At 36.1% G+C, this 72089-nt stretch overlaps 1 non-coding gene across 1 annotated transcript; it reads left to right on the top strand.

Annotated features, from left to right (window-relative positions):
- Nucleotides 1–16687: 16687 nt before the first annotated feature.
- On the top strand, nucleotides 16688–16795 carry LOC116752472. The gene has a single exon (XR_004349537.1). It is a non-coding gene; the product is annotated as a U6 spliceosomal RNA (small nuclear RNA).
- Nucleotides 16796–72089: the final 55294 nt, after the last annotated feature.

Consider the following 72089-nt stretch of genomic DNA (forward strand, 5'->3'; position numbering starts at 1 on the left):
GTCCCAAAGAGGAAGGACTCTGTAATACTATGGCAAGGATCTACTGTAATAATTCACACAGTTGGGTTTTTGATGTTGTTGTTCTTTGTTTGTTTTTTAATGAACTTATGCCCATTCACTCAAGTGACTGAATATTGTAGAAGAAGAAGGGTGAATACTCAGACATTACAAGGACTATTGGCCCCAGGATCTGAGTTGACGTTAATCCTTGGAGATCTAAAGCATCATCTTTATACCCCAGTTAGAGTGGCTTGCAAGGGTCGGGTGTTCAGTCAAGGGATCATATTCTACCTAAACTAAATATACTAACAATGGGCAATGAACAGTCAAAACAACAAACATATACCTTTCCAAAACCTCCCGCCAGATGTACTGATCCTTGTGTATTATACATCTTGGCTCCTAGCACCACGATTTGCCAGTTGCCCAAACCAGGACCTCTGAGTGTCATCCTTAACTCCCCACTAACTCTTACGCTCAATCAGTCATTCACATCTTTTGATTCTACTGGTTTTTTGTGCCTTAAACTGATCAAACCTGTATCATTTCCTGTTCAGCCTCCTTCCAATCTCAGGTTTCCAAAATATATTCCAAAGACATGATGGATAAATTTATCTAAAATAAATTTAGACACCTCTCTTCCCTGCCAAAAATCTTTCAGTGGTTCCAATAGCACTTAGGACAAATTCCAAACTCCTTACTTTTGCATATAAAGACATTCATAGACTGGCCCCCACCTAACTTTCAAACTTCATCTCTCAACACCCTGACTCTCTCCTAAAAACTACAGCTCCCATCTATAAACCCATGCTCCCACCATGTTAAAACGCTTAAGTTCCTCATCTTCCTCTGGGAAGCTTTCCATAATCCTGACAGCTAGATTAACTGCAGTCATATGTACCCTCATATCATTCAAGGCTTATCCTATCTGAGCAGTCATTATGCTTAAGCATTAGTATATTTATTTTTCTCTCCCATTAAACTATTTTATTTATCTAGTACCTAGTATTTTCCCAGATACCCATATGTTAAATATCCCGCAGATGGTTTTTAAATGAAACTGTATTTCAGAACATTCTAAAATCCTTGAAAGAAAGACAAAGTTAACTTTCAGAGATTTATTGCCTCACATTACTTCAAATGGAGGATATATCACATGCAAATAAATCAGGATTCGTAATTTAAGTGTAATTTAACTGTAAACAAGGAATTAATAGAAATAATGATCTCATTTAAAGCAGTAAGTGATTTTTCTTCCATATTTATTCCAGACTGTAGAAATAAATGTTTAAAATATAACATCTGAATGAAGTCAAGAGTAGTAGAGTCCTTGACCAAAACAAATGTACTGTTTGTATGTGTTTTATGTTGGGTTATCAGGCTTACACATAGTCTTCATATTAAATATCAGCACTGTACTTTAGTTTGCCAACCCATATAGAATCCACAACATTTGAGAACTGAGAGGGGTAACTCTATCCCACAAAATGCTCAGCTATTTAATTAACATGAAACTGGTAATTCTAGACTCAGAACTATGCATACAGCGAACACTCCTGTCTTAGACATTTAGGAAACCCCCCCTCTGAGTATAATATCTTTATTCTCTCTCCTATGTCCTTCATGTATACCAAATTTTTTTTTTTTGGCTGCATTAGGTCTTCGTTGCTGCATGTGGGCTTTTCTTTAGTTGCATCAAGCGGGGGCTACTCTTCATTGCAGTGCACGGGCTTCTCATTGCGGTGGCTTCTCTTGTTGCAGAGTACGGGCTCTAGGCACGCGGGCTTCAGTAGTTGTGGCTCATGGGCTCTAAAGAGCAGGCTCAGTAGTTGTGGCACATGGGCTTAGTTTCTCTGGGGCATGTGGGATCTTCCCCGAACAGGGCTCGAACCCCTGTCCCCTGCATTGGCAGGCGGATTCTTAACCTCTGTGCCACCAGGGAAGCCCTCATGTATACCAATTTTTTTTTATTCTCCTACCAAGGATATACACTTCCTCTGAGGTTGCTGGGTTGTTCTTTGTGCAATTCCATCCAGTTTCACAGCTGAATGAGGCTACATGGTGAGACATTTCAATTCATGAGTGTGGAGGAGGGAGGGAAGAAAGAGACCTTGGCAATTTTGGGGGGAAAAGAATCTTTAAAAAAAATTATATCTTTCTTCATGTCATTCCTCTTAGAATCTCTTCTGTTACTTTTTTTTTTTTTTTTGCTGTACGCAGGCCTCTCACTGTTGTGGCCTCTCCCGTTGTGGAGCACAGGCTCCGGACATGCAGGCTCAGTGGCCATGGCTCACAAGCCTAGCCGCTCCGCGGCATGTGGGATCTTCCCAGACCCCGGGCACAAACCCGTGTCCCCTGCATCGGCAGGCGGACTCTCAACCACTGCGCTGCCAGGGAAGTCCTTTTAAGTGTTACTTTAAAGAATGGAATGTATGCTGGGTGGACAGCAAGTCATGTCCACCACACTTAGTAGGCATAACTAGAAATTAGGGAGTCAGAATTCGGTACTATTTCAACTTTTTTACTCAGTAGCTGTGAGGTTTAATGTGAGTTACTTGGGTTTCTTAAGCTTCAGTTTCCTCATATGTAAAATTAGTATCAATATAATGCTACGTACTCCATCATTTTTTTAATTAGAAATATATATATTATCTATATAATGCACTTAATTTAGTGTCTGACAGAGTAAAAGGCAAAGAATGTAACATCTGTTATGATTAATACACTTTCCTCTCTTCTAGACCCTGAAAAACTGGGCTCTAGCCAACAGTGTTTGTACTTCAGGACATCCCTCTACTAAAATACCTGCTAGTTGTCATCCATTTTTGGGTAACTTTGTAATAACAAAAGTCATAGTATGTTCTGGATTCTGCCACTGCTATCTGTTGTAATCTAGGATACATTATTGGTGTGCGTTGCTAGTGCCATTGATGCTGCTCTTAAAGGACAGATTTAGGGCTTCCCTGATGGCACAGTGGTTGAGAGTCCGCCTGCCGATGCAGGGGACATGGGTTCGTGCCCCGGTCCGGGAAGATCCCACATGCCGCGGAGCAGCTGGGCCCGTGAGCCATGGCCGCTGAGCCTGCGCGTCCGGAGCCTGTGCTCCGCAACAGGAGAGGCCACAACAGTGAGAGGCCTGCGTACCAAAAAAAAAAAAAAAAGACAGATATAGATAAGTGTATTACTTGGTATCACACCTGGAGGATGATTCCCTCTTTAAATTGTGTCTGTGTTGGTGAGGGCAGGGAGTTAATCTGAATGTAGAATTGGACATAAGGACAAAATAGAGTCTCTGAAAAATAAAATACTTGAAAAGTCATGGAGAAGAGACTTGGAACAAATATCTCCTTATGCAGAAGTATTATTTGCAACACATAGAAGGAATAGTTTTAAAAATGCATGATATCACTACAGGTGATATAACAAAGTGTACTGGAAATTGTTTAGTCAACTTGATCATTATATTCAGCAAAAGTATCAGATTGAGAACCCAAAATAATTTTTCTGTAATTTTTTATTCCAAATAATATAATCAGTTAGATCATATTAATCCTATATTTTCAGTGATCTACTTCATTTTCATTGTTTACATATGTAGTAACATTTAACACTTTTAGGTTATTTGGGAAGGTAATGGTAGAACCACTAAGATTTCATTGTTTTCTCCACAAAATAACAAATCATTTTTTAATCTTTCTTTCCTAAATTGCCTGTTCAAGTTTAGTTTATGCTGAGTTTGTGTAAAGAATGATTGTCCTAACCCTTGAGGGGCACAGGAAGCCTGAGAAGGATCTGGATAGATGCCTGTCCAGATATTTCACTAAATTCTCCTGACACTTAAAGAGATCCAGGGCAATACTCTAAGGAGGGAAGAGTGTCCATTAGGGTTTGCCACTTGGTCAGTCACTGGTCCTGCCTTAAGTTTTATTTTAGGACTGTTTCAGTTAGAGAGGAAAAGGAAGAGGAGAACACAAAACTGTAATACTGTTGTACTCTGAAATCCTTTAAAGTTCAGAAAGATGCCTTCTAAAGATTGATGGCATTTGCATTTATCAGTGGTTAATTTGGAGAAACAGATCAAAGTTGGCTGCTGTTATTTCCAATATGATGTAAACCTTTACTAATGCCCAAAAGGTTTGGGAAGAAGCATTAAGTGCACATCAATAACATAACTCCTATAAGATGCTCATAGGACACCCAGAGTCTTATATGTAATGCAATTTTTTAGTTTTCCCATCCAGTCCATAAGAAAATCACCTTGGATAGGTATCATTAATTTTTCTCTCTCTGAGATCTTTTAAGCTCTTGTGTTCTCCAGAAAACCCTCTGTCTTTTTCTACCCCTCCTTCCTCTCCCAGGGCCTACAGTATAGACAACATCACATCTTTAAGTCTCTATGACTTGTTGGATGAGACTTGAGGAATTTAGAATCTTCAGATTAAAACATCTATAAGCAAATATTTGTATTTTAATATCAATAAATTTTCAGAGCATAACTTTGATTAATTATTTTAACAGAATATCTGTCTCTTTACCTGTCTTATGAAAGACGTCTTTTCCATATATAGTAAATGAACAGAAAGGAGAAAAAAAAAGAAACAGATGGCAGGAAAAAATCTTGTATTACCTACATATATATTCTCTTCTCTTTGTGACCCTCAAAGTTAATTATTTCTCCCTAAATGCATTTGCAAAACCAATTTATTTGAGAAACCTTGATAAAAGACCTTACAAATGATATGTTCTGGTGACTGACTCTTAACTTTTCTACCCCTTACTCACAGTATTGATAATTTTGATGGATAAAAATGTGCTAGATAGAGGTCAAATTTAGGTGGCTCAAGCCTATAAAAAGAAGCCTAATTTCATTTTTGAGTAGATGGAATGGCCTGAGTGGCCTTAAAAGTCATTGCAGTTTTATATGAGGCTTGGCAATTTCCCAGTCCTCTGATAGGGACTCATGCATAGGCATAGAGTACAAAGGCCCCATGCAGGTTGAGATGATCTCAGTATTTATGTTTTGGCACCAACAGTCCATGAAAAATAAATGACTTATCCTAGCAGGTCCTTCATATTTTTAAGAAGTCATTTCCCTTTAGCTCTATTTCAGGTTAAGAGCTATTCAGTTCTTTAGTGTACTTAGATGCTTGCATTTAAGTTAATTTCTGCATCGTTAATTCACTATGTCTGCCTCTTTTGTTTTAAATTACTATATATGTGGATATCAATGTTTATTTCATTAGGAGGTTAAAAAAATTTTCCCTAGAAATTACTCTCTGAGTAGGGCCACTCATTCCTCTTCTTGATTAGAGCTGGTTACGCATGATAGCTTTTACAAAATTCTCAAGTCTATCAGAAGTCTGGAGTTACCAAAACCAAATATTTTTCTTATTTTTTTTGCCTTTCTATTTTGATTTCATATAGTCAAATCCAAATTGTAAAGCTATGCCTGTCCACATGCACTGTCTATTCTGCTCTTCTTCTGTTGTTTTTCTTCCCCTCAGACACATTATACTTTTCAAACTAAATTGATTTCATTAACTTCCATCCTTCCACAAACATAAATTGCTACTCTCTCCCAATTCATACAGAGCCACACAAAACCTACAAATATGAGATAGTTGGTTGACTATTTTGAGGCTTTCCCAGTCATTCACACTACTGAAATATCCATTCAATCTGCAAATGATATTTAGTGAGGAACTACTAAAATTGAAATACTTCTAAGAATTTAGAGGAGCAAAAAGAAAACACACAGGTACACACATAAATATAAATGGCCACTTCATTCTCCTCAAGAAGCTTGCAACTAAGTAGGATGGATAAGGTAAACATAAAAGATATAAAGAATAATGTGTGCAGTTTTCGGGGGGGGGTTGTTTTCTTAAGGTATCATAGAAAATCTACTAAAACACTGCTGTACTCAGTGTTGTCTTCAAACCAAGAGTGTGGGTATCCCTTGGTAACTGGTTAGAAATGAAGAATCTCAAGGTCTACCTCAAACCTAGTTAATCAATATTTGCATTTTAACAATATCCACGGTTAAATACTATGCACATTAAGTTTGAGAAGATCTGTGCTGGAGCTATCAGGTTCTAAGAGAAGATCAAAAGCTTATGTGTGGAAATGAAAGTGTTGGAGCTGGATCTTAAACATAGCAATGAAGAGGGCAGAAGCAAAATATCAAAGTCATGTCAATTGTACAAAGAAAGGCACTGTCCAGTCTATAGCTTACTCAATTTGGATGGGTTATGCATAGGCCGTATGGAATGATACCAGAATGATAAGCTTGTCCTTAATATTTGATCAAGTCAGATAATGACATATGACTGCAGAAAGCTGTGGGTAGTATTATTTTTTTTTCCCCCCAGGAAGTTGGATGCCAGAGAAGGAGTGATACTATCCCTAAATTTAGTAATGAGGTAGAGACTTAATAATTGGAAAGTCTGCAGTTATAAACAGAGACTGTCTTAGCCCATTCTGGCTATCACAAATACCATGAACTGGGTAGCTTATAAACAGCAGAAATTTACTTCCCACATTTCTGGAGGCTCAGAAGTCCAAGGTGAAGGCTCTGACACGGTCACATTCTGGTGAGAGTCCTCTTCCTGGTTCATAGCCAGTGGCTTGTTGCTTTCGTCCACCATGTAAGGGACTTCTGTGGGGTCTGTTTTATAAAAACACTGATCCCATTCATGAGGGCTCCACCCTCATGACCTAATCACCTCCTGAAGGTCTCACCTCCCAATACCATAATCTTAGGGGGATGACTTCAACATAGTAATTTTGGGAAGATACAAACGTTCAGGCTGTAGCAGATAAACTCAGAAATATTAACCAGATCCATTCTCTATTTGTGGTCCTATTAGTTCTTAGATTGGTAGGTGTGAAAATCATGAATTTTATATTTGAGAAATGGTGGCCCCTGAGTTTCTTTTCATCTGCCATTATTAAGATAGAAGAATTTTCTTCTTCCTCTGTAGTATTATATACTAAGAATCTGGATTTTTGTCAGAAGCTTTCTTTTTGGCTACTGTACCAGAGAAAATGGTGCTGTGGGAAATTAAAAGTCTTCAATTAATGTAAAAAAGGATGTCTTAGCTTCTAAACTGTGTGAGTTGATGGAGGGAGCTATGAGAAAATGCTCATATCATTAATTTTATATAAAAATTTGGGTTTCTAATAAGCCACACATATAATGCTTTCCATATTCATGTGTCAGTATAATCCTCATATATATATGCATATATATATTGAGTTGGCCAAAAAGTTCATTTGAGTTTTTCGTAAGATGTTATGGAAATACCTGAATGAATTTTTTGGCCAGCCCAATATATGTATATATATTTTAAAGGAACAAAGTAAAGACCAGCTTTTGAACTGAAAAGTTTTTATTTTCAAAGTTGAAAAAACTTTACATATATCTTCAACTAATAAGTACTGATCCAGGTCCTACCTGAGGAAAATGTTATGTCACTGATACAAAGTAGTCACCAAAAGACATGCACATTTCCTTTTTGGTTTTTTTGCACAAACTTTTTTTATTATATAAGTTTCAGATGTATGCACATTTCCTTTTTAGTCTAACAATTTGGATAATAATAATGAATATGTCACTGTGTCTAGCAAGATGTATTTTGCTCATCTGTTTGATCTGGATTTTGATCTAAATACACGTCTAGGAGTGAAATTAACAATCATATTTCATGGATCAAGATCCTCCCTAAGAAACTATACAAAACAAGGATGCTACTAGAAAAGCTGCTATCTCCCTCACTCAATTCTAAATTCAATCCAAAACATTTGCTAAGCACATAAATGATGTGAGTATTGGTCTAAGTAATTAAGGTGTCAAAATTAATAATACAGTGGCTCAAGAAACTATGAAAGGAAACAAGTATATTCAATAGTTATTATACAAATATGGCTACTACAAATACTTTTACAGTGAAATTATGAGTTTACTTAGAGAAAACAGAAAATTCTTCACAGAGGTGCTATTTAATGAGTATTTTGAAGGTTTGGTAGGATATGAAAAGTCAGAAAAGTGTTGTTGAACCTAAGTTCATGTGCCTGATGCACGGTGAGGCCAAACAAACCAAACGATGGCATTTGGAGCACAGAAAGGTTTATTGAAAGGGCCAAGCAAAGAGAACAGGAAGCTTATGCTCAAAAGACCCTAACTCCTTGATGGTTTTCAGGGAAGAACTTTTAAAGGCAAAATTTGGGGTAAGGGTTGCAGGGTGTGTGACTTTCTTCTGATTGGTTGGTGGTGTGGTAAGAGAGCAGTATTTCAGGAATCTTGTGCAAGCCATCCTTCACCTGGGTGGGAACCTTAGTTCCTGTAGAAGAGCTCAGATACATAGTTTGTATATCCTTTGAGGAGGAACTAGGACTCTGCTTTATTGCTGCACTCTTGTTTCTTGACTGCTTTTCTTTTGCTTCTGCACTCCCTCACTTCCCTAATTAGTAACTGTTTGAATCTGCCCTTTGGAACTCAGGGAAGGTCTAGGAGGCTGAAGTCTTTTTCCTACAATCTAGAAATAGGGCACATGGAAAGGCTTTTGTATCAAAGAGTACCCCACAGCTTTCAAAAGAGGGGAAACGACTTTTCAATTCTGTTCAATAAGTTGACCATAGCCCAAGAGCTATAAGCAGTCATGACACATTCAGGAAATAGCAAAATTCTGATGCTGCTGATGAAAATGTTGTGTTAAGAGGAGTGTTGGGAAAAAAAAGGGGAGAAAAAAATGTGCTGAAAATGGGTGAATGGGTTTAGGGAGTGTGACACTGTGATTTATAATAAGAAATATATATTTGGTCTTTGTACCTGATGTAAAGCTCCTAAAAGCCTTGACAAGTCCTAAGTGATAACAGCAATAAAGGTGAAAGGATAGTCTTTTTTTATTCATAACAAGATCCTTTCAACCACACCTGAGTTTATGTTAGTGAAGTGACTTTGGAAAGCCCCAGGGATGGGAGCTTATTGCCAGGGGAAGTAACTGTGTAATTAGAGAGTTGGAACTTCCAGCCCTATCTCCTAATTCCAAGGAGGGAAGAGGGGCTAGAGGTTGAATAAATCACCAATGACAGTGATTTAATCAATCATGCCCAGGTAATGAAGCCTCCATGAAAATCACTAACGAAAGGGGTTCAAAGAACTCCAGGTTGCTGAACACAGGGAAGTGCTGGGAGAGCAGCGTACCTGGAGAGAGTTTGGAAGCTCAGCAGCCCTTGCCACATATTCTGCCTCATGCTTCTCTTCTATCTGGCTATTCCTGAGTTGTATCCTTTTTAAATAAACTGCTAATCTAGTAAGTAAACCATTTTCCTGAGTTCTGTGAGCTGCCCTAGGAAATTATTGAACCTAATGAGGGATTTGTAGAAACTTCTAATTTATAGCCAGTTAGTCAGAAGCACAGGTGACAACCCAGGCTTGCAATTCATGTCTGAAGTGGGGAACAGTCTTAACTAACTCCAACAGTTAGTGTCCAAAGTGAGTTACATTATAGGACACCTAGTTGAGGTATTCCAAAAGTTGGAGAATTGCTTGGTGTGGAAAACGCCACCTATCTGGTTTTGTTACCCAGAAACTGGGTTCACCTCTTGGTGGGTGTCAAGCCAATAGACACAACCAAGCCACAGATCAGGAGAAGGAAGGATTTATTACTTGCAGTAAGTAAGGAGAACACCAGGAATCTCTCCCAAAGCAGTGTCTCAGCATCAACAAAATTGGGGAAGTTTTAAGCTAATGATAAATGCTTATTCATGAGGGGGCTTGAGCAGGGGAGAATTCAGCATAGAATCAAGGGTTGACAGAGTTCAGGCTTTGGTTGATTGAAGTCAGGAGGGTCAACATCATAATTCCATCCTCCGCCTGGATGGGGGCCTTAGTTCCTGCAGAACTCAAAGACGTATTATTATGTATATCCCTTGAGAAACCAGGACACTGCCTCAAGACTGCACTGTTGTTTCCTGACTGCTCCTCCCTTGTTTCTGTATTCCCTCCCTTAAGATAAGTAATTACTGAGGCCTGTTCAAGGACAAACATGTGGCCAAGCTTAGATCACAAAATGGCTTAGGCCAAAATGGCTTATTTTATGCCAAAAAAAAAGAGAAGCCCAGTCTAGTTCTTTTCGTCTGGGGACCCCTTACTCTGCCTACAGTTTCAGAAGTAAAGTGTCAGAAATATTGAGTGTGGTAGTTATAGGAAGCAGAGTAGGAAATAGAGTTTTTCCTTTTGGGGAGAAAAGTCCTGCAAATAAGCAACTATGTCAAATGCTACTGTGATAGTTGAGACAGGATATCTTAAAGAACTACTTTATTTAAAGGGGTTCAATAGAGAATGGAGAAGAGAAATTAGAGACAGTGAGTTTAAACATTTTTTTCCCAAAGAGTATAGCTGTAAAGGGAAAGAGAAAAACAGAGTGATAGTGTCACCCCGAAACTGGGGCTGCCTTTTGGTGAGTGTTGAGCCAAAAGACACTACCAAGCCAAAGATCAGGAGAAGGAAGGATTTACTACTTGCAGCAAGCAAGCAGGTGGGTCATAATAGGAAGACCTGCTGGAAGTGGAAATTCTCTTAATTGCTTCAGTTTTCTCTCTGAATTAGAATAAAATAGTGTCAATGAGGATGGGGAAGGAGACTGTAGCTTTTAGAGATGACCAGAAAATATGAAATCCTATTTCACAGAAGAGACAATGGACTAAGCATCAAAATCCTCTTTTGGTGATTAATTACTGATTTAAAATGAGACTAGTAACATGATTGTGCGTTATTTTGGGGAAAAGTTTAGCTGACTGAAAAAAGAATGGGGTAAGTCATTAGATATAACTAGGTTGTGTGGCAGAAACAAATAGTGCAAAAGGATAAAGAAGCAAGGGAGTGAAGAGCATATGCAGTAGAATGTTCAAAACGATTGACAACAGAATAACAGCTAAAAGGGAGTAAAGTTCATGGGGAGGGGGATGAGAGGTGAATAAAAAGTGTTTGCATTACTGGATTTAAACTTCCATTGAATTAAAGATTTGCTGTCAATGGAGTAATAGAGTGTGATTTGGGAAAGTTTTGATTTGATAATGGACTGACTGAGGTAGGATTGAGGGCAAGGTCTTTGGATGAAATTAGATCATATGACAGAAAGGATATTGCAAGTATCATTTACATGGATATCAAGAATAATAACTGGAGTATTGTTGGAGAGGGAGATAGGGACTCAGTAAATAAAATATTCAAGAAAGGAGGAGGAGAGATTGGGTGAGTTGTAGATGATTACAGGGAGTAGTCAGAGAAAGTAGAATGCTTATGACTGAAATTGCAACTAAAAAAAGACTACAAAGGAAATACTCACAGAAGAGTCTACAGATTAAGAAGGCTTCTGTTAGGAATCTTAAATTTAACCTAGCACAATGAAAGTTAAGGAAATGGAGAGGTGTGACAGATAGGGTCAGAAGGAAGAGTATGTATAGGATCATATGAGGACTATAGTCCAACAAGTAAAGTATGGCCTGTGATCCTGACTTTCTTGCAGTACAGGGCAAGGAAGAATGACAGATTAAATCCTGAGGTCCCAAGGCTGCAGATGTTGAGGGATGGCACTGTTGGAGAAGTCTTGTTAAAATGGAGGATGAGTTCTGGAGCCCCCACCTAATATTGCAGATTGAAATTTAGATTCCAATAGAATTCCAATATTCTTACTTCTAAAATCAGTTCAAAAGAACACAGTGGTTTTAGAATCAAAAGCACTTTTTTAAGTTTAAGAAAATATAGAAAAAATATCTCTACAACCTGAAAGTAGGCAAAGATTATTTAAACAGTCACAAATTATAAAATGAAAAACTGAACACATGAGTCTACCTTACTCTTCAAAATTCAGTATTTCAACAGGCAAAATGACAGTTTGCTGACTGGGAGAAGACATTTTCAATACTTACAACCAGTGAAGGTTTCACATCTATAGTATTTAAAGAATTCCTACAAAGGTATAAGGAAATTATAAATGATCCTGTAAAAAATATAAAATAGGCAATATTATTAAGAAAGTATCTGAGAAAAAAAATGCTCAACCTCTTTGGAAAATAAAAATAAAACCACAAGGAATGAGAGACCATCTTACATCCCAAATCCTCAGTTTGAGTAAATATATGTTTCACAAAACTGAATGTTGTGAAGATTTGAACCAAGCATAAATCTTATTATGGTAAAAATAAAACTGGTACAATTACTTTCAAAATATACCTACACTATCTAGTAAAGTTAAAGGTCCTGGTTCCCATGACTCTGAAATTCTAGTCTAGATATGTCATTTTGAGAAACTTTGACTTATCCACAGAAAGAGAAGTAAAGAATGCTCATGGCAGCATTGTTTATGAGAGCAAGAGTTCTTGGAGTCCCTCCAAATTGGTTCATTTCCAGAGGGCCCTTGAATATCAGTGTTCCAAAATCTCTTCTAAAAAAAGTTTGCTTATTTCTCCTGGTGTAAAGAAGAAAAAGACCTTTCTCAGTCTAATCTCAATCAGGCCATCCAACAATCTCAGCCTACTCTATCTGAAGCTACTCAATATGTCAACATTCACATCCTCAACTGTTAATCCCACATCGATTCCAACCTCAAAGATGCTCCCATTTCCCTGTGTTCCCTCTCCTTATCACACTGCTCCTCCAAACATGTTCCTGTCTCCTCCGTCACCATGTCCTAACCCTCTTTGTATTTACACACCCCTCCCCAAACCTGTTCTTATTTTTTCCACTCCCGAATTTCCTAAAATTACTTAAGGCTTTGGTTTTGCTCCCCTAGTATTCAGATTCAGGGGGAGGGAAGTTAAATGACTCAGTCACCTTCTCCTGTAGTTATGTTTAAGCCTTGGTCTGTATCTGACTTACATGCCCTGACCCACAAAAAACAACAGCAATAAAAAAAACAAACAAAAAAGAGGATTCCCTACAAGATTGGGAGTTGAGACAACATCTTCATCAAAATGTTTCATACAAATTCTAAAATACAAACCCATAGGACAATCATCTCCTGAATGGCACACAGTGAGACATATTTTATTTATGGCAAATGTGCCTATTAGTATCTGCCTGCTAACTGGATTGGATACTGTTATCTAGCTATTCTAATTAGCCCTTATCAAATCTTTAACTAGACTATCTTCTTTTCTCACTTTACTGTATGAACTCTGATTTAAATTTTTCAGACACTAGGTGAAGAAAAAGGTCTGTAACAAGGTTTTACAGCTACAAGCTTAGGTGTAAAATTCTAGCACTAAAAGGAGTCTATGAATGTCCTTTCTCACAGAGTACCCACAAAAACTTGGAACAAGAAGCTAAGAAATTTGAATAAAGCTAAAATGTTTGACTCTCACAGTAGATCATTTATGGGTAATCTTTGTGCCTGTTGCTGCTGACATATGGACCCCAAAGGAAGTTCACTGGAACTACTGCAATTCACATGCTCTGCTCTAGGAAATAACCAGGACTCTTGACTATTTTACCAAACCAACAAACATCATCACCAGAGAACTACAGGTACTCCAGTGAAGGGTCCTCTACAATCATATAACATTGAACATGATTCTGGTTTCCCAAGGATACACTTGTGCAGTGGTCACAGTGACTGCTGTGTATATGATCCCTGAAAACTCTGTTGTCTGTGCCACCACTGAAAATATGTAGACCATAAAACAGGAAATTTGTTGAAACAGGACTACTCTCCTCATTCTGCTATCTAAGGACACTTTGAGTCCAATGTTCTGAATCCCCTGAATTTATCCCCTTCAAACCTCTAATCTTGTTTTTACTCTCATAATCAGATTTTAACGCTCATTAATTTTCTTATATATTCTTTTGTATGTGAGTGTGCGTGTTGAACGATGTGCTTCAACTCCCCTGCCCCCGACCCCACCAGCTTTATTGAGGTATAATTGGCAAAGAAAACTAAGATATGCAAAATGTACAATGTGATGGCCTGGCAACCACTTTTCTACCCTCTGTTTGTTTCTATGAATTTGACTATTTTTTTTTTATATTTCACAAATAAGTGGTACCATGTGGTATTTGTCTTCCTCCATTTGACTTATTTCACTTTGCATAATGGCTTTCAGGTTCATTCTTGACCATGTTGTCACAAATAACAGGATTTACTTTTTTTTTTTTAAGGCTGAATAGTGTTCCATACTGTGTGTGTGTGTGTGTGTGTATGATGATTTTTTATCCTTCCATCTATTGATGGAAACCTGCATTGGTTCCATACTGTGGCTATTGTGAATAACGGGAGTACAGATATCTCTTCAAGATAATGATTTCATGTCTTTTGGTTATATACTTAGAAGTAGAATTGCTGGATCATCTGAGAGTTGAATTTTTAAGTTTTGAGGAACCACCATAGTATATTCCATAGTGCTACATTCCCACCAACAGTGTACAAGTATTCCTTTTTCTCCACATTCTCACCAGCATTTGTTATCTCTTGTCCTTTTGATAACAGACATCCTAACAGATGTGAGGTGATAGCTCACTGTGGTTTTGATTTGCATTTCCCTGATGATTAGTGATGTTGAACACCCTTTCAAGTACCTGTTTATCATTTGTATGTTTTCTTTGGAAAAAAAATGTCTATTTAGGTCCTTTGATCATTTTTTTATTAGGATTGTTTTATCAGTTGTTGAGTTACATGAGTTCCTCATATATTTTGGATATCATCCCATTGTCTAGTATGTGGTTTGCAAGTATTATCTTTTATCCCATAGGGTGCTTTTTCATTTTGTTGATGGTTTCCTTTACTCTGCAGGAGATTTTTAGTCTGAGGTAGTCCTCCTTGTTTATTTTTGCTTTTGTTGCCTTTGCTTTGGGTGTCAAATCCAAAATATCATTGCCAAGACCAAAGTCAAGGAGATTACCTCCTGTTTTCTTCCAGAAATTTTATGGTTTCAGGTCTTATATTTAAGTCTAATACATTTCAAGTTAATTTTTGTGATTGGTGTAAGATAGTGGTCCAATTTAATGCATTTGCATATGAGTTTCCAGTTATTCCAGTACTATTTATTGAAGAGACTCCCGATTCCTCATTGTATATTCTTGGCTCCTTTGTTGAAATGAATTGACCATGTATGTGTGAGTTTATTTCTGGACTATTTCTCTGAAAAATACCATTGGGATTTTGATAGGGATTGCATTAAATTTGTAGATTGCTTTGGGTAATATAGACATTTTAACAATATTAATTCCTCCAGTAAATGAACATGGAATACCTTTCTATTTATTTGAGTCCTCCTCAGTTTCTTTCATTAATGATTCATAGTTTTCGCATACTGATTTCTCACCTTCTTGGTTAAATTTACACCTAAGAACTTTATTCTTTTTCATATTATTGTAAATGGGATTATTTTCCTAATTTATAATTTATTTTTGCATAGTTTGTTGTTAGTGTATAAGAATACCACTGATATTTTTATATTGATTTTATATACAGCAACTTTACTGAAATTGTTGATTAGTCCTAACAGTTTTTTGGTGGAGATTTAAGGGTTTTCTATATATAATACTATGTTACCTGCAAATGGAGACAATTTATTCTTCCTTTCTGATTCAGTTCCCTTTTATTTATTTTTCTTTCCTAATTGCTCTGGCTAGGAATTCCAGCACTATGTTGAATAAAAGTGATGAAGGTGGACATCCTTGTCTTGTTCCTGATCTTAGAGGAAAAGCTTTCAGCATTTCACCATTGACTGTGATGTTAGTTGTGGGTTTGTCACAGATGGTGTTTATTATGTTGAGGTACATTCCCTCCATGCCCAGTTTGTGTAGAGTTCTTACCACAAAAGATGTTGAATTTTGTGAAATGCTTCCTCTGCACCAATTGAAATGACCATTAGTTTTTATTATTTATTTTCTTAATGTTGTCTGTCACATTTATAATGTGTGATGTTGAATCATAATGCACCCCAGAAATAAATCCCATTTGATCAAGGTGCATGATCCTTTAATGTAGTGTTAAATTTAGTGCATTAATATTTTGTTGAGAATCTTTACATCTATATCGATTAGGGATGTTAACCTGAAATTTTCTTTTCTTGTTGTCCTTATCTGGCCTCATAAAATGAGTTTGGAAGTATTCTTCCCTCTTCTATTTTCTGGAAGGGTCTGAGAAGGATTGGTATTAATATTCTTTAAATGTTTGGTAGAATTTACCAGTAAAACCCTCTAGTCCTGGACTTTTATTTATTGGGAAGTTTTGATTACTGAATCAGTCTTCTTACTCGTAATTATTCTGTTCAGATTTTCTATTTCTTCATGAGTTAGACTTGGTGGGTTTTCTGTTTCTAGGAATTTATGCATTTCTTCTATGTTGTGCACTTTGTTGATGTATAATTTTTATAGTACTCTTTTACAGTTGTAATGGTGTCAGTTGTAATGTTTCCTCTTTCATTTATGATTTTATCTATTTTAGTCTTCATTTCTTTTTTCTTAGTAAGTCTAGGTAACATTATGTCAATTTTGCTTATCTTTTCAAAAAAAATAACTCTTAGTTTCATTGATCTGTTCTCTTTTTTTTAAGTTTCTATTTCTCACTAATCTTTCTTATTTACTTCCTTCTGCTAACTTTAGACTTAATTTGCTCTTCTTTTTCTAGTGTCTTGAGGAGTAGGATAGCTGGTAGGATAGCTTGTTCTAATTACTTCTTTGGTGCTTGCTTTGGCAGCACTTATACTAAAAATTGGAATGATACAGAGAAGATCAGCATGGCCCCTGCGCAAGGATGACACTCAAATTTGTGAAGCATTCCATAGTTTTTACTTATACAGTGTTATATGTCAATTATATCTCAATAAAACTGGAATAAGAAAAAAATAAAATTAAGAAAAAGAATTGCTTCTTTGTTTGCTACAGTCCTATAGGATTGGGACTGACAAATGGAAGCCCCTTTGGCTATCAGAGCCAGACATTTGGGAACCTTTCCCTTGGCAGCAGCTGTAAAACCTGCAGTGCTGAGATGTTTGTAAAAGCTCCTTCCAGGAATTTTCTTGAGCAGGTTGGAGGGAGAAGGCAGAAGTGGTCTCTATCAGCAGCCCTGGTCTCTGGGTAGACTCACAGTCAGTCCCTAGAGCCTGCCATTTTGATGTGGATATTTTCCTTTTTGTCTAATGTGTAGGAATCACTCAGCTATTTTCTGGATGTTTTTCAAAGAGAATTGCTCCATGTGTAGCTGTTCATTAAGTGTGTTCATGGCAGGAGGGGATCTCAGGAGCCTCCTAAGTGCCATCTTGCTTTGACTCTTTCTTTAGTACATTCTTAGGCATAGTTTTTGTCAAGTCTCTTAGATGTTCCATGATTTCTTAGACAGTCCTAAACCGTGCTCAACAGATGATACAACTAGTCCTTCAAGGCCAGCAAGAAAGTGAAGACCAGCCCATCCTTCAAACTATAAACCTCAAAAATGACTCTTATTCCATCTCTAATAATATTTAAAGACAGACACCATCCATCTAAAATAATGAAAAGGCTGATCAGTTGTGCAAAATTGCCGGTTACTCACTCATGTGGCCCAGCCAAAGTTTAATTAGGCTTTGACCCTCCCCACAATCCTATGAACTTTAAAGACTCCCATTTTTAAGGAATTACTAAGAGGCAGTACATACTGCCTTAAAAGCTCACTCTGAAAAAAAAAAAAAAAGCTCACTCTGATAATTAGCTGGCCACAGTAAGAAACAATGCCTGTTAAATCACCCCAGCCATGCTGTCTGCTCATCCCCACCTGCTTGAGTGATTTCCCCTCAAAGTTCTTGCTGATCTTGCTTACTCCTTCCTATACAAGAAAAGCTTTTTTTTTTTTTTTTGCTGTTTGATTTTGAGATGCTTGCAGATCTCAAGGTCTAAGTGTTCTTCCTGTTACAATAGTCTTTTCAAATAGTTTTTCTTTAGCCAAGTTCAGATTTGACTTTATTTAACAATATATTTAAAAAAATTATACAAAATAAAACAAAAAACTCTGTTATACTGTTTGTTTCATACCCACTGATTATAAATCCTGCATATATACATTTTTTTTTTTAAGTTTTGGACCTTTATTTTTAAGGTTAAACCTTTTTTTTTAACTTATTTATTTTATTTATTTATTTGTGGCTGTGTTGGGTCTTTATTGCTGCGTGCAGGCTTTCTCTAGTTGCAGTGAGCGGGGGCTACTCTTCATTGCAGTGCGCGGGCTTCTCACTGTGGTGGCTTCTCTTGTTGCGGAGCACGGGCTCTAGGCATGCAGGCTCAGTGGTTGTGGCTTGCAGGCTCTAGAGAGCAGGCTCAGTAGTTGTGGCACATGGGTTTAGTTGCTCCAAGGCATGTGGGATCTTCCTAGACCAGGGCTTGAACCTGTGTGCCCTGCATTGGCAGGCGGATTCTTAACCACTGTGCCACCAGGGAAGCCCTATACATTTTTATTTCATGTAAAATTCCATGGGAATGATAACCACCTTATTAAGTTAGTAGACTGTATTCATAGGAGCTATGTAGAGAGCCTCAGCGTTTGGTAGCACTTCAGTTCGTAAGCTGGATTGGGGGTACATAAGTGTTAATTTAATATTTATATTGTATTGTATCTAAAATTCTTCAATTCCTTTTTAAGACAGATCATAAAGAAGGGAACCACGTAACAATAGTAGAAGTGATAACAAGAGAAGAAGCAGGGCTGATCTTGGCATTTAATAGTTTTACATATTTGTTTTATTAGCAAGAGTTAAAAAAAAAATGAAAACTAAGATGGTGATTTTCAAACTATTTGCAATCAAAAGCTTGGGTACTGAGTTATCTCTTGGCATAGAGTTTACAAGTATAGGATTTGGAGTCAAATAGTCTAGGATTAAATTTGCTGTTGACATCTTCTATTTGTCACCTTCAGAAACTGACACAACCCTTTGAGCCTCTGATCCCTCATCTGTGAGATGTGACATAAGCACTACCTCTTTGGGCTATTATGTGGTAAAATAGAGATAACTAGGTGCCTAAAATGTTAAAGGTTATTCTTTAAATAAAAGATTATGACAAAAAATTCATAATAATCTGTCTTCCACATGATTTCTACAGCCGGACTCAGGACCACAACAGAGCCCGAGATTGCAGATTTGAAGAAATTCAGTCTCCTGAATTTGAGGGGAAAACAGGATTTAAGAGATCTTCTTTGAAGGTAAGAGACTTGCATTATAGTTCCAGCCCTGACACTAATAAGGTATGTTACCTTTTCCTCTAAAAAACATATTGTTGAGCATATATTAGTAATATACCACAGCAAATGATGAATGCTGAGGATAGGCTGTTATACATGATAAATTTCTTCCCTTTTAGAGCTTACATTTCCTCATCTATAAAAGTTAAGAGTGGCTTAAGTTAAATAATATGTTTCTTTTATTAAAGCTCTCAAAATTTCTAAACAACAAATGCCTTGCCAGAAGTGATCTTGGGTTTTTGGTTAACACTCAGCTACCATAAAGGAAGAACAGTCAACTATATGTACCTAAGGCATAAGTCTGCACCTGGGCCTAAGGCAAGGATATTTGATAATGTATCTTGATTATCTAAAAGGAGGAAAATAAGCAACTGGGGCAAAGGTTGGGTTGGGGATATGGAGGAGACTGAAGAACACTATGTATTAGCATCTCAATACTATCCACAGTAACCCTAAAATATTTTCGAAATGGGTCTACTTCTTATCATTTTTGCTTCTGCAGTCCTTGTCGCAACTTCTCTTCTGTCTTGCCTGTACTACTATGAAGGCTTATTGATTTCATTGATTAATCTCTGAGCTACCATTTTGCCTTGTCAATGAAAAATTAATCACTCCATCTAAGAAATAAATGAAAGTTTTTATTCAAACTGATATAACGTTGGAAGAGCATCTCAGAAAGCTCCAAGAACTGTTTCACCCATTAGAAGTCAAGGCACAGTTGTATAAGTTTTTTTGAGACAGGACTGTATATCAAATGATGTATTATTGACAGTTTACATAATACAGATCTAAGCCATCATTGTAATGGGTCATGTGACCCCTTACAAGATCAAGAAGGAATGATATGTTTTAAGGAGTTGTTGATGCTAGGAGAATGTTGTTCTTTATGGTCCAGCAGGTAGGGAAGGTTTGGTCGATGCATAATGCAGATACACAATACACAGTGTGGGGAGAGAGGAGGTCAAAGGTCAGAGGAGAATTTTTATGTTGAAATTTTTCTTGTCTTGCCATAAAATATGAATTTTATTTCACAGCCTCAACTCCTACAGTACATTTTATTTTATTTATTGTTTTTATAAATTTATTTATTCTATTTTTGGCTGCATTGGGTCTTTGTTGCTGTCCGCGGGCTTTCTGTAGTTGCAGCAAGCGGAGGCTACTCTTCGTTGCAGTGTGCGAAGAATGGCCAGAATAGTATTTTTAAAATAATCATATCCTGTGGTTTCCTACTTAAAATCTGGAAATGGTTTGCCAGTGCAATTATAATAAGAAACAAACCCCCATTCTGGCATGCTCAGCCTTTTATGATGTGTCCTTGGCCTGTGCATCTCACTTCTGGCCCCTTTCTCCCTTCCCTCATTTCCCTGATACCTCACCAGCACAATTTTTCTCTTTCTATTCTTAGACGCCACTGATTTCATTTCTTTCTTTGGATCTAGGAACAGTCTAGTTTGAAAAAATTTATTATAAGCTCTTTTAGCGAATTGTTAGTTGGTTGTCTCCTTTTAATGGCTTAGATAGCAGCTTAAACTTTGCTTTCCTTATGCTGCAATGTAAAGTAGCTTCTTGGTCAAGAATTCAAAACCCTGTAATAGTACACTTTAGGCAGATGTTTAGTCAGGTTCTCCAGAGAAACAGAACCAACAGGATAGATGTACATGCAGATGTAAATGTAGAAATAGAGGTAGAGCTAGAGCTAGAGGTTAGAGATACAGATAGAGATTATATTTATTATAGGAATTGGCTCAGACTGTTATGGAGGCCAAGAAGTCCCATGATCTGCCATGATCTCCAGTGCAAGCTGGAGAACCCAGAAAACCAGTGATGTAGGAAATTCAGTCTGTGTAGGAAGGCCTGAGGACTAGGGGCCACTGGTATAAGTCCCAGAGTCCAAAGTTCAAAGAACCCAGAGCTCCAATGTTTGAGGGAAGGAGAAGATGGATGTCCAGGCTCAGGAAGAGAAAGATAATTTGCCCTTATTCTATTTTTTTGTTCTATTTGGGCCCTCAGTGATTGCATGGTGCCCACCCATATTGGTGAGTGCACATCTACTTTATTCATTCAACTAATTCAAATGTTAATCTCTTTTGAAAACACCAGCTATCTGGGCATTCCTTAGCCCAGTCAGGTTAACACATAAAACTAATCATCACTTTATTTTATTTATCTATCATTTGTTCCCACTACATACACATATAATACATAATGAAAATGTAAATTCTTTATTTTATTTTAATTTTATTGGAGTATAGTTGAATTACAATGTTGTGTTAGTTTCAGGTGTACAACAAAGTGATTCAGTTATGCATATATTCATTCTTTTCCAGATTCTTTTCTCATATAGGTTAGTAAAAAATATTGAGTAGAGTTCCATATCCTATACAGTAGGTCCTTGTTGGTTATCTATCTTACATATAGTTGTATGTGTATGTTCATCCCAAACTCCTGATTTATACCTCCCCCACCATGATTCCCCTTTCGTAAGCATAAGTTTGTTTTCAATACCTGTAAGTCTATTTCCGTTTTGTACATAAGTTTATTTGTATCATTTTTTAAAAATTAGATTCCACGTATGAGTGATATCATATATTGGTCTTTCTCTGTCTGACTTACTTCACTTAGTATGATAATCTCCAAGTCCATCCATGTTGCTGCAAATGGCATTATTTCATTCTTTTTTATGGCTGAGTAATATTCCACTGTGTGTATGTACCACATCTTCTTTATCCATTCCTCAGTCAGTGGATATTTAAGTTGCTTCCATGTCTTGGCTATTGTAAATAGTGTTGTAATGAACATTGGGGTGCATGTGTCTTTTCAGATTATGTTCTTCTCTAGATATATGCCTAGGAATGGGATTGCAGGATCATATGATAGTTCTACTTTTAGTTTCTTAAGAAACCTCCATACTGTTCTCCATAGTGGTTGTACCAATTTATATTCCCACCAACAGTGTAGGAGGGTTCCCTTTTCCCCACACCCTCTCCAGCATTCATTGTTTGTAGACTTTTTGATGGTGCCTATTCTGACCAGTGTGAAGTGATACCTCATTGTAGTTTTGATTTGCATTTCTCTGATAATTAGTGATGTTGGGCATCTTTTCATGTGCTTTTTGGCCATCAGTATGTCTTCTTTGGAGAAATGTCTATTTAGATCTTCTGCCCATTGTTTGATTGGGTTGTTTGTTTTTTTGACATAGAGCTGCATGAGTTGTTTGTATATTTTGGAGATTAATCCGTTGTCGGTCACCTCATTTGCAAATATTTTCTCCCATTCTGTGGGCTGTCTTTTCATTTCACTTATGGTTTCCTCTTTTGTGCAGAAGCTTTTAAGTCTAATTAGGTTCTGTTTGTTTTTATTTTCATTACTCTAGGAGGTGGATCAAAAAAGATATAGCTGTGATTTATGTCAGAGTGTTCTGCCTATGTTTTCCTCTCAGTTTTATAGTATCTAGTCTTACATTTAGGTCTTTGATTGATTTTTGTGTATGGTGTTAGGGAATGTTCTAGTTTCATTCTTTTACATGTAGCTGTCAAGTTTTCCCAGTACCACTCATTGAAGATACTGTCTTTTCTCCAATGTATATTCTTGCCTCCTTTGTCATAGATTAATTGACCATAGGTGTCTGGGTTTATTTCTGGTCTTTCTATCCTGATCCATTGATATATATGTCTGTTTTTGTGCCAGTTCCATACTATTTTGAAGACTATAGCTTTGTAGTATAGTCTGAAGTCAGGGAGTCTGATTCCTCCAGCTCAATTTTTTTTTCTCAGAATTGCTTTGGCCATTTGGGGTCTTTGTGTTATCATATAAACTTAAGAGTTTTTGTTCTAGTTCTGTGAAAAATGCCATTAGTTATTTGATAGGGATTGCATCAGATCTGTAGATTGCCTTGGGTAGTATAGTCATTTTGACACTATTGATTCTTCTAATCCAAAACGTGGTATATTTTTCATCTGTTTGTGTCATCTTTGAGTTCTTTCATCAGTGTCTTACAGTTTTCAGAGTACAGGTTTTTTGTCTCCTTAGGTAGGTTTATTCCTATGTATTTTATTCTTTTTGATGCAGTATTTTATTTTATTTTGTATGTATTTTATTCTTCTTAATTTCTCTTTCTGATCTTTCATTGTTAGCATATAGGAATGTAAGAGATTTCTGTGTATTAATTCGTATCCCGCAACTTTACCGAATTCACTGATGAGCTCTTCTGGCAGCATCCTTCGTATTTTCTATGTATAGTGTCATGTCATCTGCAAACAGTAACAGTTTTACTTCTTCTTCCCCAATTTGAATTACTCTTATTTTTTCTTCTTCTCTGATTGCTGAAAAATGTAAATTTTGTGACATCAGTGTCTCATTAGATTTATTTACTGATGTATCCCAAATGTCTAGTACCACTTCTCATAAATAGCAAGTTCTCAATGAATATTTACAGTTAAAATGTATAGAAGGGTAAGTGAAGATAAAGGGATGGAATGTAAAATCTCCATATTACATATATATCCACATTACATATATAGTGTCACATTTTCATATTTTCAGGAGATTGAAATATATGTATTTATATATAATACAATATTGTATAACCCAGTATCACTGGAATTGTATCCATTTTTTTTTAACTTGAAATACACTTTTTAATGTCCTTGGGCAAAAATAAAGTGTCCATGCCTAAAAGTAAGATGCTTTTAATCTGTAATATTTATAGATGAGCTCTGATACATATTAAAACCACAGATGATGTTATTCTTCACCAAATCACACACAGATTTTAAAGATCACTATTAAAAAGTGATAAAGAAACCATCTAATTTGAATTTCTAAAAAGTTCAAATGAAGTGCTCCAAAAATAATACAGGAGAGATAATATTATTTTAAAGGATTTCCCTCTTTTTAATTTAATACCATTAATCAATTTTAAAAAATACATACTTTCAAAAATAATAAAAACATCTTTGTATAATTTTCCAGTGTATTCAAGTGTCTGTTTATGAATTCAGGACCATAGGTGTGCATGAAATAATTTTTGACAAAATAGTTTTTTAAAAAAGAGAAAATCCTCAATCACTCATTATGCAAGTGAACTTTTACTATACAAAAAATGCACATACAAACACACATAAAGTGAATTTGTAAAATTTTATTTTTTATAATGTAAAATTTAATAAATCCTTATTTATATGAAAACTTTTTTCTAGATTTTTTTAGATATTTGAGTTAATTTATTATAAAATATTGTTTCCTCTTGAATGAAAATTAGAAAAGACAATAAATATAAATAGTATCTCTCCACATTTACGCTTCTAAATCTTAAATATTTAACTATGTTTCACAATATTTGAGGAATAAAAGAACTATAAAACTGAAAATCAAATTGCAGTATAAATTAAGAAATTGTTATAAAATAAAGCCATATTGTTATTGAAAAAGTTTACCTTCTTCCCAACCCAAAGCAAACTGAACTAAATTTAGCAGTATAATATGATGTTGTTTTTAGTTTACTTATGCTTTATGGTAAACATTTCCAATAAACCATATGGTTATACAATATTTGTTTCCTAGGCAGTGCCTATTGTGCAAAACTGGTTTATCCTTTTAATTGAATTTATTCATCATTCTAATCAAATAGTATGTCAATTCAATACACAGATAAATCAATCCAAAACTGATTTAGAGAAGTATCTGGTCCATTTTATTCCAGGAGTTCTATTAAAGAAATAAACATGTTTTCATGATTTAGAGTGTAGAATTCTAGGACAAAAAGAAAATGTATCTATTCTAACTACTATATTTTTTTCAAAACAATATGTGCCCAATATTTATCATAAAATGAATCTGTTTACAGTATAAATTGGTTCTCTGGTATATGGCTTGTTAATAAAAATTTAAGGCAGAAATTTTCCCAAGGCAGAACAATTCTGTTTGTTTCTAGAAAAAAAAATAAAGTCTTTTCTTTAGAGTTTTTATTTTATTTAGCTATATTATTTCCCTCATCTCTCCATTTTTTTCTTCTTAGTTTTTCTTAGAAATGGAAACAGCTGAATACAGACTCTAATAGTGTTTTCAGTACCATTAAAATTAAAACTACAATGATCTGAAGATTTTTACAGAGCAGGACCATAGATATTTGGGAATTGGCTCATCACTCATTTCTTCTATTGGCCAGTTCCTCAGTGGTTTAAATTGACATCCTCCAGTGGTTCAGAGCCCCTGATACTGCACAGCACAACACTGAATGAGCATAAATTGAAAACCTCACTTGACTTCACAGTTTAATAGATATAAAAATATTATAATTGTAGCCACAGAGTTGGTTTATTACCTTGTTCAATTGTTTTGTCTACAAGAAGGCAACTGTTTTGATGAATGACAATGAGGCAGGTTCTGGTGCATAAAAATTAGGTATTCATGTTCACACTTAGGTTCATTGTTAAAGACCGAATAGCCAAGTGAACTATGAATGCATAGACTATAAGTTGGAGAAGAAAATCAATTAATAAATGGAATAGATCAGGTGTTAGAGGAGTCATTTCAACTCTTTCCAGTCAATTCGCATGTCATTAATATTCTGTTATTTTCATGCACTACATGCCTATCATATCTTAGGAAGGATCTTACTTTTTCCAAATTCATGATATCACAAATACTTAAACTTGGAGATGAAAAATTGGGACAGATGGTCATTCAATCAGTATGCAAAATAAGAAAATTTCAATGTAATAACAGCAAGAGTACCTGCCAATAACTCATATTCTAGCTTTCACTAAGTTGACTGGATACAAAGAATAATAAAACGTTAATTGCACTATAATACCAATTATACTAATTAAAACAAAATGGCAATATTAGCAACAAATAACAAAAACAACAAGGAAATATACCCTGAATCTAATATTAAGCATGCTGATAAATGTTATTTTCAAAAGGTTGTAAAATATGAAGGTATTTTGAGTGATGATGTGTGAAATGGAGGCTTGGAGGTGATGCTGTCCTTATTCCCTTTTAGAAACCTGAATGATTTCATATCTTCTGGACTGAGCTAATGCCACAATTCAGGCCTAGTGAATTTCATGAATGCCAAGTCAGTAAACAGTGTTTCCAACATGTTGCTCCTTATGTCCAAAGGGCATAAATATGGATTAACGTATGTCCCACCAAATAACATGAGATGGTCCTCTTGAGCAGAAGGTTGAAAACGTTTCCCAAATGTATAGATTACTCTTTTCATGAATAGTATTTTATAAATATATATATTTTTTATTCCTCCTGAGGTAACACCAACATAAAAGCAGTATTAAGCACAGTAAAAGTGTAACAGGCCAAAAGAGTTAAAAATAACATTTAGTGATTTCTTTCAACAATAGATATCAAACTAATGAACAGGATTAGTTAAAGGTAAGTACCTAGAAAATACCTCAAAACACGTTAATGATACATTATTATAAAGTTTGTGGGAAGTATATTTATGATTTCATCTCATTTTTAACTCTACCAAAGCATTAAGAACTTTAAAGTAGTATAGTTTATAAATGAATTAAATAAGAAAATATAAATTAAAAAGAAGGAGAAGAAAAATTATCTGAATAGACTATAAGGCTGACTTTGGTTTTATTCTCATGTTAGTAGGAAGAGATGAATATTTGCCAACTGGACAGTAAGTTAAGTGAATCCCCAGGCCATCTAAAGGCCTTGGGAATTAAGAACCATTGAAATGTCTATAGCAATGACCATAAAATAATAACATATTTACTGTTTTATCTCAATAAAATAGTATATGGTCTAATGTTTGTGGATAACCCTATATCTATTCTTTATAGTGTCTTGATTTGAGTGGATCTATAAAAATATTTTTAAATAGTTATTAAAACAACATTGTTTTATCATAGACTCATTGCCTTACTTCAAAATTAATACAGGATGCTTTTATTATTGCCCATTATCTTCACAAAGAAATACTGCAAGAGATAAATATTTAAGTTTTAGATAGACGAATTACAGCATATGAAGTAGACATTTATTCCCTTTCTTCTTCTTTTTAGTAGTATCTTAATTTTCATTCAGTTATCCTAACTTATTCTGAATGCTCTATGTGTTCAGTGTAAGCTGATTTCATCAAGGTATCAAGAATGGGCTGGATTTATTTTTTTAATTTTTTTAAACATCTTTATTGGAGTATAATTGCTTTACAATGGTATGTTAGTTTCTGCTGTATAACATAAATGCTGGAGAGGGTGTGGATAAACCTCAGAGGGTGTGGGAACCCTCTTGCACTGTTGGTGGGAATATAAATTGATACAGCCACTATGGAGAACTGTATGGAGGTTCCTTAGAAAACTAACAATGGATTTATTTTTAAAGTAACCATTCCACCTTATTACTTTATGCAGGAACACAAGCCAAGCCAATGAATGCATGGTATACTTCTGGCCAAAGTTAGATATCAAAGACAGTGATAGCAATTATACATCACAATTAAACCTCATTTAAAAAGAAGTTTGGTGATTCTGGCAGGGAAAAAAAAAATGTTTCCTTGCTTTTCAAATAAAGCTACTTGAAAAGATAGCCTAGGGACTCCCCTAGTAGTCCAGTGGTTCGCCTGGACTTCGCCTTCCAGTGCAGGGGGTGTCAATGTCAATTCAATCCCTAAGATTCCACATGCCTCGTGGTCAAAAAGCCAAAACATAAAACAGATGCAATATTGTAACAAATTCAATAAAGACTTTAAAAATGATCCACATCAAAAAAAGAAAAAGATAGCCTAAGTTAGAAGCCCCCACCCCATTCCAGAAAATGAAGCATTAAAAATAATTGCAGATGATAGGGAGAACCCACTTATTAAACATACCTTGAGCCAGATCTTTTTCTAGAGTTTAAGTAATAGGAGCCTAAGGAAGTACTTGTTTCTTAAGTCTTTTGGTGCTTGAAACCAATAGCATTCTAAGTGATTTTATGTGTTTATGAATTGATCCTTTTTATACTTTTGATAAGTGATTAACAGTGCTTAATCTACTTTCTTACAATTGTTTCCCACTCATAGTAGAGTTAGTTTGTATAAAATAACCTGCTTATTGGTTAAAAGACTTGACAGAATGTTGTAGTTGGAACTCTTTGCTATAATGTTAGAAGTATATAGAAATTAACTCTAACGGGTCACTTGATGTATATGTGGAAATAGGGCTATAAAAATAAATTTGTGGATTAAAAGTTAATTCCTGATTTGTTAAATGTTAAAACTTTAAGGAAAAGGTACTGATGGGGAAAGGGATATCATACCACATATATTTTTTTAGAACAGAAATCCACAAATTGCCATAAGACTAATCTTTGCCAACCTTCATATTCCCATCAGAACACTCTTTGGGAATATTGTAAGACCACCGAATCACTCAGGACAATTATACTACAATAACACAATTCCAAAACATCAGAGACTTACAACAACAAAATTTCATATTTTGCTAATGCTATGTGTCCATCATGGATGGCTGTGGCTCTGCTCAGTATCATCTTGATACTGACCACAGGCTGACTTATCAGCCTATCCCAAAAATTATAGTGTTTTAGCAGAAGTAAAAGGAATCTGGACAGGCAAGGGTGACACTTAAAAGATTCTCTTAAGGAGTGGCAGTTCACTTTTGCCCACATTTCATTTCCCAAAGAAATTCATATGACTACTCCTGAGTTAAGCAGGATGGGAATATCAAATTCCATCAGTATCAAATCTTCCTGCAAGAACTGGCAGCGAGGGAGGCATAAGTCACATGCCCAGGCCTAAAATCAGAGGATCACAGATGTGTGATCCTCCTACAAGAAGAATTGAATATATATATAATTAATCACACAGTCTACCACAACCACAGCCATCCTTGTAACACTTAGCCTTGCCACTTCTATCAGCCTTAGGGATATTAGAATTAATCTCATTGTCCATTTCCTCCATTTGAGCCACAATATGCAGTCTAGATACCCTCAGTCACCCACCATCCTGTGGACTCTGACTTCCACATAGCTCTGTGAATTCGGTGTGTTCCCTTTTCTGACATGATTTATCAACTTGAGAAACCCTTCCTCTGATTCCTTTCGAACTTATATTCTTTCCAAACACATTTCCTTATATTTAGAAACAAGTCTCTAAATGTCTCTTTCTATTTCTTGTTCTACTTGAAACCTGGCTCTCTCTTGAGGACGCTGTTTCCCCTGCTTCCCTTCCAACTAGTTAATATTTTTTCTCCCATATCATCTTACCATTGGGATTTTCAGATAGGGTACCTTTCCTCCTTGTTCTATATTTGTATATCCAGACCATTTTACTCACTTTTGTGTAAACACCTTCCTACCCCCAGTGTTGAAGTGTATAACACTGGCTACTATGTTTCAGTCATTTCCTACCCCCAGGTACTCTACTGATAGCTTGAAGATTTTAGTCCTTTCTGTATTGTCAGTATCTCCAAAATTACTCCAGTCATATTTAGTTTAATTTTTATATTCAGTGACATATTTCCCATACTCTATTCTCTCAGTTACTCAAACACTAGTTCAGATGCTGTTGTGAAGGGATTTTGCAGATGTAATTAAGGTCTCAAATCAGTTGAAATTAGATAAAGTCACTATCCTAGGTGGACCTGACTTAATTAGGTGAGCACTTAAAAGGGCCTGGGCTTTTCCTGATAAAAGAGATTTGAAATGTGAGAGGGATTTGATATGAGGGATATTTTCCATTGCTGGCTTTGAAGATGAAGGGAGTCACATGGAACGAATGCAGTCAGCCTCTATGAGCTAAGAGCAGCCCCTAGATGACAGCAGAAATGAATATGGGGACCTCAGTCCTATAACCACACAGGAATAAATTTTGCCAACATCCTGTATGTGCTTGTATGTGGATTCTTGCCTGGAGCTTGGCCAGCACCTTGATACCTGTCCTGTGATACCCTGAGCAGAGAACCAAGTCATGCCATATTTGAACTTCTGACCTACAGAATTGTGAACTAGTAAGTGGGTGTTGCATGCCATCAAGTTTGTCGTCATTTGTTATGTAACTGTGGTATACAAAAACAATAATAATTCAGTGCCTTCACATATCACTGAGTCAAACCCAGTCTTTCTTAAGAACCTGCAATTTCCTCCATGACCTGTCCCCTCATTCCTAAAGGTCTCATACATAGAAGGCTCACAACTTTCATCCCTCCTCATGTGCTCTCCAACCCACACTGACTTCTTGCCATTCCTTGAAGTTCCATGAATGTGCAAGTATGTTTCAAACCCAGACTTTTTCATTTGTCCTTCTCACTTCCTAGAGTGTTCTTTATGAAAGAGCTGCGTGGTTTTCTCCTTCACAAGCAGTAGGTCTTTTCTCAAATGTAACTTCTCAATGAGAACTTTACTACACTTTCGTGTGAAATTACAACTCCTTTCCCACCTGCAACACTCTGCATCCCACTTCACCGCCCTACTTTTTTTATATAATAGTTATAAACTACAGTTGACCCTTGAGCAACAGAGGTTTGAACTGTGCAGGTGGGTTTTTTTTTTTTTCTTTTCAGTAAATACCTATTACAGCACTGCATGATCTGAGTTTGGTTGAATGTATTGATAAGGAACTGAGGGTATGGAAGCCCGACTGCAAAGTTATACACGGATTTCTGACTGCCTGGAGGGCCGGCATCCCTAACTCCTATGTTGTTCAAGGGTCAACTGTATAGTATATTATGGTGAGAACTCGTTTACCTAGTTTATTTTTAATCTTTAGGCACTATAAAAATACTTTCCTGCTTCATCAGAGAAGGGACTTTTTTTCTATGTTAAGTGATGTGTCACTAATTCTTGTAAGAATATCTAGCATATAGAAAGCATTCAAAGCATATTTGCATTAAAAATGGAAAAAATATATCTTACCTTTTTCTATTCTGAATCTTGGTAATCTTAGGGATAGTAGAATGTTAAAGAGAGATTGTGGCTATGATAACTGGATTTGGAATCTACCTTTTAGAATTTCACTGCCAGATTTTAGACCCACTCAATGTTTGGGGTATAGTGAACCTTCAATAAGAAAGCTTATAAACAAGTTATCATAATTACTGCTAATAAGTACCAGAATGAATAAAGATGCACAAATAAGTTTCAGAATTATGTAGATAAATTCTCTTTCTATGAATACCATCATAATTAGTTGTTCCACATCCTTAAAATATTTTAACTCTAATCAAGGAGCAACATAGGTTGAACAATTCCAGAGCACTGACATTCAAATACAGTATGAAACTTGAAATTCATTACAACCAAAGTTGATCTGTGGCACAAATTCTATCTCTTTTGCATTTACTTTACTGCCTAGCTACTTAGCTTTATGGTAGATAAAAAAAAGAAAAAAAATCTAAGGAACCATTGCATGCATAGATCAGTTTTTCATCTGTTTCCCACTTCTGCCAACCTCTTACACTCATATTTATATATAGTTGTTTCATATGTGTGTATATATATATATATATATATACACACACACACACACACACATACATGTTTTCCTTAAACACACACACATATGTGTTTTCCTTAAAGATAATTTAAGGCTCCTTCCTTTTTTAATATTTTTGAGCTAACCATGTTTCCCCCTTACACATAAACTGCCCTCTTTAATATGAACTATTGCATAATCCTGCTTGTGTCAGGCTTTCCTAAAAATTACCATTTTAACCAAGCTTTAAGAAAGATGCCAACTCCTAAAATTATATATATATATGTGTATATACAATATAAATATATACAATTTAGGCATGTAACAAGAATAAACAGGAACTTATTTACCTTCAATTCATGTAATAAATATAATGTGATTTTATTACTATGATTATTGAAACACTATTCACAGCTATTCAAAATATCTTTAAAAATTACCTTCTGCTTAACTTGTGTTTATGCTCACATGTTTGTCTGATATGTAAAACTGGATAAATTGACATATATTGCTCTTTTCAATTGTCCATGCTTTTAAAATCTCCTTGGATATAGCAAATCAACATTAATCTGTATCTGATTCTTTATGTATATCTCTGATTCCTTTTTTTCATGCCCTATCTCAAAAGTGTTCTTCTTCAACTTGTAATACGTGCCATAGGAAAACACCTGGAATTGAAGATACGTATTCTGATCTTATATGTGGAGCAACCAAATTTCTGCTAGTCCCAGCAATTTTCAAATTGCTGGCAGAATGAATAACTGATATTCACTTCATCATGCCAGAAGGTGCCATACAAACCTGTTGTAGTTAGCTGCAAACACATACATAGAAGGCACACTGAGACTCAGTTGGTTACAGTGTAATAGAGAAAAAAAAAGGAAGATTCATTCACATATAGCAAAACAATGACTTGAAAACTAAGATATCTCTGTTCTAGTTCTGGTTTTCCTTCATTCTATTAACTCTAGAACCATGCTTTAACATCTTAATGAAATCAGGAGATTAGACTGTCGGAGGTTTTAAGTTGGCAACTTATGTTTTTGTTTTGTTTAGTATAAAATTAAGTATTGTTTTTACAATAGTCTGGATTTATAGCTTTTTTTGAAAAACATCAGCAGGTGGTGACACATGACATATCCTGGCATGCATGACAACAGTGTTTGCTCTCAGAGGGCCACTCTCTCCAGTTGCCACCATCCTCATTCTGAGTGAAGTACAGGGCCCACTTCACTCATTTTTGTTACTTGCTTGTCTCTGTATATACTTGTGTTTGCAACACATAGACTAAATGATCTCTTTAGTCCCTTCCTGATGGGATAGTTATGATTTTTTGATGGCATTTTGTGTGTGCGTGTGTGATAATCATGCAATGACCTCCTACATCAGCAGATCACAGCTGGTATATATCCCTCCCCAGGCTGAAACTTTTGTAGTCACTACTGGGCACCCCCTTAAGCAGAAGGAAATGTGTTCAGAGGATTTGGATATTTTATTGGGACTAGGCAAAAGGTAGTTTGATTCTGGTAATGAATGTGTTCTGACATGAGGTCCTCAGTTAATGGATACAGGTGCCAGAGGGGCCAAAGGGTAAAGGGGAGCATAATATTCATCCCAAACAATATCTGAATGTAGAAAATAAGATGAGGGAACATTCAAGCAAGCGCAGGAGGCATTCTACTGTGATGGAGGCTTCAGCTCTTCAGCTGAGTTCCTCAAGCCAGCCTAGCATCTGGCAGGAATGTTAAGTCATAGGGTTAAACTGTTATGTGTTGCTTGATTGAAAATGTAATGTAATGTTAGTTTTTAAAATGCTAATAAAAACTGTAATTTAGCCTCTGAGATTTATGCAAAATTACTGGCCCTTTCCTTTTAGTTTGTAAAGAGGTAGGGGTTGAGGTTATCTAATTCAGTATTTGATATGTGTTCAGGGTTATGTTGATGAGGAAATCCCAAAGATGATAAAAATAGGAAATAAAATAGTGCATCATCATTTTAAAATATTCTTTATCCCCTCAGTTAATGCACATATTCAAATTGGGAAGCAGAAAATATGGTAGCTCCATTTCACAGGAAGAAACCATGGCACAAAGTGTTATTTTAGTTACAAATACAAACTTTTTTCCAAATCTCTAAAATGATATTACTAATGGCATCTACTGTCATTTTCCATATAGCTATCAGACTATTTAAACACTTAATTCAGATTATATCACCTCCCTGAATAAAATCTTATTCTCAATGTGTTCAGAATTAAATCTGAAGCCCCTTATCATGAGTTAAAAGCCTTTGGGTATTTTTCAGTGGGGAAAGGTATGATGGTGGTTCTGTTGCCATTTTGAGTAGAAAGGTTCTGCACGGTGAGGGGCATTCCCTTGCACTGCAGAATGGTTACCATCACAAGTCCCTGGGCATTAAATGCCAGCAGACCTCCACCCCCATACATTTCTAAATGTCACCAAAGTAGATGATACTGCACACCACTCATCAAAAACTACTGAGAGGAGGGGGAGGACTAATCCCTGTCAATCTCTCTGACTGCATCTCGTTTATTCTCTGCCTTGCTTTCTGACTTCAGCTTTTGTTTTTTTTTTCATTCCTTAAACACACCAAGTGTTTCATGGGATGAGAGTTTGCATTGCTTTTGATATGGCAGGCTCATTTTCATCCTTCAAGTCTAAGCTAAAATTCCATTTTTTTCGGAGTAGTCTTCACTGATCTTCCTTTCTAAGCTTACTCAACTCATCCTCGACCCTTACAGTAAAATCACTTTATTTTTTCCACTGTCTTTTACACAATCAAAAGCACATGTCTATTTGTTTACATGCTCCCTGCATTAGTATGAAAGCTGCCTGTGAGCAAGGACCTTTTTATTTCTATAACATATCACCTGGAATGCAGTAAGCTCTCTTTCTCTCCTCTTCCTTTTTTCTCTTTCCCTTTCTTTACACACACACCCACCCACCCACACACACACAAATGCACACCTCTTTATTTTTTAAAATTTATATTTAAAACAAAAGCAATGTCATCAGTGCAGAAAAACTTCCTGAATACCCTACCCCCATTTTAAAGAAATGGTGTATATTTATAGTTTACTTTATAAAGAAACAGATGCTTAAAATTAAAATTCAGGTGAGATTCATAATCTAACATACTAGAGCAGTGACTCGGGTATTAGCTGTGGGGATACCTGGCTCCTTTTTGTGTAAATAAGATTCATTCAAGTTTCATAAGACTTGTGAGGCCATATTATTATATAAAATACAGTTGTCACGTGATTTTTTGGAATAACAGTGACTACAAATACAGAGCCAGAGTCCAGTAGCTACTTCAGTGCTAGGCCTCCACGTGACAGGAATACAAATTCTTTTATACCAACATGTCCAACTTGCTCCACTGTGGTGACTTTTCCTCCTACCATCCTATGGGAATTTAGAAATTTCCATAAGTAACTCCTCAGCCATGTGATAGTTTTACATATTAAGGATGAGCCATATGTCAGTGCTTTAAAAATATAACTGTTTAGGTAATTGTGGGTTACTTCCTGGGGATCTGTTGAAGGTATATAAATTAGCTTAACCAATTCACAGTTTTCTCTAGTGCCGGCAGTTTATTTCCCTGCCCTCCTGATATGCTGTGAGGTAGGTTGAAAATCCTTAAGATACTTAAGAGCTCTTGATTTGTAAGTTATATCTACTTTTCTAATAGAGCTTAGAGAATAGAAGAAAATAATTCCCCCAAAACTTCATAACCACTAATATAAATTTTAGATTTTTTTTTTTGACTTAAACGACAAAGATTTATTTTCTCACAGTTCTGGAGGCTGGGAACGTCAAGGTGCTGGCAGATTCAGCATCTGGAGAGAGCTCATTTCCTGGTTCATAGATGTGTTTTCTTGGTTAAACAAGTAAGAGTGAGATTTCTGGAAATTTTAGAATTTTAACAGCAAAATTTAACTTAGTTATTAAGAATCATGTTCTTAAAATGGTTGTGTTTTCAGGTAGTGGCACCAACCCACAATTCTCTATTTTAATACACGTTGCTCTTGGATAACATTTTTTAAAATTTTGATAGGTTTATGAAACATTTCCAAATATATTGCCTCATTTAATTCTCACAACTCAAAGTACAGGTATCATTAAATGCATTTTCCCCATAGTTCTTATTAGGGCAGGATCAGAATCAGACTGGAAGCTAATTCTTTGACCTCAAGTTCCTCTTGCTTCAAGTAACCAGGACAGATGATTCTTTAAATAAAATTACATCTAAATGTTTAATCCAAGGTTAAAATTGTCAAAATCTTTTAGCTTTCCTAACAGATGAAATAAAAATGAGTAATAAGTAAGGGTGACCATTTGTCACATTTTGCCTGGGATGTTCCTGTTTATGCCTATCTGTCCTGTTGTCCCAAGGAGACCTGATTGGTATATTATCTGCCCCACCCTCTTTCACTTTCAAATGTATTCTAGCTTGGACCATATACTCTATGAAACCTACTATTATATAGTGAAATACCTGCTGAGAGAAAAAGAGGTCATTTATGAAAAGAAAATGATATAAGGTGGAATACAAGAAAGCCATAGAAGAAATGGAGACTATTTACAGATTCTATCTAAGAAAGTTCAAGTTAAACCATATTCGGAAAGCCCTAGTTTACACAACTGGTGTACATCTGGCAGATAATCCATTCAGGTAGTGATCAGAGCAGCACTGTAGGTCAATGTTTACTCAAGGCTCTATTGCTTTCAAGCGATGTGTTAGAAAGCTTACTCCCTTCAACTCCCATCCTCTTCTCTCAGCCCTTTGTTCTAAACAAACCTGCTTGTCAGAAAATTGAAGTCAAAACCATCAGGGTCAGGCAAAGGGGATTTTGCCACTGCTTAGAACTTGAGTAAGAATTCCAAAGACTGGGCTGGACTCCAGAAATCTGTTGTGGGATGATCACAGAATGGGCTGTCAGCTCATCTTTGTTCTCTGCTCCTAAAGCAGAATTGATGGCAGTGCTTTGCAGTTGCTTTTCAAGGATAAAAAGAAGATATGGGATAGGAAAAGAGGTAGAGACCATATGGAGATTTCCTTCCATTGTACAAGGAGCCTAGGGGTGCCCATTCTTTCTTCAGAGCATTCACACAGCTGGTAAAAATTAAGTGACGGTTTTCCAACTATCATATCCGACCCCTACCTTGGTTCACTGAAGTGAACCAAAGGGGGCATATTCCACACTGGCATATTGTTCTTTGCCAGAGATGTAAGTGAGCAAATTAAAATGGACAACTTTCAAAAACTTCAGAGGCTAAGGAAGTGATGTAAAATAGTCCACGGATATCGAAGACCTGAGGATGGCAAGAACCACGTTGTGGTTGAAAGAAACACTTATAAACCAATGTCACAGCAGCTCAAGGCTTAACAGCTTCTATCAAAATTGTGTATATAAAAGCAAAGCTCAGGGTAAATCCTAGATAACATTAGAGTGCAGGTGAAATTGTCACTCCTTTTTACTGTGTTTTCTCTCCAGGATCTATTCTTTTCTTTTCTTACCTTTATATAGTCTGTTCCTTTTTCCTGGGATGAATTTAGAACCCTTAACTCATATTTCCCACTGTTTATACCACATCTAATCACCATTAGAACCATTTCCCAAATGCAGTACCCTCTGAATCAAGTAAATTCATTACCAATAAGATGGAACAATCAAGAAAAATGTGCACACTACATTCCTGATTGGGTGCTTTGTGTTTCATGCCAATTCTATTAGTTTTTCTCAAAACAACGTTTAAGTATCATTATTCCCAATTTATAGATGAACTACCCATTCTCAGAGAGGTTTAATAATTTACAAAGGTCATGTGAGAACTGACTTAGCACCACCATTTAAGTTTATCTTGCCCACTGTCTTCATCAAGATAAGTTTTTCATATCTCTAGCCTTTTTAATTTAGATAACTGGTAAGAAACAAATCTAAAATTCTAATTTGTTTTAAATCAGGAGTATGTGTTTAACCTAATTTGTTCTATATATTGTAATAGTTAACTCCTAAAAGAAAATAAAATTCAATAAAGTTCACTCATTATATCAAAATAATAGGAGACATTTTCGGGGTAGGAAGATTTGAGGTTTCTAAAACTTTCTTGATTTCTGAGTTTCTTTCTCTATCTAAACACATTATAGGTGAGTGAAGTGTTTGAGGTTTTTTTTCTTCTTCTTTTTTTTTTTTTTTTTTTTTGCGGTGCGTGGGCCTCTCACTTGTGGCCTCTCCCGTTGCGGAGCATAGGCTCCGGACGCGCAGGCTCAGCGGCCATGGCTCACGCGCCCAGCCGCTCCGCGGCATATGGGATCTTCCCAGACCGGGGCACGAACCCGTGTCCCCTGCATCGGCAGGCGGACTCCCAACCACTGTGCCACCAGGGAAGCCCGTGTTTGAGGTTTTTAAAAGATGTTGATACATCATGGAATTTATTGTCCAAAAAAATTAAAAGGGGGAAAGTTCTGCCTGATCTTGACTTTAAAGATTGAAAATATTCAAGTTAAATTCATGACTATAAAGTAATAAACTCCCTCTAAAATAGACAAAAACTATTAATTCTTTAGTGTGCAACAGTGAACTAGCATACCACAATGTAATTTTATTTTGCACCTATTATTTTAAAATGCAAAACTTTAAAGAGTCTTTACCATGAAATGCTTCACACCTTGTCTGAGCTCTGAGAAAAGACTACTCCCACTGGGGAAGACATTTTTGCTGTACTTCTTTCTTTAATGCTGTCACGCATGATCAGAGATAAGAAAAATGTATTTACCACATTATATGCTCTCCATTATGGTAGAACTTTTCTATTTGAAAAGTATTGAGCACCTGTGACTTTAACCACAGTCCAGAAACTGTACTTTTCAAAACCATCTTTGTTACCTGGTTGGAAAGGGTATAGTCCTTGTTGTTTGCTTTTTATGTAACACTTGCACATAGTCTTTGAATTTCACTTTGAGAATTGATTTTTTTTATACCAAACCATTTATATCTCTGAGATAACACTGAGAAAGGGAGAGAAAAAAAAATATATATATATATTTTTTTTTTACCAAAACTAAGCTAATAAATGTGAAATCCTCTCTCCACACTCAAGATATCAAGGTAAGGAGGATACATTTGAAAAATTGCTCTAATATGTCAGAAAATATAAAAATCAATAAGCTATAAAAGCTAAAAAGCTTCTTCAATTTTGTCCCTTATTGCTCAGTGTAGGTGGCCAGGTCCTGGAGAACAATCCAAGGTTGCAGAAAAGCCATTATATATCTAGTTGTGTATTTCAGACAATATGTGAAGCTCTGCCAAGAAGGGACAAGTATGTATCTGCCAAAGAATAGGGAGGTCTGAATGGCCTCTAAGTTCCTGTTTGTTTGATTGAGAGCTAGAAAGTGTGCTTGAGGAATCAGGCAGTGGAAACTGTGTTTTTCTGTCACTTTTGTGTGAAAATAAAACAGGTCCGGAGAGCATTTCCCTCTTCCTTTTCTTCCTCTGTTATTTTTCAGGCGTAGGAGGGTGCTTAATGTCAGGGACATTACTATCAGACTGGGAAGGCAATGAAACGCAGCAGAATAATCTTCTTGCCAGAAAAATTTTAAACTGTATAATACTTTTCCTAGAACATGTATAGGGCATGCACATGTGAACAGCCCCAGTCAACAAGGAATATGGCTAAACAAAGTTGTTTTAGGCCACTGGTCTCTAAATGGTTTTCATCATGCATCACTATTACAACAGTATTTCTGAATAAATGTCATCAACATCTATTTTTAAATAAATGCATAATATGTACTAATAAATGATGCATGTTGTACATCATATTTAACAAATGTAAATGTAAAGGATTAGATAAAACATGTATACACACAAAAGTTCTTCTGTCACCACAAATCATCTTGAATACGGCCTTGGATGTTAGAAACACAGCTTAGAGGTCTCTGTTCTGGTTTGCTATAAGGCTGCAGCCTTTTTACACTAATGTCCAACAAAGTCCTTCTCCTCCCTGCCTTTATTTTTTCCTTAAATGGAACTTAAGTACAGTATATAATTACAGTGTAAGATCCTTACATTCAAGAAGAATCATTCTACACTATTTTTACAAGATCTTAACAAAATCTTAAGTTTTTAAATATAATTCCAGCATTTTGGTAGAATATGGTCAACTAACTGTCAGCATCCATTCCCATCTCTGGTGTGCTTTCCTGTACTCTTGAGGTTGGAAATCTATATTCCCTAAAGTCCCTTTCAGCTAGGGTTCTGAATACAAATTAGGTTTCAACAAATAGATGTACTCCACAAGAATCACAGCAAAGAGATAAGGCAGATGCTATCTCACTGATGATTTGGGTTATCTCCTAGCAAGTATAACTGTGAACATGTGATATTTTTTCTGCAACTGCCTTCTAGCACCCAGCCACAAGCTTCATGGGTGTTGAGAGACAGTGGCCATGGTTGTAGGGATCACTTCCTAGAGAACAGCTATAATGGTATTTTCTTGAACTAAATTACTCTAGTGGTAGTTTCTTGCTTTCCTGTCTTTCTGACAGTGACAGAATCAGTAACTCTCCTCGTGGCTCAGTTCTGGGGCTTCTGAGAATCTTTGTCTCCTGGGGCCTAACATAAAGTTCACTCTTGTGGTCCTTCTAATGTGTCTGTATACTCTTAATTAACTCTATTAAATCACTTTCTGCTTAAAATGTTGGTGTAATTTCAGACCCGTCCTGTCTGCATGAATAACAGACATGCTCAGGGGACCTACACGCAGAGTCAGACCCAGATCCAAAGCTGAACCCCAGGAGCTGGGCAAACAAAGAATAGAAAGGGAAATCTCTCTCAGCAGCCACAGGAGCAGTGGATTAAATCTCAGTCAAATTAATGTATCCTGCATTTATGGAAAACCTGAATAGACAATAGTTCAAGAAATTTCAGTTTCTTGAACTCAAACCTGGCAAAAATAAGCATAAGATATGCACATGACAAGTTGAAAAACACAAAGTAGCCCTGAGATGAGTTTTCTAGGTAGACCATCAGCTTTGTCAACAAAAGCCTCAATTCAAGAGTGATTTAAATTAGTACTTTAGTACTAATTTTACCAATTAGTAAAATTACTGATTACTATTTGTCATGTAACTTTAAGGTTGATTATGAATATTTGAAATTTGATGTTGAATGCCTAAATCTCAAGAGACTACTATAATTGTTTAGATTTAAATTTGAAATCTCTCACCATCTCAATAAAGGAAACAATGTAATCATATAAGCACTAAGACAAACATACTCATATTAAATTTTAGTTGCTATTTTATCATGTTAAATTATATACCAAAACACAATAATATTTAATACTGGAAAAGTCACTTGGTCTGAAAATATAGGAGAATGTCAGGTAAGGAAATGCTAAGTTGATCTCTCACCAAGGTTTACTGATTTCCATTCATTTTCAATTTCCAGCCAAGCACTCTAATCTTCACTGTGAAAAATAATCATGTACATCTTTGTAGTCTAAATTCACAAGTATAGATTATAGAATCATATAGAATCAAATGTTAAGTACTTCTATACATCTGGATAACTCAGTCTTTAAGGAATTTGTGTAAAATCTGTGATTTAAAAAGAAATGTAGGGGCTTCCTTGGTGGTGCAGTGGTTGAGAGTCCGCCTGCTGATGCAGGGGACACGGGTTCGTGCCCCGGTCCGGGAAGATCCCGCATGCCGCGGAGCGGCTGGGCCCGTGAGCCATGGCCACTGAGGCTGCGCTCCGCAATGGGAGAGACCTCAACAGTGAGAGGCCCGCGTACCGCAAAAAAAAAAAAAAAAAAAAAAAGAAATGTAGAGTACATTGAATGGTTAGAAGTTGTACAGTTAAATTTATCTTTTGAATTTAGATAACTGAGCATCCAAATGTATCTTTTCCACTTTTTAGCATGAAAATAAAATGTTTCCATTTTTGTTAAATTTACATATGTGTGTTTATGCCACAGTTGAAGAAAGAGGTTTAGTTAGATGCTTAAGTAAACAATAACTACAGTTACTTTATGTAACATATATAGTAAATAATGTTAGAGAAATCTGCGGAGTTCATAAAATATTTTGCACAGCAATGAGAGAATCAAATATTCATTTTGAAGTTATGTATGATATTTCTGCTGCCTCCAATTACTAGAAAGATAGAAAGGAAGAAAACATAAACCTGGAGGCCAATAACATTAACTTTGTTTAATGAACACAAAGGGTTGAAAGAATAAGGAGTGTAAACTTTTTCAATAAATGGAAGACTTAGAAGTACATTCATTATAGAATCTGACGTATTTATATGTATATGCATAATTATAAACATAAATACATGTGATTTCTCTTAGTTTTTATATGTACTAAAGTGTCTTCGTAGGTTGTTACCGTTGTTATAATTCAAATATTACATATTATCTGGGACTTGCCTAGCCATTTTTATGCATTACTCTAGAGGCTAATATTAATATAATTATTAAAGACACAAAACACATTCATGGGCACACACACTCACACACAAAGTCCTATCATCAAAATAGTTGAAAAGTTGGGCCAAGCTTCACTAACTAAGTCAGGCTAGAGAGTACATCACACTGATCATAAGAAGACTTCATAAAAGAATCCTCTTTAGATATTTTACTCTTTTCTTAAAAGTTTCACACCTTTCAGAATCTCCTACATCTATTTTTTCTAACACCTTCTCTCCAACGCCTTATTTACTGCTGTTTTTGCTCACTTTTCTTAACTTTCCTTAGGCCTTGTTTAATCCATCCCCATGTGCACAGTTTAGCCTCTTGACTTCTCCAGTTCTTCTTCCACTACTTCCCTTAACACAGCCTCAAAAATCCAAGTCATCTCACTTGACAAAATGGAGAGGTGATTGCAAATACCAATGGCTTCCAATGTTTTCCTTGTCACACATAGTGGCTGCTCAATAATCTCATAGAATTAATTGGTTTTGTTAAAGACAATTCACATAGATTAATGCTATGTAAGCCATTGGAGAACAGACAAAATGAGCAGTTAAAGTGAGTATGTAATGTTTACAGCCATTTAATAGTTTCAATTTTGAAATAGGTATTTCCTCTAAGCATGAATTAGCATTATGTATTACCGCTGTATGCATATCTGCTAACAGTGGGTCTGATATGGGACAATATAAGCTATGAGGAAAAATAGTCAAAAGCTTGGATAACTACAGAATTAATCTTGTGTTATACTTTTAAATTCATCAAAGGAAAAAATAGCAGAAGAGGTGGTGCTAGTATGAATGAGTAAAGTTATTCTAAAAAATTGATTAGGTACATGTAATCAGTAGCATAAAATGTAAACTTTGAGGTAAAATAGAGCAAAAATATTAATTAGGCATCATTTCGTTAAGCTTGCAGAATCTTGTAGTAACATCTATTTTCCTGTTCTTCCATCAAGGTTATCAATGATACCATTTACTACACTTTGCCTTTGTAAAAATGAATGAATGACAGAGAGGTGGTGAAATCCACAGTAAAATTGTTTCCAGGGCCAGAATCCTCAATACAGTAGCCACCAGTGCACTAAATTGTAAGCTCAAAAATAAGTTCTTATGCCATAATAGAAATATTTAATTAAATATTAATTACCAAAATATGCTAACAAACTTTTAAAAGACACTATTTTCACCAAGACTTAGAGAAGTTAAAATAGATGGGTAGATTCTAAAGACACCTGCACCCAGTTCTATATGTGCTTTTAAAGTTGAGGTTCTCCTTAAACTCCAACGAGCAACTCATCCTCCTTCTTTATTTTGAAGAAATTGTTATCTAATGGCTTAGCATAAAACAATGATAAATACCTCTAAACTCTCACACTCAGTTTTCTGATCCTGCTTTTTATGCAGGCCCCTCAAGGAAGATGCTGGTTCTTTTCTTAGTCAGCACAGGATCATGGAAGAGGCAATGTGGTTTTAGATCCAGTTCTACAGTGTAATAAATGACTTTAAGCAAATTACTTCTCTGAACATAAATCTCCCTATTTAAAACATGATGATAATAATGTCTTTCTTAAAGAGACTTGGGGGGATTAAAAGAAATATATGAAAAATGTGCCAAAATATCTAATGTAGAATCGATGGGTCTATATTTAATATTCTATTCCTCTTCCTTCCATAATAAAGACAATAAAATAAATTTTAAAAATAGCTACCAGTATACATTGCTAACATATATCTGCAATTTGTTCAAGTCGTCCTTTTCCAATTAAGAGGAAATTACTATAAAATTCAGAGTTTCTATGACCTGTGATTTTAACAAAAAGAATGGCTAGGGTAGGAGCCAACTACTTGTGCTACCACCTTTTACTGAACCCTGATAACCCATGTCCCTCTGCAAGATATCTACTGCATATTCTTTCATGGGCTAAGTTCTCTTTCTTCAAAACTAGAGCTGAAAGAAGGTACTGTAGTGCTGTTTCTCCATAAAATACAACATAAAGACTTGACTGATTATAGTTATTGTTCAGACATGGTTATTTCTGGTGCTAGGCCTCAGCCTTATTTCAAACATTCGTACTCAGTTTGTCACGGTCTGTTATTGCTGCTTCCTCTGTCCATCTTTCAGATTTAATGCCTTATCTCCATTTCAGACTACCAGTTTAATTAACTTCACTTCTGTTAACTATCTAATGATTTTATTCATTTATTCAACATATGTTTACTGAATAGTTGTGACATTCCAGAGACTGCATTGGGTTCCAGGGATTTAGGAATGAGTAAGAAAATAAGTCTAAAGGCTTAATGAACATCCCTGAAAGGACGATTGAGTCAGGAAACATAGGCCACTGCTGTGTGAGGGAGGTCAAAGCCTGCATCAGTTCTGAGAGCAATGGTTTGGAAGTTTGGTAAAGAACCACAGAGATTTCCAAGATTGTTAGAAGAGCCTCTTAATGGAAAGGAGGCACAAATATATTTTTAAAAACAGATTGACAGATACTGTAGATGGCTCAAATAGAACTGAAAACAATGATATTGGAGTTGTATCAGTCTACCATTCCAAGTATTTTTGCAGTTTTTCCAAAAGTCATTGCTTTCTTAGTGCAGGAAAATAGATAACAAATTGCAGTATTTAACCAACGTTGTGGGTTGGATGATAGATAGAGTGGAAGGATACAAGGGCTGTAATTTTGAGACTATTAATCAGATAGTAGGCCAACTCATCATCAGTCTGAGTAGGAAATTAGACTAAAATGATCACGTTTTCTCGTAGAAAATTGTGGATAAAAGCACAGCATATCTTGATGGATTATAAACTAAATAAAGGAATGATATTTGTTAACAATGAAGGTTTTGGTCACAAAGTGTGGTACTAGAGTATAAATGTTAAAAGTAATAAATTACACCTGGGTGATAATGAAGTTGAGAATGCGGCTATGTGTTGGGATTCATGATTTGTGGTGGCACTTTCTGATCTTCTTCACTAATAACTGCATCATAACTTGATTACATTTCTACTTCTCCATGAACATTCCACTCCTTAATGTTAGATCCTGACCGTATAAGTATGATATTATTTTACATATGCTGATTTTACATATGCTGGCACTTTCCGGATAGTGTAATTACCTATGCCTTCCTCTTCAATTATGTATTTAATCAACCAACACTTAGTATCACTGTGATAGTCACTTGCAGAAGAAAGATGAATACAAAAAATCAACCTTCAATGAGTTCATGACCTAGTGTGGAATGGAATTAGTTACTAGGCTCTCTGAGTCTCAATTACCTTATTTGTAAAATCAGCATTATAGGACTGTTGTAAGGAGCTGTATAAATGAGCTGTTGTAAATGAGCTGATCAATAAAAAGCGCTTGGTATATTGTACACATGTCATAGTAGTTAAAGTTAGCATTCCTGGCATGAGACTGGCAGGGGCCAATGTGCAGAAGCAGCTGAGTAGATGATGTGTTCAGAGCATGGCAGAAAGCCTGATGTTGCTACAGCATAAGACAAACTTATTATATAAACTCATTTTAATATCAGTGTAACAAAAGTAACGGGTAAAATAAATATGCTTTGATGAATTTTACGAAGCATTCCAAAGCTAAACCAAAATTACTTTTAGATTTTGACTTTATTAGTCATGGTTCCTTTCCAATAATTTAGGTAAATAAGAGCTGATCATGTGTATACACCTGGGGTGTGTATATGTGTGTGTATGTGTTAAAAAAAGAGAAAAAAATTATAAAACAATTAAATCACAGGGAAGAAAGAATAGCTACTTGAAGATAAATTCTTTTCCTTTTTTGGTACACACATAAACTTATGTTGGAGAATCTGTCCACTTGCTGCTCTAGAAGTCAATTTCCCCAAACAAAGCCCCCTACTAGAGTCTAGTCTATCACTGTCATCCCTCTGATCAGAATGATGAGGAATCCTTATTCCTTAAAGGAAAAGATCCAACTTTTGAAACGGACTTTTCAAACTCTTCTTAGTCTAGATGCAATTTACCTACCACCATGCCCCCAAAAGACAGTCATTTCCTGTGAGACTCACATGCCCTGTTAAATCCTGATTTTTTAGATTTACTTCTGTGCTGCACTTTCTGGAATGCTTGCCACTGTACTTTTTTTTTTTTTTTTTTTTGTGGTACACGGGCCTCTCACTGTTGTGGCCTCTCCTGTTGCGGAGCACAGGCTCCGGACGCACAGGCCCAGCGGCCATGGCTTATGGGCCCAGCTGCTCCGCGGCACGTGGGATCCTCCCGGACCGGGGCACGAACCCGTGTCTCCTGCATCGGCAGGCAGACTCTCAACCACTGCGCCACCAGGGAAGCCCGCCACTGTACTTTTTATCCATCAAGTCCTTCTTTCTTTTTTCTTAATTTATTTTTTTAATTGAATTATAGTTGATTTACAATGTGTTATTTTCAAATGTACAGCAAATTGATTCAGTTATATATATATGTGTATATATATACACATATATATATAATCTGAAAAAGAATATATATGCATAAAGTACATACACATTCTTTTACAGATTCTTTCCCCCTTTCATTTTTTTCTTAAAAATTCAATTTAACTCTTGAATTTTATATAAGCCCTTTCTTAAACACCCAAGGCTTCTATATTATCATTAAAAAAAATGATTATCCTTTCAATAATCATACTGTCCACAGCACTCTACCATTTAATATTTTTGTAAACATCTTATATCCCCAGTCAAGACCATAAATTCCTCTAAGTCAAATATTCCATTTTATATAATTTACACTTTCAACATTTATGGTATCTGCTAGATACTCAATAACTATTTAGTAAATTTAAAGGTCATTTTTAGGCAAAACTGTTATGAGTGCAAGTATAGAATTTTTTTTTTATTTATGAGGAGCAAATAACTGAGAAACACAACCTTAACTCCGTCCTTTCTCTGAATCTTCAAATGGTTTATGCAGGATGTGGGAATACATCATGGCACAATTTATAGAAACAGATCACAATTTACAGCTATGCAGAGCCTCATTCCTGTAACTGGTTTTTGGAGAATATGAACACTGTCAGTAAATGGCTAAGAAAACTAGATTAAAAGAGTTATATAATTTAAATGACTATGTTACATCCTGGCTATTATTTTTGAAAGGGTTAGGCCTTTCATTGAATATTACCATTGAACTTTGTATTGCTTTTCCTTATTTGTGGAAATGAGGTAAGTATAAAAGCAATATGTATATTTACTCTAAAATTGTCTCTTGATGTGAGAACTCAATACTTCATGGCAATTCAAGCTATTAGTTCACCAGTACTAAAAGCCAAATTTCTCCTATTAATATATGTGATAGGTATATAAAGGGTAATTCATTTGTTAGAAAGCTGAAGCAAATTTCATCCTTTCCTATTGGTATATTGCAAATACTACAAGCATAAAATCAGATAGCTTTTGTCTGACCTCAGATATTTGTCATGCCATATACCCAGAAATGTTAATTTTCAAAGAAAATTTGAAATTGTATTATTTGCTGTTACTTTATACCTCTATTTAAAAAATAATTTAATTGATTAAGTATAATTTATAATGAGTTCTACACACACACATTCACAGTTTATTCTGAATTATCTGCATTAATGGAAAAGAGCCATGTCTGAATATCTAAAAATAATTTATATTTGGCTTCAGAATATGCTCTAAGTTTAACAGAGAAGATTTCACTTACTAATTATGGTATACTAACACTAATATTAAAATAAGTTTATATTCCCTAGATGCACATTCATGGAACATATTGTATGTCAAAATACATGACTCACACTGTGAAAACAGAAATAAAATCAGTTTAGTGGCAATACAGATTTTTTCCCCTCACATTTAGATATACATGTCCATAAAAAATAATGTATGCTAGGACATTTAACAAATGCACAAAACTTGATTTCTTATCTAGTTAAATAATAATGACAGTTAACTTTTTTTTTGTTTTTAAAATTAACTATATATAAGTAACTTAAGCTTTTGTTGATAGATTACCTATTATAGAGAAACCAGAAAATAGAGACACTGATGTAAGTGACCAACAAATATTGGATAAAATATTTTGAGATTCTAAGAAAAAAATAAACATATGCTAATTTTATGGGTTTTATACATTTTTTTCAGAGAGATTCAGATGCTTTTCCCTATTTTTTTTTTAAGATTTATTCATTATTTATTTTATTTTATTTTTGGCTGTGTTGGGTCTTAGTTGCGGCACACAGGATCTTTGTTGAGGCACGCAGGACCTTTCATTGCAGCACATGAGCTTCTCTCTAGTTGTGGCATGTGGGTTTTCTCTTCTCTAGTTGTGGCACGCAGGTTCCAGGGTGCGTGGGCTCTGTTGTTGTGGCACGCGGGCTCTAGTTGAGGAACGTGAGCTCAGTAGTTGTGGCATGTGGGCTTAGCTGCCCCGTGGCATGTGGGATCTTATTTCCCTGACGAGGGATTGAACCCCCGTCCCCTGCATTGTAAGGTGGATTCTTTTCCACTGGACCACCAGGGAAGTCCCTCCTTATTCTTAATGTAAAGAAAGAGTGAAATTTCTTACTTATTTTGAGGGCGAAAAATTTGGTATAATATGCTTCAGGTAAAGTTAGAAATTCTGCAAGATAGATTATTCTCTAAAAACATATGCTTTTCTTTTCCAGTATATGTAGCTGAAAGCCCTAATCCAGTAGTGGTCCTGGCAAGAGTGCCTTATAATATTTATAATTATTTAATGAGGCAGGGGCAGAATACCTGGGTTTGCTGTAGTAATCCTTTTCTTTCTCAGATTGTTATTTGAGACAGCAATGATTTTTCTTAGTTGAGCAAAATCTATACATAAAATATTAATAGGATTGGCATTTTTTAATAGGCAATCATTTTTAAAGATGTTTCCACATATACTCTTTTTCCAATATCAAATATAACATCCATACACTGTTTCACATATTTCTTTGAGGCCATGTGGGGGTTAATAATATCCAAAGAAAACTACCACCATATGAAAGTGATTACATAGTTAATTCAGATATAAGCATTAATTAAATTGTTTAAAAGATCATGCCTTCCTACAAATTAAATTTATAAGTTGTCAAATATTCAATTACCTTTTAAAATATGTTGCAGAATTAAGTAATGTAGCTGGATTTTTTCACTTCTTAAACAGCTACGTTTATATCATACAGCTATATCTCTGAGTTCTTGCTCAGAATGATGGAAACAAGCCAGACTTGAGTTGAATTGTTCTGATGTAAATGATGCTCAGGGTGACCTGAAGGTGCACTGTAGAGCTGAGCAGCCAAATGCCTACTCATATCCAATTATTCATATACCTGCTTGCAATTTCAGAGTCTCAATAGCATATTTAAAATAGAAATTTAGAGCTGAAATGCCTTTCCAAAAAAAGAAACCTTGCCATTAGCAACTCTTTACAATCTTTCCTGTTTCTCATTTCCATGTAAAAAAAGGATGGAACAAAGGAAGAACTAACAATAATAACAAAAGCATGATGGAAAAAAAACAGTATTTTGAGTATTCCTCAACTGTTTTAAATACTTGGATATAAAGGTTTTGAATGAAATAGATCCACTCAGAGTATGTCTCCATTGAAGGCATGACCTCCAGGCAAGAGACCTTATTAGTCAAGATGGCAGGAAGATTACATTGAGTCTAAAAGACATTCTTTGTAGTATATAAATACAGGCATATTAAAAACAATAGTTGTTCCATCACTGAAATATTGGTGTTAAACACGTTTTTTTGAAGATAATTCCTTTTCCTTTTGTTTAGAGCAAGTATGTTCATTAACAGCTAAATGGGCCCAAAGACTAGTCTTTGTCTTTGTTCCAATTATCCAGTTGTAAATGACCTTTTAAAAGTACCCAACTCATTTTTGTCATAAGGCGATGAACTACAGGTAGGAGTAGCTGCCAACTTAGAAACATTTCACAGTGATCTTCATACATAGCCAGGTGAACAAAACTAAAACTCTGCATTTAAAATAAATCCTAAATTTAGTCTTAAATTATTGCAATTTGCTCCAAAATTTTAACAAACAAAATACACAATGTATTGTCTCTCACTTTACTCAGACTCTGACAGTTGAGTTCAACTGGCATTATGTATAATAAAAATTTGGATGAGAACAAAACAAAGAAAACAAAAAGAAATGAAATTAAGAGATAAATTATTCCAGACCTGTAAGCATGAGTATTTATCAAATGAAAGTCATTGCATCCAAATAAGAACACACATCTGAGCTCCAGCACCATCACAGCATATATGGAAGGTATTGGATTTCTCTGGGAAATAAATTTTAAAGTAACCATGAATTAACTTTAAATTTTCTAGTGAACAAACAAAGAAACTGTATATTAAACAGTGTGATGATCATGCATAATCTGGTTTGTAAGAAAATTCTGTGGAAATGTTTTAAGTGTTGTCATAATTTTGTAGCATCATTGGGAGATTTTGTTAAATCAATAATATTCTGGCTTTGTAATACATAGTAACAGTATTTTTAATCTAATTTCTCTCTTTTAACATCAATAATATAGTAGGAAAATATGAGAGTGCACATCAATTGGTAAAGAAAAAATCATGAAAATCAAAGATTTAAAGACAACTCTTAGATAACTTGTCAAATTTTATTTTATGTATTTATTATTATGCATACCATACTTTCCTATGCAAACAAAGCAAAGTTGAGGTACCATATGATTCAGCAATCCCACTCCTGGGCATATATCCAGAAAAGACAAAAACTCTAATTGGAAGAGATATATGCACCACAATGTTCATAGCAGCACTATTTACAATACCAAGAAATGGAGACAACCTAAATGTCCATTGACAGATGAATGGATAAAGAAGATGTGGTGTATATATATGTATGTGTGTGTGTGTATACACACACACACACACACACACAATTTACAGAACAGAAATAGACAACAGACTTAGAAAACAAACTTATGGTTACCAAAGGGGAACGTGGGGGGAGGGATAAATTAGGAATTTGAGATTAGCAGATACATACTACTGTATATAAAATAGATAGAGAGGGGACCTTGAAGATGGCGGAAGAGTAAGACGCGGAGATCGCCTTCCTCCCCACGGATACACCAGAAATACATCCACACGTGGAACAACTCCTACAGAACTCCTACTGAAGGCTGGCAGAAGACCTCAGACCTCCCAAAAGGCAAGAAACTCCCCACGTAACTGGGTAGGGCAAAAGAAAAAACAGAGACAAAAGAATAAGGACGGCACCTGCACCAGTGGGAGGGAGCTGTGAAGGAGGAAAAGTTTCCACACACTAGGAAGCCCCTCCGCGGGCGGAGACTGCGGGAGGCAGAGGGGGGAGTTTCGGGACCGCGGAGTAGTGCACAGCGACGGGTGCGGAGGGCAAAGCGGGGAGATTCCTGCACAGACGATCGGTGCCGACCAGCACTCACCAATCCGAGAGGCTTGTCTGCTCACCCGCCGGGGCGGGCGGGGCTGCGAGCTGAGGCTCGGGTTTTGGTTTTGGACAGAGCTCAGGGAGAGGACTGGGGTTGGCGGCTTGAACATAGCCTGAAGGGGTTAGTGCACCACGACTAGCCGGGAGGGAGTTCGGGGAAAAGCCTGCACCAGCCGAAGAGGCAAGAGACTTTTTCTTCCCTCTTTGTTTCCTGGTGCGCGAGGAGAGGGGTTTAAGAGCGCTGCTTAAAGGATCTCCAAAGACGGGCGCGAGCCGCGGCTAAAAGCGCGAACCCCAGAGACGGGCGCGAGCCGCGGCTGAGGGCGCGAGCCCCCGAGACGGGCGCGAGCCGCGGCTGAAAGCGCAAACCCCAGAGACGGGCGCGAGCCGCGGCTAAAACCGCGGACCCAAGAGCCGGGCGGGAGACGCTAAGGCTGCTGCTGCCGCCACCAAGGGGCCTGTGTGCGAGCACAGGTCACTCTCCACACCCCTCTTCCGCGGAGCCTGTGCAGCCCGCCACTGCCAGGTTCCCGGGATCCAGGGACAACTTCCCCGGGACAACGCACGGCGGGCCTCAGGCTGGTGCAACGTCACGCCGGCCTCTGCCGCAACGTCACGCTGCCTCTGCCGCCGCAGGCTGGCCCAGCACGCAGTGCCCCTCCTTCCCCCATCCCCCAACCCCCGGCCTGAGTGAGCCGGAGGCCCCGAATCAGCGGCTCCTTTAACCCCGTCCTGTCTGAGCGAAAAAACAGACGCCCTCCAGCGACCTACACGCAGAGGCAGGGCCAAATCCAAAGCTGAGCTCCTGTGAGCTGTGAGAACAAAGAAGAGAAAGGGAAATCTCTCCCAGCAGCCACAGAAGCAGCGGATTAAAGCTCCACAATCAACTTGATATACCCTGCATCTGTGGAATACCTGAATAGACAAGGAATGATCCCAAATTGAAGAGGTGGAATTTAGGAGCGAGATCTATGATTTTTTTCCCTTCTCCTCTTTTTGTGAATGTGTACGTGTATGCTTCTGTGTGAGATCTTGTCTGTATACTCTTGCTTCCACCATTTGTCCTAGGGCTCTATCCGTCCATGACTTTTTTTTAAAAATTCTTTTTCTTAATAATTAAGTTTAATTGTAATAACTTTATTATACTTTACCTTCGTTCTTTCTTTCTTTCCTTCCTTCCCTCCCTCCTTTAGACAACGAATCACCCCAAATTGAGGAGGTGGTCTCAGGGAGCAGGATTTATGATTTTTCCCCCTTTACCTCTTTTTGTGAAGGTGTATGTGTATGCTTCTGTGTAAGATTTTCTCTGTATAGCTTTGCTTCCAACATTTGTCCTAAGGTTCTATCCGTCCCTTTTTTTTTTTCTAAATATTTTTTAATTCAATAACTATATTATACTTTATTTTATTTTTACTGTATCATCTTTCTTTCTGTCTTTTTTCCTTCTTTCCCTCCTTCCTTCCTTCCTCCCTCCCTCCCTCCCTCCTTTCTTTCCTTCTTTGCTTCTTTCTTCCTTCCTTCCTTTCCTCCTTTCCTTCTTTCTTTACTCATACTTCTACTAATTCTCCCTACTTTTTCTCCCTTTTATTCTGAGCTGTGTGGATGAAAGGCTCTTGGTGCTCCAGCCAGGAGTCAGGGCTCTGCCTCTGAGGTAGGAGAGCCAACTTCAGGACACTGGTCAACAAGAGACCTCCCAGCTCCACATAATATTAAACGGTGGAAATATCCCAGAGACCTCCATCTTAACACCAGCACCCAGCTTCACTCAACGACCAGCAAGCCACAGTGCTGGACAACCTATGCCAAAACAACTAGCAAAACAGGAACACAACCCCACCCATTAGCAGAGAGGCTGCCTAAAATCATAATAAGGCCACAGACACCCCAAAACACACCACCAGACGTGAACCTGCCCACTAGAGAGACAAGATCCAGCCTCATCCAGCACAACACAGGCACTAGTCCCCTCCACCAGGAAGCCTACACAACCCACTGAAACAACCTTAGCCACTGGAGACAGACATCAAAAACAACGGGAACTACGAACCTGCAGCCTGCAAAAAGGAGACCCCAAACACAGTAAGATAAGCAAAATGAGAAGACAGAAAAACACACAGCAGATGAAGGAGCAAGATAAAAACCCACCAGACCTAACAAATGAAGAGGAAATAGGCAATCTACCTGAAAAAGAATTCAGAATAATGATAGTAAGGATGATCCGAAATCTTGGAAGTAGAATGGACAAAATGCAAGAAACAGTTAACAAGGACCTACAAGAACTAAAGATGAAACAAGCAATGATGAACAATGCAATAAATGAAATTAAAATCACTCTAGATAGGATCAATAGCAGAATAACTGAGGCAGAAGAATGGATAAGTGACCTGGAAGATAAAGTAGTGGAAATAACTACTGCAGAGCAGAATAAAGAAAAAAGAATGAAAAGAACTGAGGACAGTCTCAGAGACCTCTGGGACAACATGAAACGCACCAATATTCGAATTATAGGGGTTCCAGAAGAAGAAGAAAGAAAGAAAGGGACTGAGAAAATATTTGAAGAGATTATAGTTGAAAACTTCCCTAATATGGGAAAGGAAATAGTTAATCAAGTCCAGGAAGCACAGAGGGTCCCATACAGGATAAATACAAGGAGAAACACGCCAAGACACATATTAATCAAACTGTCAAGAATTAAATATAAAGAAAGCATATTAAAAGCAGCAAGGGAAAAACAACAAATAACACACAAGGGAATCCCCATAAGGTTAACAGCTGATCTCTCAGCAGAAACCCTACAAGCCAGAAGGGAGTGGCAGGACATACTGAAAGTGATGAAGGAGAAAAGCCTGCAACCAAGACTACTCTATCCAGCAAGGATCTCATTCACATTTGATGGAGAAATTAAAACCTTTACAGACAAGCAAAAGCTGAGAGAGTTCAGCACCACCAAACCAACTTTACAACAAATGCTAAAGGAACTTCTCTAGACACGAAACACAAGAGAAGGAAATGACCTATAGTAGCGAACCCAAAACAATATATAAAATGGAAATAGGAACATACATATCGATAATTACCTTAAATGTAAATGGACTAAATGCTCCCACCAAAAGACACAGATTGGCTGAATGGATACAAAAACAAGACCCTTATATATGCTGTCTACAAGAGACCCACTTCAGAACTAGAGACACATACAGACTGAAAGTAAGGGGATGGAAAAAGATATTCCATGCAAATGGAAACCAAAAGAAAGCTGGAGTAGCAATTCTCATATCAGACAAAATAGACTTTAAAATAAGGACTATTAAAAGGGACAAAGAAGGACACTACATAATGATCAAGGGATCGATCCAAGAAGAAGATATAACAATTGTAAATATTTATGCACCCAACATAGGAGCACCTCAATACATAAGGCAAATACTAACAACCATAAAAGGGGAGATCAACAGTAACACATTCATAGTAGGGGACTTTAACACCCCACTTTCACCCATGGACAGATCATCCAAAATGAAAATAAATAAGGAAACACAAGCTTTAAATGATACATTAAACAAGATGGACTTAATTGATATTTATAGGACACTCCATCCAAAAACAACAGAATACACATTTTTCTCAAGTGCTCATGGAACATTCTCCAGGATAGATCATATCTTGGGTCACAAATCAAGCCTTGGTAAATTTAAGAAAACTGAAATTGTATCAAGTATCTTTTCTGACCACAACGCCATGAGACTAGATATCAATTACAGGAAAAGATCTGTAAAAAATACAAACACATGGAGGCTAAACAATACACTACTTAATAATGAAGTGATCACTGAAGAAATCAAAGAGGAAATAAACAAATACCTAGAAACAAATGACAATGGAGACACAACGACCCAAAACCTATGGGATGCAGCAAAAGCAGTTCTAAGGGGGAAGTTTATAGCAATACAAGCCCACCTTAAGAAGCAGGAAACATCTCGAATAAACAACCTAACCTTGCACCTCAAGCAATTAGAGAAAGAAGAACAAAAAAACCCCAAAGCTAGCAGAAGGAAAGAAATCATAAAAATCAGATCAGAAATAAATGAAAAAGAAATGAAGGAAACAATAGCAAAGATCAATAAAACTAAAAGCTGGTTCTTTGAGAAGATAAACAAAATAGATAAACCACTAGCCAGACTCATCAAGAAAAAAAGGGAGAAGACTCAAATCAATAGAATTAGAAATGAAAAAGGGGAAGTAACAACTGACACTGCAGACATAAAAAAAATCATGAGAGATTACTACAAGCAACTCTATGCCAATAAAATGGACAATCTGGAAGAAATGGACAAATTCTTAGAAATGCACAACCTGCCAAGACTGAATCAGGAAGAAATAGAAAATATGAACAGACCAATCACAAGCACTGAAATTGAAACTGTGATTAAAAATCTTCCAACAAACAAAAGCCCAGGACCAGATGGCTTCACAGGTGAATTCTATCAAACGTTTAGAGAAGAGCTAACACCTATCCTTCTCAAACTCTTCCAAAATATAGCAGAGGGAGGAACACTCCCAAATTCCTTCTACGAAGCCACCATCACCTTGATACCAAAACCAGACAAGGATGTCACAAAGAAAGAAAACTACAGGCCAATATCACTGATGAACATAGATGCAAAAATCCTCAACAAAATACTAGCAAACAGAATCCAACAGCACATTAAAAGGATCATACACCATGATCAAGTGGGGTTTATTCCAGGAATGCAAGGATTCTTCAATATACGCAAATCTATCAATGTGATAAACCATATTAACAAATTGAAGGAGAAAAACCATATGATCATCTCAATAGATGCAGAGAAAGCTTTCGACAAAATTCAACACCCATTTATGATAAAAACCCTCCAGAAAGTAGGCATAGAGGGAACTTTCCTAAACATAATAAAAGCCATATATGACAAGCCCACAGCAAACATCATCCTCAATGGTGAAAAACTGAAAGCATTTCCACTAAGATCAGGAACAAGACAAGGTTGCCCACTCTCACCACTCTTATTCAACATAGTTTTGGAAGTTTTAGCCACAGCAATCAGAGAAGAAAAGGAAATAAAAGGAATCCACATCGGAAAAGAAGAAGTAAAGCTGTCACTGTTTGCAGATGACATGATACTATACATAGAGAATCCTAAAGATGCTACCAGGAAACTACTAGAGCTAATCAATGAATTTGGTAAAGTAGCAGGATACAAAATTAATGCACAGAAATCTCTGGCATTCCTATATACTAATGATGAAAAATCTGAAAGTGAAATCAAGAAAACACTCCCATTTACCATTGCAACAAAAAGAATAAAATATCTAGGAATAAACCTACCTAAGGATACGAAAGACCTGTATGCAGAAAATTATAAGACACTGATGAAAGAAATTAAAGATGATACAAATAGATGGAGAGATATACCATGTTCTTGGATGGGAAGAATCAACATTGTGAAAATGACTCTACTACCCAAAGCAATCTACAGATTCAATGCAATCCCTATCAAACTACCACTGGCATTTTTCACAGAACTAGAACAAAAAATTTCGCAATTTGTATGGAAACACAAAAGACCCCGAATAGCCAAAGCAATCTTGAGAACGAAAAAAGGAGCTGGAGGAATAAGGCTCCCTGACTTTAGACTATATTACAAAGCAACAGTAATCAAGACAGTATGGTACTGGCACAAAAACAGAAAGATAGATCAGTGGAACAGTATAGAAAGCCCAGAGATAAACCCACGCACATATGGACACCTTATCTTTGATAAAGGAGGCAGGAATGTACAGTGGAGAAAGGACAGCCTCTTCAATAAATGGTGCTGGGAAAACTGGACAGGTACATGTAAAAGTATGAGATTAGATCACTCCCTAACACCATACACAAAAATAAGCTCAAAATGGATTAAAGACCTAAATGTAAGGCCAGAAACTATCAAACTCTTAGAAGAAAACATAGGAAGAACACTCTATGACATAAATCACAGCAAGATCCTTTCTGACCCACCTCCTAGAGTAATGGAAATAAAAACAAAAATAAACAAATGGGACCTAATGAAACTTCAAAGCTTTTGCACAGCAAAGGAAACCATAACCAAGACCAAAAGACAACCCTCAGAATGGGAGAAAACATTTGCAAATGAAGCAACTGACAAAGGATTAATCTCCAAAATTTACAAGCAGCTCATGCAGCTCAATAACAAAAAAACAAACAACCCCATCCAAAAATGGGCAGAAGACCTAAATAGACATTTCTCCAAAGAAGATATACAGAATGCCAACAAACACATGAAAGAATGCTCAACATCATTAATCATTAGAGAAATGCAAATCAAAACTACAATGAGATATCATCTCACACCAGTCAGAATGGCCATCATCAAAAAATCTAGAAACAATAAATGCTGGAGAGGGTGTGGAGAAAAGGGGACACTCTTGCACTGCTGGTGGGAATGTGAATTGGTTCAGCCACTGTGGAGAACAGTATGGAGGTTCCTTAAAAAACTACAAATAGAATTACCATATGACCCAGCAATCCCACTACTTGGCATATACCCTGAGAAAACCAAAATTCAAAAAGAGTCATGTACCAAAATGTTCATTGCAGCTCTATTTACAATAGCCAGGACATGGAAACAACCTAAGCGCCCATCATTGGATGAATGGATAAAGAAGATGTGGCACATATACACAATGGAATATTACTCAGCCTTAAAAAGAAATGAAATTGAGCTATTTGTAATGAGATGGATAGACCTAGAGTCTGTCATACAGAGTGAAGTAAGTCAGAAAGAAAAAGACAAATACTGTATGCTAACACATATATATGGAATTTAAGGGAAAAAAATGTCATGAAGAACCTAGGGGTAAGATAGGAATAAAGACTCAGACCTACTGGAGAACGGACTTGAGGATATGGGGAGGGGGAAGGGTGAGTTTTGACAGGGCGAGAGAGAGTCATGGACATATACACACTAACAAACGTAGTAAGGTAGATAGCTGGGGGGAAGCAGCCGCAAGGCACAGGGATATTAGCTCGGTGCTTTGTGACAGCCTGGAAGTGTGGGATGGGGAGAGTGGGAGGGAGGGAGACGCAAGAGGGAAGACATATGGGAACATATGTATATGTATAGCTGATTCACTTTGTTATAAAGCAGAAACTAACACACCATTGTAAAGCAATTATACCCCAATAAAGATGTTTAAAAAAAAAAAAATAGATAAACAACAGGGACCTACTATATAGGTATAAAGCATAGGGAACTATATTCAATAATTTTTAATATCCTATAATGGAAAAGAATCTGAAAAAGAGTATATACATATATATATAAAACATATAGTATATATATATATATAAAACATAGAGTATATATATATATATATATATATATAAACATAAACAATTAAAAAAAACAATAACTGGGACCTCTGATACTTTCTCCAAAAGATTATCCAACAAAGCTTTCACTTCAGAGTATTGCTGTGAGATATCCATAACATATTGTCTTGCATAGAATCCATCAATAATATTTTTAAGTTAAATTTAACTCTAAGTTTATTTTATTATTACTAGGAATACTTTAGTTTCCCAATTATTATTTTTGTTGATAATTTTATACAGGTGAATGTTTCTCTTACTAAATAAATAACCCTATCTCTCCCCAGATTCACTTTTCTGATTCTCTTGAACTTTACATAACTTATATAAAGGCAACAAATTATTTTTCAAAAAAGATGAAACTTCTTGCTGTATAGAAATCTACGGGACTCAAATTACTAGATGTAAACCTGGCTAAAATTTCACCAAGAGAATTGTTATTACAATTTACTAGAAGAAGGCAAATGGAAATGAGACCCAAAATCCAAGTATTTCACAATCCTTCCAGGACAATGACTTTGGATTTATACTTAACTCAAAGCCCAAATACCTAGTAAATGCTCTTCAGTACTGTTATCATGGGTTCAGCAAAGAGCAGTACCTCATTCTTTCTCATCTTCTATGATCTGAGCTCCTTCAAGCTCCCTCCCACTTTCTAATTTTCTAAAAGTAGAAAAGTCTTCACAGTTCATTGCTTTTCTTCTCTACCATACACAGCTTTGAGAAGGCAATATTCATGTTTACATTTTTAGAACATAGTCATTTTAGAGTGGAAGTATTTTTAAACCAGTTAAATACAGTATTTTAAAACCAATTAGAAGAATAAGGAGAAGTAAATCTGCATTTATAGTGTCTATTATAATTACATAATTTCTTTTACTGGAGATCTTTGTTTTTTCTCGTGGATTTGAATTAATATCTGGTGTCGCTTCCTTTATGCTTGAATAATTTGCTTTAGTATTTCTTGTGAGGCAGGCAGATTTCATGCCAATGGAATATCTCAGTCTTGTTTATATAGGAATGTTTAGTTGTTTGTTTGAAAGATAGCTCTGCTGAATATAGGATTCTTGGTAAATCATTTTCTTTCTTTCAGCATTTTGAATATGTCATCCCATGGATTTCTTGGTCTCCTTTGTTTCAGATAAAAAGTTATTTGTTAATTTTTTCATGGTTCCCTTGTATGTGTTGAGTCATTTTTCTCTTGCTGCCTTCAAATTTTTCTCTTATCTTTGGCTTTCAACATTTTGAGTATGATGTATTTGTGTTTAGATCTCTTTGTGTTTATATGCTTCTTGAGTTTTATTGAACTTCTCAGATGTGTAAATTAATGCTTTTCATCAAATTTAGGGCATTTTCAACCATATATCTTCAAATATTTTCCTACTCCTTTCTCTCCTCCCTCTTTCTGATATTCCCATTACATGCATGTTGATATGTTTAGTGGTATTTCACATTTCTCTGAAACTGTTCATTTTGACTTTTTCTTGCTTAGGATACACTATCTCTACTAATCTACTTTTAACTCAAATCTGTTCTGCAACTCAAATATACTGCTGAACTCCTTTAATGAACTTTTAATTTTGGTCATTGTAGTTTTCACTTCCTGAATTGCCTTAAAAAACAAAACAAACAATAAAAAGGTCTGTCCCTTTATTTGTAGTCCCTTTTTATGAGCCATTATTATTATACCTTCCTTTAATTTTTAAAAAAAGGTTTATTTTAGTTCTTTGAAGTATTTTTCTGCCAGGTCCAACATCTGGGCAAAAACTAACCCCTCAAAGATAGTTTCTATTGCCTTTAAAATTTTTCTTGTGTACAGGTCACCTTTTTTGGTTTAGTTGCATATCTCCTGTTTTTTTGTTGAAAATTTGACATTTTAGATAATATATTGTAGCATTTTTGGATACTGAACACCCCTCCCCCCTTTTCTTGGGGCTTGTTTTTGCTTTTGTTTACTGGTCTCTATTTAATGACTTGGTTAAACAAATTCTTTGCAGTCTTTTTCCCCCACATTATGCAACCTCTAATGGCCCTGCTCAGAATTTATTTCCTTATTTTTATCCAAACCTGGCTTCCCAGTGTCCATATTTCAACATCTGTGCTTAAGCCACCTTAGGCAGTTATGTGTTCACCCTTAACTGTTGGATGTATGTGTAGCTTGTAGAATGTTTCCACAGTTCATGGAGTTTACATTCTTTTCTCCCAGGTTTAGCCAGAGACAAGTAGCTCAGTGATTGTCTCTTCAGGCACTCATACGAGTATGCCCAAGAAAATGTAACTCTTAGGCATGTAAACAGTCTTTCAGACCCCCAGTAATTAGTGTGATTTTATTTCTTAAGTCTGGATTCCTAGCATTTGTCCTGGGTCAGAGTAACTTAGTGTTCACATAGTATTTGGTGAGAGGCTAGTGAGTGCCTAAGCCCACTGAGCTCCTTGTGTTTTGTTGTTGGATCTGTGAGTGGCTTGGGGAAATACTTTCCTGTCTTCTTATTGTGGGAACTCTGATTGCTCCTGAAGGGGTGCAGTATCGATTATATACACAATTTTCCAGACCCACCAGGGAATAGTATGATACCAGAAAGGCTCTTTTTGGCTGCCTGTTTTCCTGGCTCTCTCTAGCTAGTCTGCCGTTTTGCTTGTTTCTACATTAACAATAACACTACCAGTCCCTCTTAATTGCTCACCAATTTTTTTTTTTTAAACACCATTAGGCATGGACTTCTTTCAGGCTCTATTCCAAATAGTCAGTTTTCTCAAACAAAGTTATAGATCTTTCTATCCATTATATCCTGCCTCTTCCCCTGAGCAGAACTTCTACTCTACTCCATTGAATCTGTTAGTAGGGGAGGGTAGTGGCCCGCTTTTCCTTGAGTGACACGACTGCTCTAAGAATGGGCACTGAGGTGGTGGGCTCAGGGGAAGCAACATAGGATAGTCTCTGGTCTTCTTGGCTTGCCCCTCCTGGCATGGATCCTCCATTCTACGAGAAAGCTGTTTTGGATGTGATCAGGGCCCCAGTGTTCTTGGATCCCTTATCCTAGGAATAGGAGCTAGGTGGGGGAAGAGGGCCCCAGTGTTTTCAGTTATGCCTGCCCATAATAGCACTTCTACAACACAGGACTGGGGAAGACAAAAGATACTGGTGGCCTACCCCTCCTAGGATACAAGATGTAGCCCTAGACTAGGAGCTGGCAGGAGAGGGATTCCTGTCTTCATGGTCAAATCTGCCTGGAGAAGAGCACCAAGAATAGAATGTCTGTCAGTTAGTTGGGGAGGGCATGCTGTGGGAGAAGGTCATGACTCAAATGATGTAGACTGTTGCCATTCTTAATGAAATTTAGTCAGTTTTCTTGAATAAATGTCCATTTGCTGTATGTCCTTAGGAAAATTTCCAGTTTTTTTTTTTAATGATTTTCACCAGATAAATGATTGTTTTGCTGGAAAGAGTATCCATCAATTTGCTCACACCACTATTCTAGAATATTTACAACATCCATCTGAGGTCATACTGTTGTAATTCCAAGTTTCAGGTGAAAAACTTAGGCTTGGAGAGAATACATAATTTGCTCACTGTTGAATTTCCTTAGTGCAATTCTCTGACCTATAGTATTGGATTTAACATATACTTCAGAAAAAAGTGGATGAATGAAAAAATATATCTGGGCATTCTCCTGGAATTAGAAGCTTTACGTAATTAGAATCTAATATTCTTAAGTGTTTTATAGAAAAATTAGATCAAATACATGTAAATGTCATGAGTTGAGTCACACTACCATAATAATAAGCCTGAGATTAGTGAACAGTTTGGGTCTTGTTGGTCCTATCTTTTAGAATACAGAGTCTTTCTTTCTTTTTTTTTTTTTTTAATATATTTTATTTTTGGCTGTGTTGGGTCTTCGTTTCTGTGCGAGGGTTTTCTCTAGTTGCGGCGAGTGGGGGCCACTCTTCATCGCGGTGCGCGGGCCTCTCACTATCGCGGCCTCTCTTGTTGGGGAGCACGGGCTCCAGACGCGCAGGCTCAGTAGCTGTGGAGCACGGGCCTAGCTGCTCCGCAGCATGTGGGATCTTCCCAGATCAGGACTCGAACCCGTGTCCCCTGCATTAGCAGGCAGATTCTCAACCACTGCGCCACCAGGGAAGCCCTAGAATACAGAGTCTTTCACTCAAGAAGTTGAAAGTGAATCATCATGAGGTTTATTGAAATTATTACTACAACGTCCTTGTAAGAACCCTCCTTTGTGTAACAAAACTAGGAGAGACACATATTGAGAGATAATTGCATTGACTGTTAAACCTTTATGTGATACACATCCTTCATGCATGAGTACATTGAGTGACCTGGGATTTAAGTGGAATTCAGTGTCTGGGGCAGATGTGCTTCTCAGAGCTGAGCATCTCTCTTGACTCTGAACTTTGCCAGATGACCTCTGCTTTGGGAATAAGGTAAAGTGCTGACGGGCTCTGTATGCAAAAAACCACTGCCATTGATCAATGATTGGGTGCTTTCTCCAAGATATATGTTGTCAGTCATGTTGCTTCTATGGGATCATTCAGGAAGACATTCATGTTGTGGGAAAATCAAAATTGTATAGAAATTCAGTAACACTAACTTAAATGAGTTGTTATATCAGGCCTCATGTACTTAAAATTTAAGAAGAATGACTTTATAATGTACTTAAAAGGAAAATTTCCTAGTGGAAATCCTAGGAGGTGGATTTTGTTTGGCTTTTAACAATTTGGACATGCAGATTTTCTGATTGAAATTTGCAATATATTTCCTCTCCTTCTTTCCTTTCCTTATGTAACTATAGCTTAAACAAGTTACAATGTTTTGAAGAACAAAAGTAATAAAATTGGAAATATTGAGTTGGTTAATTTGGACAATCTTAAAAAGCTATAAGCCAAAGTACTGTTTTGTTGTGATTGTCAGTTTTAATTGATGCAGTGATTTAATCCTTCATCATGGGCTATGCTAGAAAGAGTATTGGACATCTGGGTTTGCTTTCTACTTCTGCCACTTAAAAGATCTATGATGTTGAACACCTACTTTGCAATCTCTGATTAGCAGGTTTTTCATTAAAACTTCCTTAATAATGTCTGCTCCATGAGATTTTTGTAAACATTGACTAAGATGACTATGTAAAAATATTCCTTTGTTCACAGTAGTGCTAAATGAATACAGCATGCACACACATATACACATATACAAATATTTTCTGTCTTACTTTTCATGTAATGGAGTAGAGATTTGATTAAGTGAACATACTCAGTTTGTTGATTCTTAAATGAAACTATATATAACTAAATACAACTATATAAAATATACAATTTACATATATAGTTTATCAATATGTTTTATATATGTATGTGTGTAGATATATAAAATGTCATATATATAAACATGTGTCAGTTCAAGAAAAAATATTAGAGAAAGGACTGTTCAGTGGTCTGGGGCCACTGAATATCCATATACAAAAAAAAAAATCTTTGATCTATACTTCACATCATATACAAAAATAAACTCAAAATGATTTATAATACTAAAAGTAAAACCTAAACTGTAAAACTTCTAGAAGAAAACCTTTGTAATCTAGTAGTAGGCATCAATTTCTTACATATGACATCAGAAGCACAATCCATAAAAGAAGTTTACAAATTGGTTTTCATCTAAATAAAGTGTATGTTGTCCCCCCACCCACACACAAAAAAACATATAATTGATTATAATCAATATATTATTATAATATAATATATTATAATCAATATACTATAATCAATATAATATACATATTTTAAAAACAAAAGTTCACATGTTTCATAATATCATTGCAGAATGCAATTATTTTCCCTTATCCAGTAACATGTGTAATGTAATGTAATTTACCTTTATGATAAATATTGTGTTTTTAACCCCACCACAGAAAAGCAAATCTGTTATGTGGCTTTTATGAGTTTCTTGGAATGTGTAGAAATGTATTTTTCTCCCCTCCTTTTTAATACTTCCTTTATAAAGTGATATACTGATTTCACTGGGGGACTTGAAAGGTACTTCCACTCCCCTCTAAGAAAATGATGAGTGATGGAATTAGAAGTTAATTGGAGAGGCTATGCAGAAATCAGAAAGTGGTCTTTGTATGTTTGAGATCTGGGTTGCGTAGAGGTAGCTTAAATCTACAACTGAGAGAGTTAATGAGCTCAGCCATGGCAAGTCATAAGTTTAGAAGTAACAGAGAAGTGTGTGGATCTGGGCTCATGATATAACAAAAATCTGAAGCCAGAAGAATGCCCGTTGCACAGTCTGACAGTGACCCTGGAGGAGGCAAATCCAATGAAGTGGAAAAAGGATGACTTTGAGGAGACCCCTCAAATGGAGCTTGCCAGAAAGGATCTATCTCAGTAGTGCATTTGACGAACAGCCAGCAAGTCAGGTGGATTATCAGTGCTCCTGTGTTAATCCTTCAGTTACAGTATGAAATAGTTCATCTGCATTTTTTAGAAGCTGTCTTCCAATTAAGATATGATTTAGAAAAACAATGCCCTGTATACTCTTAACTCCAAATTACTCTGAGAAACCAATACTAAAAAAAAAAAAAAAAAAAAAAAGCAAGGAATACTGGCTACAACAAGTTACTTTCACCAGGAGAAAGAGCTTAAGTACCAATATTATGGAGATGGTCTAAAACAAATTAATGCAGCCTCAGCTGTATAAAGAGCAGAGGAAGCCCTCTGTTAAATATAAGTTAAATTCCAAGAATAATACATTTCACAAGAAAGAGAAAGCAATGAAAGCATCTCAAGCTAAAAAAGAGCTTTATGTTTGTTTGAAGAAAAAGTAAAACAAATCACATTCGTTTATTTTAACAAGACACAAAGAATTATTAACCTTGGTATTTTGTTTTAGAGACTACTCATTGTAATGATAGACATTTAACAACTAAACTTACATGACTTTGTGTTAGACTTTATGAATTCACAAAGTAATAATAGCTAACTGTTCTCAACAAACTTATCATAGAGGTTTGGAGGGGTGAAAGAAAGATCACTAGCAAATAAAATAAATAGCAATAGGTATCAAAGAGATATATGCATACTGTTATATCACTTTAATTTTTTAGAATGTTAATAATTTTAAAAATCATAGAAATATGTGCTGCTTATGATGGATAACAGAAACTTTACAAATTTCAATTGTTTTACAAGCCCTCTATGTAATTTCCTTCTGATTCTCTGATCCTACCAACTATACTCATCAAAAGTCCTTATGTGAAACACTGGGACAGGTTTTATCACTAATCAAGGTCAGCGTAAGGAATACTAGGTACATAACTTTATGACAAACCTTAATATAAACATGATTTTTTAAAAATTTATTAATTTCTCAAAATATTTACCTAGTGCCTACTGTGAGTTTAAGAACATTATTGGAAATAGAGATAAAACAGTGAAAAGATATAAATCTTTGCCATGGAAAGCTGATACTTTAGTGAAGAAGACATAATAAACAAATAAATTTATAAACAAGTAAACTTATACTATTATATGACACAGTAACAAATTAGGTGAAGCAAAGTTAAGCTTCTTATGCTCAAAATTAAGAGTAAGAGGTAAAGATTGAGGGAGGAAGGGGTATTTTGGATAAGTGACCAAAGAAGATCTCTCCAAAGAGTCTTCATTAAATAGAGACCAGAAAGGATTGAAGGATTGAGGAGCATATTGGGTGGAAGCATACCACTAATAATGCTGTCTAATTTGAGAGCATGCTTGAAACATTTGAAGAAAAAGAGGCCAGAAAAGCTAAAACAGTGAGAATAAAAGGAAACGAGTTTTCTAGGAAATCAAAAAATGTGGAGTTCTAGGCCATGGAAAAGACCCTGAGTGATATTTTAAAAGTAATTAGATAACTGTTGTACACAGGTATGACATGATGTAATTCATTATTATTACTTCTTAAGTACTGTAGCTCTGGTGTAGAGAATACCATGCAGAGGCAGAAGCAAAAATGGAAGCAGAGAAAGCAGTTAGTAGGCAATTGCAGTAGTCCAGATGAAAGATGATTGAAGTAAAAGTGAGGAAACATGATTAGCTCTGAAAGTAATCAATAGAATTTGTAAATGTTGGAGATGTGGTATATGAAGGAAGCCGGGGGCATTAAAAGATAACTCCAAGGTTCTTGACCAATAAAATAAAATAAATGTTGGAGATATTTACTAAGATGGAGACCAATAGGAACATGGGTTTTGGTAATGTCTGAAACTCCTATATTTGTATACAGGAAATAAGCAATTAAATCGGTATTAGATAATATGAGCTAGGTTTCTCACAGTTGGGGTGGGAAGCTAATATAATCCATGTGTTAATGGATTAGAGTTGGATAAATCTTTATGTCTTAATACAGACATAAATGGTTATAAAAATGTTTATAGATATTTAGCTTAATACAGATATAGATGGTTATGTAGAAATATTTATAGATAATGTGTATATACAATGGTTAGGATATGGCATGTATATTTTCTTGCTCTGGCAGCTGCTATAACAAAATAATAGACTGAGTAGCTTATACACAGCAGATGTTTATTTCTCTGGAGGCTGGGAAGCCAGGATTGGGGAGCTTGTAGATTAAGTGTTTGGTTCGTGTCTGCTTCCTAGATGGCAGTCTTTTCACTGTAACCTCACATGGTGGAAGGAAGGGACAAGGGAGTTTTCTCAAGCCACTTTTTTTTTTTTTTTTTCGGTACGTGGGCCTCTCACTGTTGTGGCCTCTCCCGTTGCAGAACGCAGGCTCTGGAAGCGCAGGCTCAGCAGCCTTGACTAACGGGCCCAGCCACTCCGCAGCATGTGGGATCTTCCCAGACCGGGGCACGAACCCGTGTCCCCTGCATCGGCAGGCAGCCTCTCAACCACTGTGCCACCAGGGAAGCCCTCAAGCCACTTTTATAAGAACACTACTTCCATTCATGAGGGTTCCACTCTCATGTTCTAAGCACCTCTCAAAGGCTTCAAATCCCAGTACCATTACATTGGACATTAGGTTTCAACATATGAATTTTGGGGGGACACAGACATTCAGTCCATAGTAGGCAATAACAACTGAGTTGAGAGAACAAAACCAAGTTTGTTTTTCGACACTCCACATGCGGTGGTCACTCGGTATCTGTGGAGGATTTGTTCTAGGACCCCTGCAGATACCAAAATCTGAGGATGTTCAAGTCCCGTATATAAAGTGACATAGTATTTATGTATAGCCTATTCAAATCCTCCCATATACTTTAAATCAACTTTAGATTACTTATAATACCTAATACAATGTAAATGCTATGTAAACATTTGTCAACATGCAGTAGCTTCAAGTTTTGCTTTTTGGAACTTTATGGAATTTTTAAAAAATATTTTCAAATCTGCGGTTGGTTGAATCCTCAGATGCCAAACCTGGGAATACAGGGGGCATACAGTTCTGTGTGTGGGAATGGTTTCTATTCACCACTGGTTTTTTTTTGAGGTACGCGGGCCTCTCACTGGTGTGGCTACTCCCGGTGCGGAGCACAGGCTCCGGATGCACAAGCTCAGCGGCCATGGCTCACGGGCCCAGCTGCTCCGCGGCATGTGGGATCTTCCCAGATCGGGGCCCGAACCCGTGTCCCCTGCATCAGCAGGTGGACTCTCAACCACTGCACCACCAGGGAAGCCCTCACCATTGTTTTTAAGAGCTTCCCCCAAGGGAGACTATAATGTGCAAGAAGACAATTTGCAACTGTTGCGAATGTATTTCTCCAATCCATTGTGAACAAGGACTAAGTTCTTTTCTCTCCTATGTGTTAGTTTTAAGGAATGTGACCCTTCTCCCCATGAACCCAAACATAAGATAAGGGGAAGGCAGTGATGTAACTGATCTAAGTAACATGAAAATCTCAATCAACTGTTGATGTATTTTATTTTGCTTGAGTCCAGATATTAATACAGATGTATGACTTTCATATTATACTTGATGAAATTATACTCACCTGATCTTATGACTATTTCCAATAACAACTACGTCATAATGGGAAATTCAAGTCACATAGTCACTTGGTGTTCCATAGCGAGGAGCTAACTCTCTACTAAAGCCCTAGGGCCAGTAGCATGCCAGGAGTACCACTCCCTCCTGCCCCAAGTGGAAAATGGTTTCAGCTACAAAGACATTACTGCTCCACAATAGTAAGGGCTTTGTCTGAATATTACAACATCCTTATCAACCAGCTATAGCTCCAGCACCACTGATGTGCTGGGTTCAACAGGCCAAACAGTCAAGCAGAATGCTCTGTATCATGAACATTTTAGAGCCTTTTCCAGCTCTGAGGTGTGAGTTGTATGCCCAAGTGTTGTGCGTACTACATATACCTCTTGCTTTGTGATGTGAGATGCAGGGCGGTGTGAGATTTGCTTTGTGGTATGAGATTGCTCTTTACCTTAGAGAAGTTGTCCTTGGGGTTTATTTTTGACGTATGTCCTCTGATAGACATGTGGCATTTTAAGGCAGTTAGAGTACTTGCCACTTCACTGCATTCACTTTATTCTCCTAGTTTTATGGTTGAAGCTCTTAGATATTCTTCAAACCCATTTTTTGGTAATATACCATAAAGTATGATGTTAGCTGTAATTTTTTTGTTAATGATCTTTATCAAGAAAGGAAATTGTTCCCATTTTACTATGTTTTTATCCCAGTGCTTGTTAGATTTTCACTAATGCATTTTTTGGCATCTGTTTAAATAATCATGCTTTTATCCTGTGTTCTTTAAATATAGTAGGCTAGGGTAGAATTTCTAATTTTTACCTACTCTTGATTCCTAAAATAAATCAAATTCAATCCTTGTTGATTACGCTAAACTTGATGTATTCAATTTGCTAAAAAAATTTTTTTAATCTATGTTCATTAGAAAGATTGGCCATATTATTTTTTTCTGAATATTATTCTGGCTTCATGAATTGAATGGGAAAGTCTTTTTTATACCATTGTAATTTATGAAGAAATATTAATAACATTGGTAATCTTTCTTCTTTAATGTTGAGAACAATGCACTAATGGAGCCAACCGAGACAGATTTCTTAATGAGAAATTTAAAAAATAATTATGCAAATTATTTCTTGATTAGATACATGATTAATCTGATTTTATTATCTATTATTTTGGATTTAATTTTGGTAAGTCTATTTTTCTAAGAATCCATCTATTTCACCTCAATTTTTAAATTATTGTCATAAAGTGATTCCGAGATCTTGAGTCTTTTTAATTTCTGAAAGATTTATAGTGGTGTCTTTTGTTTATAATTTCTAATGTTGTTGAGATTTACCTTTTGACTCCCTATTTTACATCATTCTTCTATTATGTAGTTGCTTTCTATTCTAATTTTTATTATTTCTTTTGCTTTAAATTTTTCCTTTTGCTCTTAATACACATTTTCTTTTCTGACTTGTCGAGAAGGATGCATAAATCATTGATTTGACCTTTTTCTTAATTTCCAATATGAACTACAATTTTTATTTTATTTTCCAGATTTATTGATGTGTAACTGACAAATAGAAATTGTATATATTTAAAGTGTACAATTTGATGTTTTCATATATGTATACAGTGCAAGGATTACCACAATCAAACTAATGAACATATCTATCACCTTACATAGTTACCATCTTGTGTGTGTGGTGAGAACACAATATTTATTCTCCTTGTATAAAAAAATCACCTCAAAAAGACCTATGTATAAGATCTGAAACTAAAATTCCTAGAATAAAACATAGGGATAAAGCTTTTTGACATTGGAATAAGCAATTACTTTTTGGGTATGACTTCAAAAGTAAAGGCACTAAAGAAAAAATAGACAAATGGTATATATCAAACTAAAAAGCTCCCACACAGCAAAGGAAACAATCAACAGTATGAAAGGTAACTTATAAAATAGGAGAAAATATTTGCAAATCATATATCAGATAAGGGGTTAATATCCAAAATATATAAGGAATTCAGACAGCTCAACAAAAAAAGAATAAATACTTGATTAAAAAATGGACAAAGAGATAGACATTTTTCCAGAGAAGACATGCAAATGGCCAAAGAGTCTATGAAAAGATGCTCAACATCACAAATTATCAAGGAAATGCAACTCAAAATCACAATGAGGTATCACCTCACATCTGTTAGAATGGCTACTATCAAAAAGACAAAAGATAGCAAGTGTTGGTGAGGATGTGGAGAAAAGGGAACCCCTGTACATTATTGGTGGAAATGTCAACTTGTACACTCACTGTGGAAAACAGTATGGAGGTTCCTCAAAAAATTAAAAATAGAACTACCATATGATCCAGAAATTCCACTTCTGGGTATATATCCAAAGTAAGTGAAATTAGTATTTCTAACAGAGATCTATGCTTCCATGTTCACAGCAGCATTATTCACAGTAGCCAAGATATAAAAACAGCCCAAGTGTCTGTTGAGAGCTGAATGATAAAGTAAGTATGATACATATTTTTAAGGCAATATTATTCAGCCTTAAAAAAGAAAGAGATCCTGTCATTTGTGACAACATGGATGAAACTGGAGGACACTATGCTAAGTGAAATAAGCCAGGCACAAAAAACAAATACTGCACCATCTCACTTATATGGGGAATCTGAAAAAGTCAGTCAAACTCATAAATGCAGACAGAAGACTGATGGATGCCAGAGCCTGAGAGGTGGGAAAAATGGGGGAGGTATTGGTTAAAAGTTACAAAAGTTCAGTTATGCAGGGACGAAGGTCTTCTTCTCTCCACCATCCCCTTGCCTGAGCCTTTTCTTCGTGCTGATATTTTCTCTATTTAGAACACTTTCCTCCTTATTTTCTTATTACTGACTCTTCATATTATTGAGATCCCAGCATATATCACCTGAATGGTTTTCCCTATCATTTTTATTTAAAATATCTCTTTCCTCCACTTGCCAACCTGTCACCTTCATCCCTTTACTTGACTCTACATTATTTTCTTCATAGTTTATGCCACTATTGGAAAATTATTAAATGTATGTGT

The sequence above is a fragment of the Phocoena sinus genome, chromosome 3 (genome assembly GCF_008692025.1).
Source record: "Phocoena sinus isolate mPhoSin1 chromosome 3, mPhoSin1.pri, whole genome shotgun sequence".
Lineage (NCBI taxonomy): Eukaryota > Metazoa > Chordata > Mammalia > Artiodactyla > Phocoenidae > Phocoena > Phocoena sinus.